At 53.7% G+C, this 52,459-nt stretch overlaps 2 protein-coding genes and 1 long non-coding RNA gene across 3 annotated transcripts in view; 2 read left to right on the top strand and 1 right to left on the bottom strand.

Moving 5' to 3' along the window:
* Window positions 1-1,495: 1,495 nt before the first annotated feature.
* LOC116940262 (ras-specific guanine nucleotide-releasing factor 2-like) lies at window positions 1,496-40,562 on the top strand. Its single transcript, XM_032949800.2, has 27 exons — window positions 1,496-1,864; window positions 10,198-10,304; window positions 11,537-11,684; window positions 12,673-12,768; window positions 13,505-13,758; window positions 14,478-14,557; window positions 14,761-14,954; window positions 18,572-18,681; window positions 19,921-20,039; window positions 20,639-20,799; window positions 21,844-21,910; window positions 22,751-22,875; window positions 23,521-23,603; window positions 24,551-24,799; window positions 25,106-25,605; window positions 26,026-26,130; window positions 26,649-26,729; window positions 27,267-27,376; window positions 28,488-28,600; window positions 29,557-29,617; window positions 30,154-30,257; window positions 30,415-30,499; window positions 31,628-31,825; window positions 32,924-33,003; window positions 33,491-33,608; window positions 34,299-34,367; window positions 34,529-40,562. The coding sequence occupies exons 1-27, from the start codon at window positions 1,496-1,498 to the stop codon at window positions 34,619-34,621; spliced, it is 3,879 nt and encodes a 1,292-aa protein (XP_032805691.2). The 3' UTR covers window positions 34,622-40,562.
* Window positions 10,349-10,738, bottom strand: LOC142924648 (uncharacterized). Its single transcript, XR_012941761.1, has 3 exons — window positions 10,658-10,738; window positions 10,583-10,622; window positions 10,349-10,427 (listed from the first exon to the last, which is right to left on the bottom strand). It is a non-coding gene; the product is annotated as an uncharacterized LOC142924648 (long non-coding RNA).
* An 11,020-nt stretch (window positions 40,563-51,582) lies between the features above and the next one.
* LOC116940266 (creatine kinase U-type, mitochondrial-like) overlaps window positions 51,583-52,459 on the top strand; it is a 21,609-nt gene continuing 20,732 nt past the window's right edge. The window contains exon 1 of the mRNA XM_032949816.2: window positions 51,583-51,772. The gene's annotated coding sequence lies outside the window, so the exon portion shown is untranslated. The remainder of the gene's footprint in view (window positions 51,773-52,459) is intronic.

Raw genomic sequence — 52,459 nt, forward strand, 5'->3', positions numbered from 1 at the left:
TGAATGATTGAGGAACGTGCACGAGTGAGCGACAAGGCTCGAATGAACGAAGGAGAGAAGGAGAGAAGGGATTTTCCGAAGATCGGTTTCCCATCCCCTCCCTGCCCAGGTTCGTAGCGCAGCGCGCTCACCGCTACACTACCGCTCCCTCCTCCTCCACCCCCCTATACGCCCGCACATCCTCCCTCCCTCCCTCTCTCTCCTGCAACCAACCAACCAACCCCCTCTTTTAGCTGAACACATCGATACGCGAGGAGCTCTCGTGCATCTGGCGCCGGTGCGCAACGATCCTCGCTGATTCCTCTCAATTAAAGCAGCAGCAGTGGCAGCAAGCAGCAGCATCATCATCAGCAGCATCAGCAAACAGCATCATCAGCAGCAGCATCATCAGCAGCAATCATCATCATCAGCAGCAGCAGCATCAGCAAGCAGCAGCATCATCATCATCAGCAAGCAGCATCAGCATCAGCAGCGCTCCGAGCCGACTATGGGCACCGCAGCAGCGCACGGAGCTGCCGCGCGCATGGCGGCGGAGGCGGAGACGCTGGATTTGACGCACATCGCTAAGCATTGATAGTGGGGGGCGCGAGGGATTGGTGGGGGTGCGGCGGCGGGGGGTGTGGGGGGGGCGTAAAGGTGGGTTCACAGATCGCGTCTCGCACCGCACCTGGCGAGAAAAGAGCTCTCCGTGTCTCTCAATCTCTCTCCGTCCGTCCCCCGTCTATCCGTGTCCCCGTGTCTGTGTCTCAGTGTCCCCACCCCCGCCCCCCCCCCCCCCGTGTCTGTATTGGGCTCAGCCTCTTGTCTCAGTTTCTCTACGTCTTCCCTGTGCGGTATATATCCATCTGCGTGCGTCTCTCTCTCTCTCTCTCCAATGCTGGCTCTCTCTTGCTTTCTCCCTCTCTCTCTCTCTCTCGCTATCTTGCTCTCTCTCGCTCTCCCATCTCTCCAGCGTCGTCGATCCAATGAAAGCGACGCGCTCCTAACGAACGCCCGGAAAACATCGGTCTCATCGATTCCACGAGAGGAGACGATCACGCGATCAGGCTGCGACATTCCCCGTGTATCACGCGCAGTGTTTATCATTACACTTACTATTTACATTCATCAGCACCACCGTCACCATCATCTTCGATATTGTTTACCAACGGCTCTATCATCTTCACCATCATCAGCATCATCTTAATCAACATCAGCATTAACAGCTGCAGCAACACTACAAACGATATCATAGTTATTATCCACACACACTTTTACCATAAACAACACCGGCATCACAATCAGCAGCAGGATCATCTAAGTCAACATCATCCAAATCTGCAGCAGCACCACCATCGCCACGATCATTGTTTTTTTTAATATACATTCTCCATCACCATAAGCAGCAGCTATAAAATCACTACCACCAGCGGCATCATCATCTAACATCTTCAGCACAGCATCATCATCATCGGTGGGCATGCAGAAGCTATTGCATTACAATGACGAGCATATCATGCACGTGGCACGGGTGGCGCGCGTCGAGGGCTCGCGCCGCGGCTATCTCCGCGTCCGCCTCGCCGCCGGCGTCGGACCCGCGCTGCCCGCGCTGCCGCCACTGCCCGGACTGCCCGGGGTCTCGGCCGGCGGGCCCGGTGGCCCGGGTGGGCCAGGCGGGCCCTTGGGAGCACCCGACGGGACGTGCCCGCAGCAGGGCCCGCGGCCGTGGCGCGCGGCGTGGTGCGCGCTCCACCAGAATCTGCTCTTCTGCTTCGAGAGCGAGGGCAGCGCGCGGCCTCACTCCGTCTTCCTCCTGGAGGGCTCCGCGTGCGAGCGGACTCAGCGCCCGGGCCACGAGGAGGAGCAGGAGGAGGAAGACGGTCAGGTGCGAGCCTTGGAACGTCGAGCGTGTGTGTGTGTTTTAGATTAATTGTGTGCGCGTGTGTGTGAGAGAGAGAGAGAGAGAGTTTGTTGATGTGTGCGTAATATTGTCGTACTCATCATCAGCAGCAGAAGTCGTGGGAGTAGCAGCAGAACGGTGGTGATTGATCAAAACTGTGTTCATTATCATCAGCGGCAACAGCAGCAGCATCAGCAATAGCGTCGCTATCATCAGACGCAACAGCAGAAGCAGCGACATCCCCATCATCTTCAGTGGCAGCAGCAAGACCCACGACTATTATAATTACGTATATTCTTCATCATAATCATCGGCAGCAGTTGCGTCAACAGCGTCATTGTTATCAGCAGTACCACCATCATCATTGTTCACCACCATTAGCAGCAAAAACATAATCACGGGCAGCATTATCAGCAGCACCGTTATTATCATCCGTAGCAGCAGTAAGATCAACAGCAGCAACAAAAGAAACAGTATTATCAGTTGAAGAAAAATCATCACCAGCCAGCGGTGACATAATCAGGAGCAGCTTGATCAGCATCATTAGCAGCAACAGCATCATCAGCAGACACAGCATAACGCTGCATATGAAGAAGTCTTTGCATCCTGTGCGGTATTAATCCGGAGAAAGCCCCAACACGCATACGAGAGGAGAGCACTCAAAGATCCGCACAGACGGGTTCACGAATCCCACTCGCTGTAGCGCCATCTCCTGGTCACCTTGCGGCCCATCTGTAGTATATGCAAAGCATTGCAACATCACACTGAGCTCACGGTCTGCATCGGGAAATGTTTGCGATGCCAGCGGTGTTTATCATTTTACTTTCAACCAGAAAATGCCTCACCGAGTCTCGGGAGTGTGAAATCAATGTATTCATTTCTTTTTGAGAGGGTCCTGCATTGAGATGTTTTTGCCAATTATTTTATTTTTTCTTCATCTCGGAGGAAGCTGAAGAAACCTCGCACAGAGCCAGCCTCGCCACGCATCCGAGGCGGGGGGGGGGGGAGAAGCAAATAAATAAATAGAATGGTTATGGGTCTGCAACTGAATGGCAGCCAGAGAGGACGTCGTCTGGCGTGGAGATGGAGCGATGGAATCAGCTTGTATGCAGGTGCTCGGTGGATTATAATCACATGGCAGGAACGTGAGAGTCTGCGAAGGCTAAGGGAGGGAGGCCGTCATCGATGTATCATTGGATTGATCATCGCTGCCGCTGCTGATCGTTATGATGGGCCTGCTATGTAATACTATAGCTCCGATTAGCACGGTTGGCTGCGTATGGTGCGAAAGAAGTTCAAAATACAGCACTACTCGTGATGGTGGGTGTGTGTGGTGGATCCCACGCCATGTGCGGGGACTACAAGGGTGAAGTATGGCTTACAATGGAGGTGGTTATCACGAGATGTCATCACCGTTTGATGTCGATGTAACGAGGGAAGAGTACAAACGAGCGTGCCAATAGAGCGACGTGAAGTCTGCATCAGCAGCAGCAGGGTAATCAGCAGCATTATTATCATCAGCAGCAGATTCAGTATCACCTATAGCACCATAATTATCATCATCAGCAGCAGCATAAATATCATAAACACTCTTCATCAGCATCAGTATCTCCACCTGTAACGCCATTCCCATCATCATGAATATTATCAACAATCTTTGTCATCAACGGCATTATGATCATTATTAACCACGTAATTGTAACGTTTGAATCGTATTTGACTTGATGTCGCCATAACCATCACCACTATCAACATAAATCACACCAACCATTATCAGTATAATTTACAGCACCACTACCACCACCGTCACTATCACAATCATAAACAACGATACCAACATCGGCGTCGATAACACCACCACCACCACACTACCAACATCATCAGAATCAGTGACCATCACTATTACCATCTTCAGCATCAAAACCATCATTGGCATCACCACTACCACCACCACCACCACTATCAGCAGCATCATCACCATCAGCAACATCACCGCCATCAGCAGCATCACCATCATCATCATCACCTGTGCGGTTTTCTAGGAAATTCCGCAGCCACAAGGAATTGTATTGGTTAACTAAACCATAGCGGTTGTTTCCAACAAAAAAAACCCACCCGTGACGTCTTGGAAAATAATATTATTATTGTTCGTGTGAAGGTGCGAGATAAATAAGTCTACCTCAGCATCGTGAGAAGTGGCGGCGGGCGGCTTGGGGAGGCCTTCATCCAGCAGTGGATTGATCATGGCGGCGCTGCTGTTGCTGCTGATAATGATGACCGTGTCAACGTAGCCTTCAAACAACACAAACGTGTCTAAAAAAAACCCCAGCCATTTGTGCATTTTGCACACACAAAAAAAAACGACGAGCATTTCCTTAACAAATGCATTCTGGTCCTTCTTGTCTTAGATCAACATCAACATGCATTGGAGCAAATGTGACTCCGGCTGAGTGATGCATTTATAGACGACGGTGGATCGGTTCCATGTCCAGTCGGACTCATCAGCACAGCATAGTCACATCCGCACTGCGATGGGCTTTGTCGTCGTCATTTTACGTAGCTGCATACAACTTCATAGCTCATCGGATTCCTCCAGTCTAAATGAAGATCATGATGTCTTTCTCTCTCTCCTGGTTAACCAAAGGACGTAAAAAAACTCGTGGTTAGCCCACGTACGCCAGGATAACGTAGTCGGACTCGGTTCAAATACGAATCAAGCCGTTATTCGCTGCACGCGCCCGATGATTATTAAACGCGCGCCACCTGCCCTGGATATCGCTGCTTAATTGTCATTCAATAATTAGCCGAGATATGCATGTCCTTTTATGTTCTGCCCCCCCCCCCCCAGCTGTGTCCCTCCAGTTGTTGTTGTTGTTTGGGGAACCTGTTGTGAGGACTGTTTGTTTTGCTCATTTTGCGGCAGTCTTTGTTGACTTGTAATATAATTTCCTGTAGTTTAGTCTCACGGCTGTTTTGCTGACGATAAGACCTTCTACTCTAAGACCTTTTTGGGGGGGGGGGGGGGCGCCTTGGTGGCGAGATGTGAACTCCCTCGCCTGGTATGCAGGAGGTCGTGGGTTCGATCCGAATACTGACACCTGCTGCTTATTAGGAGTTTTAATGTTCTCCCCCGTGGTAGTCTGGGTTTTAATCTGGCTCCTGCGGTTCTTGCCTCCACATTTAGAAGCATGCTTTTGGAGTATTTCGCCGTGAAGAATGTCCACGTCATAAGCCATTTCGTTGAGCTAGAATTTGTGACCAGGTCGCTTCTGAAAAGGAGCTATGGAGCTCTCGGTGGGCCTTCTAACATGGTAAAAGAAAAGAAAATTGTTTAAATATTAAAGATTTTACCCCTGACGCACCACGAGAAAGGGGAGTAGAGTCAATGAAAAAAACGAATGGAAACAGAGACAGGAAGGGAAGAGGGGAAGGAGGAATGCCGGGACGGAAGTTCCCGAGACGGACAAAGAGGAGGGAAGAGCACAGCTCGAGATGAGCAGCAAGGGAGACTGGAGGAGGAGGATGAGCGGCGGTGATGCAGGGAGAGGGGGAGGATGATGAGAGGGGAGAGACTAGAGGGAGAATGAAGGAATGAGCTGCATGGAGCAGCGTCTGTTTTATCAGGGGGCGGAGAGAGGGGGTGGGGAGGGTTTATCGTGGGGGTGGCCAGACACAAGTCACGTGATTTATATATAAATTATTTTAAGATAAAAATCACGGAAGGCTCGAGTTGATTTAGAAATACAATGTCGACGTCTTCTCATTTCGGGTCACATTGGTCAACAAAACAAAACAAAAAAGAGCCCTCCGTGTTAAACTGGCGGTGCGCGCGAGTTAAAACGCACGAGCCAATTCACACGAGACGTAACCACGACGGTGGAAAAGCGAAGCGAAAAGACTCGACTCGAGAATTGCGACCACGCGCAATGCAATCGCGAGTAGTGGGATAATTGTTGCACGCCGAGAGAGAGAGGGGAATCTCTGCACTCGTTCCCTCCGCGCGCGCGTGTGGAGGGAACGCCGCAAGATTGGGTTGCCTGCCACCCACACGCGACCTCGCTTCCTCCTTGTTCGTGTGTGTGTTTTTTTGCGCCATCTTGCCCGTGGTCTTCCCCCAGCGCCATCACCCACGGTACTTCTTAATTTAGCAACGTGCTTCGTGTCGCTGAGCGTGGCTCGCCACCCCCCTCTTTCCGACTCTCACGTTCACCCAGTAACACTGGGACGTGGAACGATGCTGGGCCCCTTACGCTTTGGTAAACACAGAAAAGACAAAGGTCCCCGGTACAGCCTTATCAGACTTTTGGGACAAGTGCTGTTATCGAGCAGCACCGAAAAAGGCCGGCCCGCGACGCACGATGGGGTTGGGTGGCCAGCACCACGCCCGGCCGCCTTTGTGTCCCAAGTGGCGAAGTATTTACACACCGCACTAGGGTACTCATTGGAGCCTGAGTCGACCTAGGGGAGGCCCAGAACCGGTTCAGATAATCGTCACTGGCGTTGGTGGCCGCGAGTGGGTGTCGAACTCAGGTGGCCGGGCGCAGCGCCACCGCAAGACCGCACTTTCCACACACACAGAGACCTCCGTCACTTCTGTCACTGCAAGAGGGCCCTGATTAGTTACAGACGAGACTGAGCGATTTACAATTAGCAGAGAGAGAGAGGGGGGGGGGGGTTGCCAGGTCCAACATATTCCTTGAACGTTTCCAGCGACGGGATTCATGATCGTCTGGGGGCCGTTTCGAAGCGGTGGAAGTGCCATGGCGCTCTGCGTGGGCCCGCGGAGCGTACGGAACGAAAGTCGCGGGCCGGCCACAGCCCGCGGGGTCGTAGGGACTCGCCCACTGCTCGCCCGGGGACACGAAACGTCGGACATGTTTGTCTGTTCCCTCTGTGCGCACCGCGCTAATCGTTCAAGCAGAATTGACGCGATGCTATTTATTCCCAACAACTCCGCTACGCACCCCTCCCCCCGCCCACTCCATATCCACCACCACCACCCCCAATATTCTCAAGCCACCCATGGTGGATAATTAATAGTCGGGATTGATGACTGCCTGCCTGCCTAACCACCACCCCCTACTACCAGACTAACCTCGTATGTAACCCCCCCTCTCCCATCACCCCCGCTCCCTCTCTCTCCTCCACACTCCACCTCCCACACGAACGCCCCCCGCCTTTTTGACTCGGGTGGCTGTGACGTTTAAAGATCAGAGCGCGCGCGTGTGTGGGTAGCAGGGCGTAATAAGAAGATGGGGCTTTCCCCGGTGAACACGTGTTCGCCGCTACCGGAGATGTCACGGATGCGTATATTCGTAATCTATCAGCGTCGATTATTTAGGCTCGCCACGCGCGCGCGGATCTAATAATTATCGACCGTTGTGGCTGCTACGTTTTTCCAAAGTTAATCGAATCGCCGTGGCTGGGGATATATCAGAAACCGAGCGGGGTTTGACTTGCAGGTTTATTTTTATTTTTGGATGGAAGACCGTAAATATCACCTGTCGTAGGCTTGAGCTGGCACAGCAATGGGTTATTGAGTCTGTCTGTGCGGAGCTGTCGAGTATGCGGGGGATTTCTTCGGCAACGCTGGTTTCCTTCCACACGAAGCCCAACGCAACGCGGCGCTGGTGCACTTTTGAGGCCACGCGTCGTGTCGAAGGCTCGCAGACAGGTCAGGGAACAGCGTAGGTTGAACTGACTGAGATGACTGGCAGATGCATCACCTGTGCCCCCCCCCCCACAGTGCCGACTTTGCTGGCTTTTATCCGCCCGTCGCTCCATAGCCCTCTCACTGCTTCCAAAGCTGCCCAATAGCGCCCTTCACGAGCCGCCTCCACAGAGGCCGATCTTGACACCGCTGGTGCCAGTTATCGACATGTCCACTCGGCTCCACAGATTTCTCTACCGCATCAGCGCACATCGCTTCCTAGACCAGTGCCGTGTCCGATTAGCGGCCAAATGTAAGCTGTGGGTGGGTTTGAGGGTTACATGACCCAGCCTCGCCTGCCATTAGGAGCTCACCGATGAGACTGTCACACCCACACACAAAGACAAATAAACCTCGTATAGTCTCACAGACAGTTGTGGAAAGTGCCGTTAACGAGCACCTATGAAGGCCGGCACGGCACACGAGGGAGTGGGTGGCCAGCACCACGCCTGACCGCTTTTGTCTCCCTAGTGGCGATGTGTACACACATGCACCAGGTACTCATTTGAGGCCGAGTCGACCTAGGGGAGCCCCAGGACCGGTTCAAATATTCGCCACTGGTGTTGGCCGTGAGCGGGAATCGAACTCGGGCAGCCTGGTTAGTAGTGGAGCGCGTTAACCACCGCTCCCCCCACCCCACACACACACGCGCGCACACCTACACTCACCTAGACCCACCACACAACCCATTCGCATGCCGTGTAATGCCGCAGAGTTGTGACGCGTGCCCCCCCCCCCCCTGCCCGCTATAGACTGCGATTTTGGGGTGGGGGGCTACATGAAGACGCATGTCGCGGGGTATTTATTTATTTATTTAGGACCTGCCGAGACCGCGTTACCCGAGTCCCGCGCGAGATCGATGGAGGCGCAGGGGGCCACGGAGGCCACGGAAAAACCCGCGGCAGCTCGAACGTGCAAGCTGCTATTTCGCCAAAAAAAGCCCATTGCTTGGACGAGGGGGCCTTCTCCCGCAACCCGCCGCCCCACGCCGTGTCGGTCATGGGTTCTTCAACAACCATACTTCACCACTGCTGGTCAAGTGCGCGCCTGGTGAAGGCGGGCGCATAGACGTGGGAAGCATAGTAGTACAGCACAACGATGTATATTTGCTGCACTCTGGCCACTTGGCTGACAACGTTGCTCCAGCAGCATGCCTTCCAGATTGCATGGCGGTCACCCATCCGAGCATTAAACATCCAGGCTCACCCCCAGCCTGCTTAGCTTGAGATCTGGTCAGATCGGGCGCATTCCGGATGATTTGGCCACCTGCTTAGCTTGAGAGATCTGGCCAGATCGGGCGCATTCCGGATGATTTGGCCACCAGGCTCAGGGCTTAACTTTAGACGGGTAAAAAAAAATGATATGTTGTCTCCGTGCGGCACACCACGTCCTGTATACCTCGTCCCGCTAAAGCCAGGCTGGGGCTACTACTTCAGTTGTCACGTGCCACCGGATCATATTCAAGTGTGAAATTCAGACAGCACAGTTATAAGCTCTCTCTCTCTCGAGAAAAAAAACCAAACCCCATCAACAACACAAGCACATCTATTGCAAGCGAAACTAAATGACGGCAGCCGTCAATTGATTTAGCCCAAGTCAATGGCTTTTGTCAAGTTATTTCGGGGGAATGTATTTTGTGTTGTTGTTGATATCTCAGCTGCTCGGTGCTCGGGCATTCCTCAAATTCCGAGACGCGCCCGTGGTTACAGCCCCGATCGATACAAAGCAGCAGCACCTCCCCCCCCACTGTGCGTGCGCAGAGATCTCGGCTGTCTCCGTAAAGACAAAGATCCCCCGTGTAGCCTTAACAGACTGTTTGCGGCAAGTTGCTCTTGGTGAGCACCTTCCATGAAGGCCGTGACACGGGTGAGCGCGCACGAGGAGGGACGTGGGTGACGAGACACTCACCTCACCTCAGGGACCGGGTATAGGACTCGCTTGAGGCTGAGTCGACCTAAGGGGACAGAGGCCCAAAAAGGGTGAAGATAATCGCCACTGGCGTTGGCCGCGAGCGTGAATCGAACTCTGTGTTCGCAGTGAAGTGCGCTAACCACGACGCCACCGCTCCCCATCCTGTATAAACCACGACCGGCACACACGATTAACCTCTCCCCTCTCCATCATCCCACAGTGATTCCGTGATTGTATTATCCGGTCCCCGTGATTTGTAGTGTAGTCTCCAACTCGTATTCGCTGTATCCGTCTGACGCCTCGATTCGTGTGCAATGAACCAGGAGCATTGGTCCCAAAACGTGGCCCCGTTATTTTTACCCTTTTATTTTTAAAGAAGACAGCGTCAATTGAGGTACGTGTTGAGATTTGTTTTGTTATTGTATGTGCTTGTGAACCACTAGCAATGCAGCACCACCACCATATCGTTCGATGATTATCTTGTCTTGTTCGTAGCTGTTGTAGTTTCAATTTAAGTAATCGGTTATTCGCTCAACGATGATTCCATTGCCGCAGTGTGTCACCTTTGGGCCATCACCAGGCCACATGCTGCAGGTGCGCACCGTAACCCCTGGCTCGCGGTTCTCTCTCAAGCTCACCACCACCACCACCCATCACCTCACCCTCTTTCCTTGCCTTACCGCTCACCCCGAGGCAGCTGGAGCTGGTGGTTCGGTTCGGGCCCGACGGCCAGGGCGCACTGCACCTGCGGGCCCTGGACGAGGGAGACCGGGACGCGTGGGTGGCTGCCATCTCGCGGTGCAGGTGGGCGGGAGATGGACACTCACCTCACGGACACTCACCTCACGGACACTCACCTCACGAACACTCACCTCATGGACACTCACCTCATGGACACTCACCTCATGGACACTCACCTCATGGACACTCACCTCACCTCATGGACAATCACCTCATGGAAACTCACCTCATGGACACTCACCTCACCTCATGGACACTCACCTCATGGAAACTCACCTCATGGACACTCACCTCATGGACACTCACCTCACCTCATAGACACTCACCTCACGAACACTCACCTCACCTCACGGACACTCACCTCATGGACACTCACCTCACCTCATGGACACTCACCTCACCTCACCGACACTCACCTCATGGACACTCACCTCATGGACACTCACCTCACGAACACTCACCTCACCTCATGGACACTCACCTCATGGACACTCACCTCACCTCACGGACAGTCACCTCATGGACACTCACCTCACCTCATGGACACTCACCTCATGGACACTCACCTCACCTCATGGACACTCACCTCACCTCATAGACACTCACCTCATGGACACTCACCTCACCTCATGGACACTCACCTCACCTCATGGACACTCACCTCACCTCATAGACACTCACGTCATGGACACTCACCTCACATCACCTCATGGACACTCACCTCACCTCATGGACACTCACCTCACCTCATAGACACTCACCTCATGGACACTCACCTCACCTCATGGACACTCACCTCACCTCATGGACACTCACCTCACCTCATGGACACTCACGTCATGGACACTCACCTCACATCACCTCATGGACACTCACCTCACCTCACGGACACTCACCTCACCTCACGGACACTCACCTCACCTGACGGACCCTCACCTCACGGATACTCACCTCACGGACACTCACCTCACCGACACTCACCTCACCGACACTCACCTAACCTCACGGATTCTTACCTCACAGACCCTCAACATCACAGATCTTCACCGCACAGAACCTCACCTCACGGATCCTCCCCTGCCCCCCTCCCTTGCCACCCCCGCCCCTCCCCCTTCCCCCCTCCCCCTTCCCCCCCTCTGCCCCGCCGCTCCCCTACCCCCCCGCCCCTGCCAAACCCTCACCCCGTCCCTCCCAACTGGCCCCTCCCCCCGCCCCCCTCCCCTACCTCCCCTACCCCCCTCCCCCCGCTCCCCCGCCCCCCTCCCCTACCCCCCCTAACCCCCCCCCTCGCCCAGCTACGAGTCGGTACGTGCGGAGCGGGACCGCGCGCTCCACAAGTACCAGCGGCTGCTGCGCCTCGCTGAGGCCGAGAAGGCCCTCGGGGCGAGCATCCACGAGCACCTGGACGAGCAGGAGAGCGAGGCCGACAAGCTGAGGGCCGAGGTGAGGGAGGTGAGGGCCGAGGAGGTGAGGGAGGTGAGGGCCGAGGAGGTGAGGGAAGGGGTGGAGGAGGTGAGGGAGGTGAGGGCCGAGCGGTGAGGGGGGTGAGGGAGGTGATGGCGGCACGGGGTACACTTTAAGCAAACCCAGCAATCTCAAGCGATGTGGTTTTGGGGTTGCCGCACGTACGCGTTGCCCGGTATGTTGCCCTAACAGCACGCGGTGCAACCCCCAACAACATCGTGTTGATGATGTTGTTGATGATGCTCATGATGAACCTGATCCTGATGCTACTGAATATGCTGCCGATGATAATGATGCTGTTCCTGCTGCTCATAATTCTGCCGCCGATGATGCTGCTGCTCATGACGCTGCTTCCGATTATGATAGTTCCATAGTTCCATAGTTCATTAATTAGGTATAGCCCTGTGAGCCATTCGGCTCTTGAATCGGGTGCAACTGCAACAAACAAAAACATGAACAAGAAAACATCTTAAAGTGATAATGTGACTGTGCAAACAGAAAATCCAGGAAAAAAACATCAAAATATTCCGGAAATAGCACCGTACACCAACGCTGTGTGCAAAAATCCCAGTGGGATGCAATTCAAACAACAACAACAACCACAAGACAACTAAGATTAAGGCCATCAGTCTAACTCCGTACTACAATAAACAAAAACATAGCCAAAACAAAAAAAAACGTTTTCGAAATCACCAAAATAAAAGCCATAAATGCAATGTAACAGTGATCATAGGGACTGTGACCGATTTTTTTACAATAAACTACATAAATAAATGATAACACCAAAATCTAGAGCCATATTTTAGGCCACTGAATAGCAGTGGCAGCTAGGGGTGTACAACTCTTCTAGAGCAGTTTTGAGTGAAGATCTCATGATGTTGCTGCTGATGATGCTGCTGCTGCCGCTGCTGTTGCAGATAATGATGTTGCTGCCGCTGTTGCTGATGGTGTGCTGGTGGCCTGGCAGGTGGTGAGCCTCAACAGGAGCAAGGAGCGCTTGTACGCGGTCGGTGAGGACAGCGACGATGAGGATGAAGACCCCGACATCCGGAAGATCAAGAAGGTGACCACGGCAGCGAGACGCTCCTACGGGGACCACACCCCCTCTAGAAGCGGTGGTTCTCTCAGTCTTTCTTTTTTACATAAATAAAAATAAATTAGACGGACGTTCTGCATGCGTGACGTTATTTGTTCTTGCTCGCTGGTAAGTCCTCAAAACGGCGTTGTTTACGATCGCTGAGTTTAGAAATGTCTTTTACATTGTTCCAGGCTACCATACGGATTAAAATGTTATCGTAGTTATTTTACACATTTGCAGATTCACACGTCAGTATTCACCAACGACTCACACGTACGATATACTTTCACACGTTTATAAATCACCTGACGTGTACCCCCTGGGACATTGCTGCGTACCCCCAGGGGGCCCGCCTCGCACTCCCCGGGTTGAGATACCACTTTTTTAGAACACCGGGGCCACTTGGCAGCATGGAAAGCAAAGCACGGACTAGCCCAGCAGCCCCAATTACTATCCCTACCCCTAACCAACTCCCCAAACAGCAGCCACTTTGTACTCTCTGACCATCAAGATCAAGATCTCATCTTGGCCAAAGCCACGATTCCTATCTCCATCGCTAACCTCACTTCTGAAAGTTTGGCAAGCCTCCTTTTAATTTTTTGTTTAAATCAAAATTTCAGACGACTCCCCTTGGCCCCCCCTATCCCCCTACCACACCACCCCACTCCACCCCACCACCGCCTTCCCCACCAACCACCCCCCGCGCCCTCCTCCACCGCAGGTCCAGAGCTTCCTGCGCGGTTGGCTGTGCCGGCGCAAGTGGAAGGCGATCGTGCAGGACTACATCCGCTCCCCGCAGGCCGAGTCGCGGCGCAAGCGCAACCAGCTGGTGTTCTCCATGCTGGAGGCCGAGGGCGAGTACGTGGCGCAGCTGCGCGTCCTGGTCACGGGCTTCCTGCGCCCGCTGCGCATGGCCGCCAGCTCCAAGCGCCCGCCCATCTGCCACGACGACGTCAGCGCCGTCTTCCTCAACAGGTAGCCGCCGGCCTGCTGCACCACCGCTCGTGGGGAGCGGTGGTGCAGCGGTGAGCGCGCGCTGCGCCGCGAACCCGGCGACCCGGGTTCGGTTCTCGCTCACGGCGAACACCGGTGGCGATTATCTGGATCGGTCATGGGCTTCCCCCTCGGACGACGCAAGCCTCAAATGAGTACCTGGTGCGGTGTGCAAACATCGCCACCGGGGAGACAAAGGCGGTCGGGCGTGGTGCTGGCCACACAACCACTCGTCTGCCGTTCCGGCCTTCATAGGTGCTCGCAAACAGCACTTGCCCCTACAGTGTGTTAAGGCTATACGGGGGGATCTTTGTTTGTGCGCGCTTGTATGTAAATATCGCCACTTGGGGAGACAAAGGCGGCCAGGCACGGTGCTTGCCACCTACATCCTTTGTGCGCCATGCCGGCCTTCATAGGTGCTGGGTAACAGCACTTGCCGTAACAGTCTGGTAAGGCTATACAGGGGATATTTGTCTTTGTGTGTGTGTGTGCATACGTACGTGAGTGTGCGTATGTGTACATACGTGTGATTCTGTATACGCGTGCGTACGTGTGCGTGCGCGTGTGCATGTACGTGGCGTGCCGGGTTGTTGGTAGTGCGAGCCGACCCGATTGTTGGCGTATGCGTTGGCGTTCTTGGTGGTTCTGCTGATGCTGCCAGTGACTCAATCCCCGCGTCCCCCACCCCGTCTCCACTCCAGCGAGACCATCATGTTCCTGCATCAGATCTTCCACCAGGGCCTGAAGGCTCGCATCGCCAGCTGGCCCACCATTGTCCTAGGTGAGACACCCCTCAGCACTTCTTATCCCAGCTCCTCACTCATCTGCATCTCAAACTATCCAACGACCGTTTTCCGGCTTGATTTGTTGTTGATGCTTTTGTGAATTGTGTTCTGGGAATCATCATCATAGGCCACGATCTATCCACTGCTGGATTAAGGCTCCCCCCCCTCCTCCTCTTCCTCCGACCCCTCGGCCTGACAGCGGACCTGTTTGACATGCTGCTGCCCATGCTGAACATCTACCAGGAGTTTGTGCGGAACCACCAGTTCAGCCTGCAGGTGCTCGCCAACTGCAAGCAGAACCGCGAGTTCGACAAGCTGCTCAAGCAGTACGAGAGCCGCGCCGAGTGCGAGGAGCGGACCCTGGAGACTTTCCTCACCTTCCCCATGTACCAGGTGAGGAGCGGTGAGGAGTAGTGAGCGGAGCCTCGTGCACCCAGCGTTATGATCGGGGTAGACGACGCGGTCCGTCCGTCCATCGACAGGTTAAAATATCGCCACGGTGGCGAGATGTTAACTCCCTCGGCTGGTATGGAGGAGGTTGTGGGTTCGATTCCGAACCTGATGCCTGTATATTTGGAGTTTGTATGTCTCTCTCTCTCTCTCTCCCTGTGATCGCGTAGATTTTTCTCTGGGTCCTCCGGTTTTCTCTCAATATTTAGAAACATGCTATTTAGAGTATTTGGCTACTGCTATAAGTTTCTACATGATAAGTCACTTCATCCAGCTATAATTTTTGGCCAGGTCACTTCTGAAAATAGCTATATAGCTCAGTGGGCCTTAACTGGTAAAATAAAGAAATGTTAGTTTTAAATAGTTTCAAGTATTTACTCCCACCTCTTCCATGTTGTCTTGCCGGCGTGGAAGAGTTGGTCAAATACCCTCTAGAGGACCTCTCTCTAGAGGCCCTTCCAACAGCAGTGGTGTGGGCGAGCAGTTCCAGCACTGCGCTTTTATCTTTGCCTTTTAGTTGTAGGCCAAACTGAAAGCAAAAATAAAAACGGTGATGTCAATATTGTGTAAATGGCCAAAGCCACGATCCCAGCAAGAAGGCCATCCCAGCAGGTGAAAGGTTATCACAATGGCAAGCAAGTAAATTAATGAAAATTAAAAGCTAATTGGCTGAGCGTCTCAAATTTCGGGAGTGAGAGCATGGGGCTTTGCTGTTCTCTTTTAAAGTTGGTTCACTCACGTTTTGAGGCTAACTACCTCGCCTGGTATGCAGGAGATCGTGGGTTCTATTTTGAGCCAGACAATACCTGTGTATTTTGAGTGTGCGTGTTTCTCTCCCCGTGGTCGCGTGGATTTTTCTCCGGGTCCACCGGTTTTTCCCTCCACATTTAGAATCAACGTGCGTTTTGAGTATTTGGCTGCTATACATTTCCACGCGATCAGCCACTTCGTTGAGCTATCAATTGTGACCAGGTCGCTTCTGAAAAAGAGCTACATAGCTCAGTGGGGCCTTACCTGGTCAAATAAAAATAATAGTAGGAATATTATAGTAGGTCAACTGTTGAAATTGTCCCGTAACTTTCCGGCAGTTGTTCCCATTCCAATACGATCCTATTTCTGTACGTGTAGAAACTTGCATGGACACACGACACTTGCACTTCACCAACACGTACGGACATTGGTGCCCATTGCCCCCTTGCACAGGAGGTAATACATCTCGGGGGAATCACACTTTGGGTTTAACTAAAAGGCCATTTGATTTACTGAATCAAAGGGCATTACTGAACTAAAGGGAATAAAAATCCCAGCTACCAAGGTGTGATAATAAGATGCACCAATGCAGCAGATTTATAGAGTGTCATCATTGTCAGCCGCGATCAATCCACTGCTGGATGAAGGTCTCTCCTTGAGCCACCGTTGCCATCCCTCACTGTCCCGCGATGCGGCAGTCCACCGAGCGCCAGAGGTCACGCCGCTCCGACCTCTGCTCCGGGCGTCCTCTCGGGTGCTGTTCCCTCCTTTGGCTGCTGCTCCACTGTTATTCTCACCCAATACATTTTCACGCCATTTGCCACTTCGTTGAGCTATCGTTTGTGATAGCCAGGTCGCTTCTGACAAAAGAGCTATGTAGCTCAGTCGACTTTAACTGGTGAAATAAAAATTGTTCAGTTTAAATAATCGCCGTTGGTCAAGGATAACGACGGAGTGGCAGCCAAACGTGGAGCAAATAGGTCAGCTCGTGTCCAGTAAGCGTGAATGGGTTGTGGTATCGCCGTGAGAGATGGTGACGATGTCTCGTCGGTGCCAACGTCCGGGAGTGGATTGTCCGTGGCCGACGGTGACGATTACCAACTCTTTTGGATACAATCGTGGAGTAACCCTATTATAGGGCGTGCCATTCAATGCGCCTATATAAATAAGCGTTAAAAAAGCAAACGAAACAAATTCTAACCAACAGGATCGCTAACAGCTCCACCGGAGCCAGATTACCCTCTTTACGACTTCACCGCACCTCGCGGCGAGCCCGCTCGCGACCTCATCAAACTCCTCGCTCCCGCATCGCAGGTCGGAGGCGTGGGCCAAGGTCCCGAGACTTCACACCTGGTGGCGAGTGGGGGCTCTGGTTCGCCTGGGGACTGGCTTGGAAGCTGTGCAATTACCGGCGGTGGTCGCTGCCGTGATTTGACCCTAATTTGTGGCGAGCCGAGGGACGCCTCCCCCACCCGCCCCTGCCGGAGCGGTGGCGGTGTTGTCCCAGGAGTGTCCCCCCCCCCCCCCCCCCCGTGTTTTGCGTTGGTGGTCGTTCCGTTGTCACCGGCCAGGCTGTGGTGTTGACCAAGCTGGGAAACGGCTCAAGTCTCCACGGGACCCTCGCCAGCTTTACCGTTACTTGTGTGCTCGTTAGTGGGTGCTTTCTGTCAATCCTCGATTGTCTGGGGTAATGGTCGGACGGAATGGCCCAGATGAAACGACATTTACAGAAAATGCGAAACGTACCTGGATTCGATTGTCACTGTGCGTATATTGTTTACCTACGCAGAATAGGGCTGAAGAATTAGACCGTGTAATTATTCTGAAATGCAATATTTCATGTTTTATATTCATATTTTTACAAGCACAGTGAATGCAGAAGCCAGATTATCCGCACGCAGGCGATCGCAAGTGCTAAGTGCATAATATTACAATGAGGCTTTTACTTTGCCTCTCGTTGTCCCAAGGGGATTTCCAGGATAGATTAAATACAAATGGGAAAACATAAAACGAAGGCCATGAATACACACAGCGAACTGGAAAACAGAGCAAAAAAAAATATCGGTGTAAACTGTGAATTGACAAAATCTCAACCTGCACTAAGTAAAAAAAAGAAGATAAAAAGAAAAAAAACCTCTTCAGATAGTAAAATAACTCTTGAGCTATGATCTAATACCATTGTATCATCGCTGCGGATAGATCATGGCTGATGATGATGAAGATGATGATGCCAACGACGATTTTAAGGATATTGCAATTCAGCCGCGCGCCACTGGGCATCTCCAAAGATCACTCCGTTGCCCACTCAATCTCCCTGTCCGTTCAAGCTTTAGAGAGGTCAAGGAGTTATTATTGTTATTGTTAAACCATGCGAAGAGGAACGGCGTTCAAACAAGAAGCGCCGGTTGGTAAAAAAGAGCCACAAGAGGTAATTCCCTTGTTATTCGCGAGGGATACGTTCCGGCCTACGAATTACTTTTAATAAATACCAAAATAAACCATGAAATATGTGATAATTATCCGAATAACACAACAAAATAAAAATGTATCATGATAAACATAAAATTGATAAAAATGTATATTAAAGTATTAAATCATATCATAGTTTATGAATGTAGTCGTGCAGCGTTCCAGATGCCATTCGCGGATAGCCAAAATCGCGGACGGCAAGTTCATGAATAACGAGGGGATGCCGTTGCACCCTGCACGGGCAGGTGAAGTCACGCTGCAGCGAATCGTCTTCAGAATCGGAACACTTATTTTTACTGGAGGAATCCGATGAGCTATCAAGCTCTTTTTCGTCCCCGCAGATCCCGCGCTACATCGTGACGCTGCACGAGCTGCTGGCGCACACCCCGCAGGAGCATGTGGAGCGCCGGAGCCTTGAGTTCGCCAAGTCCAAGCTGGAGGAACTGTCCAGGCGAGTAAAACTAAACGAAGCTTTTTTTTTAATATTCTTAGCTCTTTCGGTAAAGTCACGTTGAAGGGAAACAATAAAATAATAAAATATATATAAAACAATAAAAATTCTCACGACGTTTCGACCATAACACAAACTGTCAACGTGACTTTACCGAAAGAGCTAAGAATATGAATTACTGCAGACACGAAAACTTTTAATCAAAATTGAAGCTTTTTTATTTTTTTACCAGTTAAGGCCCGCTGAGCTATATAGCTCCTTTTTTTTTTCACAAGCACACCCGGCCACCAATGATAGCTCAACGAAGTGGCTTATCACGTGTGAATTTATAGCAGCCAAATGCTCTCAACGCGTGATGTTGATTCTAAATGCGAAAAAAATCGGAGGATCTGAAGGAAAAATCCACGTGACTACGGGTAGAACATGCAAACTCCAAATATACAGGTGTCGGGGTCGGGATTGAACTCACGACTTTCTGCATATATATCAGGCGAGCCGACAGATAACTTTTGGCTGACCATCGAATGACGTTTACCGAATCGTGCGCTTTCAGGTGCACTTTTGCGGCCGTCTGGAATGCTCTTCTGATATTAGGAAGCCACTGGAGCTATGCGCTTTTAAACCATCTAGATTTAAAACAAATTTCTTTAGAACTGATTTTTGTATTTAGTTTGCCGTCCTTGCTCCACACCTCCGATTATCACGGTTTGCTACGTACAGTGCAAAATAAGTTCATCATGCATACATACATAGCGGCCACTGTGTTTGTTGCATTGCGGGCCCGGGAGAGGTTGCAACGGCTTGGGAAGATCATGGCTGATAATAATAATAATAAAGATAATCTTTGCATGCATAGTAGCGTGTGCTTACATTCCCCAGCTGCTCAAAGCGTCTTTCATCGCATCTCATCTCAGTTAGTATCAAAGGGGACCCCCAGTGGCAGGAGAGTCTGCGCAGTACAGTGGTGGAATTTCCACATTCCCATGGTGGGGAGTGTGTCTTTCCATAGGACAACCAGCGTTGACTGGAGGGATGATGGGCCGAGTCAAAACGTCGACCAGAATTTGAATTCGCAACCTCCCCGGTGTGCGAGCCCATTCTATCCCCCGCTGAGCCGTCGTCCTCGGCCGGATGACGCTCACGATTGCTCTCTGCGCAAAACCAATCGCTGTTAATCACGATGACGATGGCGATGGTGATGATGACTCGTGCCCGTCAACACGGACGTTGCGTGCGCAGGATCATCCACGACGAGGTGAGCGAGACGGAAAACATCCGCAAGAACCTCGCCATCGAGCGCATGATCGTGGAGGGCTGTGGCATCCTGCTGGACACGAGCCAGACCTTCGTGAGGCAGGGTGAGTGGTGGGGCAACGCCCCGCGCGCATTATTCCCCCGCGCTGCGGCTTCTTTCTTGTGATGTATTTATAGCGGTGTCGTGTGCCAAGCGAACGTGTGGTTGGATCTGTGTGCCCATCGTTTCTCCTTCATCGTTGACGATTATGATGGCTCTTATGTTGATAGTGACGATGATGATTACGATGATGATGATGACAATGATAATAATGATTGCGATGACGACGACGGTCGTGATGGCGGCGACGATGATAACAATTGTCATGGCTATGATGATCGCGACGATGATAATGATGGTGATGATGATGATGGCGACGATGACGACGATGGCAAAGATGACGACGATCACGACGATGATGATGTTGACGACGACGAGGATGGCGACAACGATGATGACGATCTCTGCTTGCCCAACTCGAGCTCGCGGTGCCGACGCCGGCGTTGACCCTGGCTGTGACGTTGACCCTGTCTGTGACGTTGACCCTGGCTGTGACGTTGACCCTGGCTGTGACGTTGACCCTGGCTGTGACGTTGACCCTGGCTGTGACGTTGACCCACGGGTCGCCCCCCCCTCCCCACCCTCCCTGGCGGCATGCCACAGGCTCCCTGCTGCAGGTGTCCACCGCCGAGAAGGGCCGCATGAGCCGAGGGCGCCTGGGGTCGCTCACGTCGAAGAAGGAGGGCGAGCGGCAGTGCTTCCTCTTCACCAAGCACCTCATCATCTGCACGCGCGCTTCCGGGGGCAAGCTGCACCTTAACAAGGTGGTGGGGGGGGGGGGGTTGGGGGGTTGTGTGTTCACGTGTGTGTGTGTGAACCGTGTGTGTGATCCGCTTACATGTGTGTGTTTGATTGATTGAGTAATCCGTGTACGTGTGTGTGTGTGTGTGATCCGTGTACGTGTGTGATCCATGTTCGTGTGATCCATGGGTACGTGTGTGATCCATGCGAGTGTGATCCATGGGTACGTGTGTGATCCATGCGAGTGTGTGTGCGTGCGTGTGTTTGGGGTGTGATTCATGCGTGTGTGATTTGGGTGTCTTGAGTGATTCGTGTGTGTGATGTGTGTGATGCGTGTAATTGTGATGCAGCTGTATATAGCTGCTTTGTAAATCCAAATTGTATTGTTTAACTTAATTATAGCGTGTGTACGGATACAAGTGGATATTTTATACACCGCATCTTAACGGCTTTATCGGATATCGTGAGGGTTGCTCAGTGGGCATTCATTGGGCAGAGTAAGGGTCCTGTGTGGGGAGCGGTGGTGTAAGCGGTTAGTGCACGGTACTACGAACCCGGTGAACTGAGTTCAATTCCCGCTCATGAGCACAATAACATTAACGAATGTTTGAACCGGTCCTGGGCCTAACCGAGGTCGACTTAGCCTTAAATGAGTACCTGGTGCGGTCTGTAATTATCGCCATTAGGGAGACAAAGACGGTCAGCCTTAATAGGTGCTCACTAACAGCAATTATCTCAACAGGGGGGAGTGGTGGTGAAGTGGTTAGCGCACTGCGCTAAGAAATTCGACCATTCTCGTGCCGGGGAAGAGTGTATCCATAGGACAACAACTGTTGATTTACCTTCAAAGTGGTTACATATTTTATCTACCCCAGAGGGATGATGGGCAGTCAACCCTTTCCCAGGGGTTGAACTCGCAACCACTGAGCCAGCTGTGTGACAGAGCGCCCTATACTCTGATTTAAATATGATTGCCATTATCATTACATGCAATCTAATTTACACGAAATATTAGAATTAATTATTATTGTTCGAGTGATCATGTGTGTGAGTGTGTCCTCCATCAGAACGGGGGGGTGCTCCCCCTGCTGAATTGCACTCTCCTGGAGGATCTGGAACCTGCAGATGATGAGGGTGAGTGTGGGGTGAGGGGTGAATGGTGAGTGGTGAGTGTTGATGTGTTATGGATGGGAGCAAGGAGTGAAGGGTGAGGGGGGAGGAGTGAGAGGTGAGGGTGGGGAGTAAGGGTTAAGGGGTGAGGAGAGATATTCACAATCAGCAGACATGTAGCTGATCAGTTTAACACGTAGGCTTTCGCGACCATTATTATGAATAATAATAAAGGTTTTTGGGTTAGATCGTGCAAGTATAAATGCGTCGCAACCCTCCACCACCCGACACGGCCAATCAGTAAGAAATGTGTCACGTTAACAAAACGCCAATTATTTACTTCTTCAGCCCACCGATGTGATTGAAGAGTGAATCCACAACATTTACAATTTGAGTAGTATGACGTTTCGCTGGATATTACATCCAGCATCTTCGGGCGATTTGCCAGAATAGTAGCTGATGCCGTGGTAGTCAAACCACTACCAACTCCTCGTGTGCCGTTCCGGCCCTAATCGGTGCTCGCGGGGAGCGGTAGTGTAGGGGTTAGCGTGCTGCACTACGAACCCGGCGTTTCCCGAGTTCGATTCCTGCTCTCGCCCAACACTTGTGACAATTATCCGTACCGGTCCTGGGACTCCCCTAGTTCGACTCGGCCTCAAAACATTGCCTGATGCGGTGTGTAAACATCGCCACTGTGGCGAGACAAAGGCAGCCGTGCGTGGTGCTGCTGGCCACCCACGTCCTCCTCGTGCGCCGTGCTGGCCTTCGTAGGCGCCACTCGCTAACAGCACTTGCCCCAATAGTCTGTTATGGCTACGCGGGGGATCTTTGGCTTTGTAAGTGTGTACGCGCCTACGTCCTCAGCGCGCAGTGCGGTGCAGGACCTGGAATTCCGCTTGGCCATCGAGGCCGGAGACACCCCGCCCTGCATCGTGCTCGTCGCTGCGTCCAGGCAGCAGAAGGCAGCATGGACCAGCGACATCAGCCAGGTGTGTATGTGTGTGTCTAGGTGTGTGCGTGTGTATCTAGGGAGACAAAGGCGGCCGGGCGTGGTGTTGGCCACCTTGTGTGCTGTGCCGGCCTTTATAGGTGCTCGTTAACAGCACTTGCCCCAACAGTCTGTTAAGGCTATACGGGGGATTTGAGTGCCTTCGCGCGCTAACCGCTGCACTACCGCCGCACACGCACGAGCGATGTTTTCCCCGCTGACTCGGGGGAGCGGCTGAGTAAGGAGACGGATGCCACGCCAGCAATGCCGCCAGGAGAGAGCCGACTCTCCCGCTAGTCTCCTCATGCGACAGTGATGGCGCTGGCGGACGGGGGCAGTGAGGAGCGACCAGTGAGCCGTCGAGGATGCTCGCTCTCTGCTGGGGCGACGTCGCCAGTCGCCGTCTCTGTAACACACGGCCAATATCTCTCTCTGCATTGTCCGTGCTGTCTGTCGGTATGTACGGATCTCCGTATGTGCCACCCCCCCCCACCCCGGCATAAAAAAACACAGCGGTGGCATTTGTTCCTCGGCAAACATGTGGCGGTCCGTCAATAAGTCGCTAGTTTACTGCCTCGTGTCTTCTCTTTCTCTCCTCTCCCCCCCTTCCCCCACATCGCATCGTCCCTCCTCTCGCTCAAACCAGTGCATCGATAACCTGCGCTGCAACGGCCTCATGATGAACGTGTTTGAGGATAACTCCAAGATCTCCGTGCCGCAGATGGTCAGGTGAGGTGGGGGTGGGGGGATGGGTCGGGTGACGGCGGCGTCCACTGGCGGTGGTTAAATAAAAAGGGCAAGCTGGGGAGCGGGGAAGAAAAAAAGGGAGGTCAATTTACACGCGACCGCACGTAGCGAATCGTGAATAGCGAAGACCCGCGCGATTTCGCACGTGAAATCGTGAGAATCGGTTTTAAACTCTCAACATTTTATTTTGTTTGAACAGATAAGGCCTCGCTGAGGTATATACTTCTTTTTTAGAAGAGCCCTGGCGACAAATGATAGCTCAACAAAGTGGCTTAAAGTGTGGAAATGTATAGCAGCCAAATACTGCGAAGACGTGTTTCTAAATGTGGAGGATAAAACTGGAGGACCCGGAGAAAAATCCATGCGACTATGGGGAAGAGAGACATGCAAAATCCAAATATACAGGCATCAGGGTCGGGATCGATCCCACGACCTCCTGTATACATGGTGAGGTCGTGAACATCTCGATGGATCGATCGATGCGCCATCGCCGCATCGCGTTTCCACCCCCCCCCCCACCCCCCGGCGACGTCCAATCTCTTTCTGCCGGCGGGGGGGCGATGGGTGACTCGGATAATGCGACGGATGTATTCGTTCATTCCGGGAGACCGCTTTTGGACTTTCTTGTTTGCGGCTAATGGGATGAAATTGCCACCACTTTCATGCCCACTCCAATTATATCCACGCGAGATGTGGATTATAGGGGCAATCGGAACCTTAGGAGTCACGGGTAAATGGGGCCGCGGAATAAGAGCAACCGCTGGTAATCAATTATCGGGATAACGGGGTTGTGGATAATAGGGGCCACAGGTAATGGGGAGTAACGGGGCTACCGAAAAAACGTACGAGTGTACAATGAGGCTGCGAACAAGAGAGGCTTTTGCGGACGGTGAGTCTGCGTACACGAGGGTGTTTGACCGTCCGCGCAGGTCGGACCGCAGCCTGTACTGCGACGGCGCCGACATCCGCTTCAGCCGAACGCTCGACTCGTGCAAGGTGCCCGTGATCCGCGCGGCGAGCGTGAGCCGCCTGCTCGAGCGCCTCACCGACCCTCGCTTCCTCAGCATCGACTTCCTCAACACCTTCCTCTACTCGTACCGCGTGTTCACCACGGCCACCGCGCTGCTCGCCCGCCTCGCCGCGGGCTACCGTCGCCCGCTCAGCGCCGTGCCCGCCAGGTGTCTTTCTTCGTGACGTTTGTGTGTGTGTTCTCTCCCCCTGTTTCTTCGTGGGGTTTCCTCGGGATCCTCCGGGTTCCTCCCGAGAGTGAAAGAGCGCCCCATACAATGTGGATCGGCGTCGGTCAAAACATCGACATGCTGAAAATTTACCTGCAGATCGCTCAATTGGGATCGCACAACCGGCAGGACCCTCGCGAACGAGAGTCTCGAGAGTCTTGAGAGACTCTCCTCGGCAAGCGAGCGCAATAAATAAACAACAACAAGAACAAATCGGCGTTGTCTTCGCGTGTGCGCGCGTGGCAGCTCGCTGGAGCTGTTCTTCTCGAGCAGCCTGCCTGGACGCCCGCACTACGGCGAGCCCCCCAAATCTCCCCGCGCTTGCCGCAAGTTCTCCACTCCCCTCTCCCCGACGTCCCCTCCGGGCGCCGTCATCGCCGCCATCGCCACGTCTCCCCCGCCCGGGACGAGTGGCGGCAGCGGCGGCGCCGTCATCGTCGGCGTGAGCGTCAGCGTCAGCGAGGCCCCCGTGGCCAGCGACACCGACGCGGACGCCTCCCCCCTTGCCGCCGCCCCCGCCGCAGCTGGCGCTGCCGTCTCCGAGCCGGCGTCGCCGCTCACGTCCCCCACGTGCCTCCCGGCCCCCGGCGCCATCGCGGGGGTCCCCTCGCCATTCCGCGGGCGCCGGAAGATGTCGCTGAACGCGCCTCTCATCCACGAGCCGCCGGTGCACGCCGCCCTCCCCCGCGGTGCCGATGATGCCGCTGCTTCCTCGGCCGGATCGCCCGACGGACGAGGAGGCTCCGGTACCATCTTCTTCTTTCTCTTCTCCTTTCCTCAACAAAGTGGATAATCACGTGGAAATTCATCGCAGCCAAATACTCTTAAACGTATGGTTAACTCGCGATCAGGCAGCTTTCCCTGAATCCCCCATTCACAGAGGAGGTGTCCGCATCTCCCGTGTGTAGTTCGCACCCAGGGGCGAAGCGCAGTTTGGTGTCTGTCGGAGCTTCAATCCGTGCCTTGTTCGGAACATCGCAGGCTAATCTACACGTAACTGGCCACCGGCTATCGATGTGTCACTCCCGGTTGACACAATTGTTGAGTCATGGTCACAGAAAGGTGTATTTGAACTTTGTCCGGTGGCTGGGAGGTGTGCGACGATCCGATGCCGTCGCTGTGATAGCTCTGTCACGAGCATTGCCCCATCCGCGTCGCCCTCGCAGGAGGAGGTGGTGATGCTCGGAGGTCGCCCCTGGATGCTGAGCAGCACGAGACGGGACCTCTGCGGTCCCCCAGCACCCCGCGCCACCGCTCCTTCCGCCACTCGGGTCCGTCTCCCCATGCCGGCCCGGGGACAGGGCCTAACCTGGTTTAGCTTGGGCAGGGCTTGACCTGGTTTAACCTAGGTAGGGCCAAACCTCGTTTAACCTAGGCAGGGCCTGACCTGGTTTAGCCAGGACAGGGCCTAACCTGGTTTCACCTGGGCAGGGCCTAACCTGCTTTCACCTGGGCAGGGTCTAACCTGGTTTAACCTGGGCAAGGCCTAACCCGGTTTAACCTGGGCAGGGCCGAACCTGGTTTAACCTAGACAGGGCCTAACCTGGTTTAACATGGGCCGAGCCTAAGCTGGTTTAACCAGGACAGGACCGAACCTGGGTGAACCTGGTTGCAAACTCGCTGGTCTCTTTTAATCCCCCCCTCCCATTCGCTGCCCCCCAATTACCCCTCACATTTGAATGTTGACTGTGTGTGCGTATGTACATTTGGGCACGAATGTGGATATGCGTGTGTGTGGATGTGGTTATTGGGTGCCCATTGTAAGCACGCTTCCTGCTGCCCTTTGCAGAGTTCCCCCTCTTCCATGTGGGATCGACAGCCGAGGTCGGGGGCGAGACGCAGGAGAAGATCCGACGGCTCTCCCTGGCTGGTACGCGAGTTACGCACACACACACACACACACGTATGGCAGCAACACCAGCCCGAGCGGCGGTGATGTCTCGGCACAGCAATTATGTGCACTTTGTGCCACGCTATGTGCACTTTGTGCCAGGCTAAGTGCGCATGAATGCGTTGAATGCTCATTGGAAGGAGGTCACGGCCCTGGTGTTACGCTTTGCCTGACTGAGATGACTGACAGATGCACGACCTGTGCTTCCGGCTACGGCACTCGCATACATACATACATGTACAAACACGTACACATATGTACACACACGTACACACATCCACACGTGTACAGCTTATGAAGAAGGACCATGGCTTGAAATATAAATAATTCCTTTTAAACCCGTGCACTGGACAGACGTGTTGAGTTTGGAGCCTGTGCATCCCTACCAACGCAGCGGCATCGCCAAACTACTGTGTAGTCAATCGGTGCGGTTGCCTTCCTTAGATCGGTTACATCCATCCCACCCACCTTGCCCCCCACCCCACTCTCCCCCCAACCCCCCCCCCCCACACCCAGGTTTCTCCATCGCCGAGCACCGCATGCTCGACAAAGAGTTCATCATCCGGCGTGCGGTCACCAACCGCGTTCTCAACGTCCTGCGCCACTGGGTGTCCAAGCACTCGCAGGTTTTGTACCAGGGAACATGGAACATTGGGCCAATGTTGGGGAAACGTTGGGGCGACGTTGGGACAATGTTGGGCCGACTCACGTGCAAGCGTTGGCCCAACGATGGCATGTTTACCGGGGTGTGTCTGCCGGCAAGTGAGCTTGGCCATGCTGTGCCGTCAGACAGTGCGAGGATAAAATGAGCCTGAGAGCCCATCGAGGAGGCTCTCTTGCAAGGGTGTGACTTTGGTAAACAAGTAACAATAAAATCAGCCGATCGATCAATTAATCGATGCAGCAGCCAGACGGGCTCACTCGTGCAAACGACCAGACCGATCATCGGTTAAATTAGACCGACGGTCGGTCGTTAATTCAAGCAAGTAACGTTTATTTGAAGCGTTAACCCGGAGGAAGGCCTTGGTGGAGATTGTGCCCCTTGTTCTGCATGTGATTGGAAAGTTAGAGCAAATCCAGATCACAAACATGGGAGACAAACTAAAATATTCCTGGGATATGATGATAAATCACGAATTATAAATTACGGGTGACAAGCGGTGGCACCATGAACCCGTGGCCAGAGTTCGATTCCCGGCGACAACTAACATAAGTGGCAGCATATTCGAACCTGCCCAGGGCCACCCTTAAATGTGTACGTGGCGCGGCATCTCATGAACGTCAGCGCTGGGTGTAGGCAAAGGTGGCCAGGCATAGTGCTGGTCACACCACCCTTTTTTGTGTGTCGTGCTGACTTCATTAGGCGCTCACAAACGGTGCTGGCTTATATAATTCCTCTCTGCCACTTGTAGAGCCAAAATGCGCCACGGCTGTGCCGGGCCAGCACGGCACGGCTCAGAAGGTGCCGGGTTTTTTCCACTGCAGAAGCCGAGCAGTGCCACCAACGTTGCACGCAACCAACGCTTTGTTAACCCCGCCCCTAGCCCTGCTTGGCCGCACAGCTAGATTAAGATGGTATTGTGAGGCCAGCCTATCACGGCTTAGTTCCAGCTCGGCTCGGCATGTAGCCGGTGGAAAAAACTGACGCTTACCATGAAAGCGCCCCGCGCTGGCTCGGCTCGACTTGTGGCAGTGGAAAAAAACGTCTGTAAGTCGTTGTCTTTGTCTGTGGCTCAGGACTTTGAGTCGGACTCGGATCTTAAGTCGGCCGTGGTTCGGCTCCTGGAGGAGATCTCTCGCGACACGGAGCTCATCGGCCAGGAGCGCAAGGCAGCTGCCAACATCCTGAGGTGGGATGGCCCCAACGAAGAAGATGATGATGATGATGGTGACGATGATGAATATGATTACATGAGGATATGATGATGTATATGGTAATGAAGAATGAGTATGATGATAATCATGTTGATGATGAACAACATTGATGATGATAATATTAATGGTGACGATATTGGTGATGGTGATAACGATGATGGTGATTACTACATTATTAAGCTATCTTGTTGTGAAATCATACGTACGATAACAACAACAATAGTAAAAATGTGGTGGTCACATTGCATTTGAGCAATGCTTGCAGTTGCGATTATGACTGAAGCGTGCATCCCACAACGGCGCAGTTTTTTGCGATACAGGCGCGCCTCGCTTAATGAGCGAGATACATTCCGTGAAAATTGCTCGGTAAGCGAAAACTCCCGCCCCTCCCTACCCACCCGCCCGTCTATTACAAGGCTCCCCCCCCCCACCTCCCTCACACGGTGAACCACGTATGCACGCAGCACAGCGGTGCGTCTCCCTGTCACCACAAACCGCATTCAATCGATCGCTCGTTATGCGAACATTTTGCTCGTTTTGCGAACATATTGGTTTAAATTCAAATTTGCTCGTTTTCGCGAAATTCTCGCAGAAAGAACGCTCGTTAAGTGAGACACACCTGTGTATATATATATATTTAAAGATTGTTAGAAGTGTATGTACTGCAGGTTTATGGAGTGTGGGAGCCAGAGACCCTGTGTATCTGTGGAGGTGGAGCGGTGGTGACATTCGCTCGTGTGCAGGAGCCAGATGGATTGGGGACGCCGTAGGGAGGCCTTCAGCCAGCAGTGGAATGACCATGACCGATGATGATGATGCTTGACATGTTAACTAGTTTACATGATGGCCGTTGTGATGATGGTGGTTATGATTGGTTATATAACAAGGATGATGATGCTAATGGGTTACGCGATGGTGACGACGGTGCCAGAACCCTGACGCAAGAGGAGTCGGAGGACATCCCAATGACAGTGGAGCAACTCGCACTCACGGTGAGCATAAAAATCCTCTCTGATTCGCCGCTCCCTCCCTGGCCTGCGAAATAACTTATTGGGGTGATGTGGGCGCGCCTGTCTGCGTTGGTGATTTGTGTGCGTGCTTGCGTGTGTCTGTATGAATGCGAGTGTGTGTGTGTGCGTGCATTCTTGCATGCACACTTTGCGTGTGTTTCAGGAACATGTGTTTTACGTAATTATGTATTTCTGTTTACGTCTGTGTGTGCGCTGCGCTGTGAACCTGGCGACCCGAGTTTCATTCCCGCTCACCGTCAGTGACGGTTATCTGAACCGGTCGTGGGCCTCGCCTAGGTCGACTCAGCCTCAAATGATTACCCGGTGCGGTATGTAAATCGCCACTCGGGACACAAAAGGCGGACAGGACGTGGTGTTGGCTGCCCCCCCCACCCCCCCACCCCCATGTGCCATGCCGGCCTGCGTAGGTGCTGCTCGCAAATGGCACTTGCCCCAAAGGCCTGTCGAAGGCTATATGCGTTAGGATCTTTGTCTTTGCTGCGTGCGCTTGGCGGCAGTGCGAGGGCCAGCGCAGCGAGGCCTTCGAGTCGTTCACTGCGATGGAGCTCGCGGAGCAGCTCACCCTGCTCGACCACCTCGTGTTCCGCAGCATCCCCTACGAGTGAGACGCACGCACGTGCACGCGGACACACGCACGCGCACGTATGCACGCATGCTCATGTACAAACACGCGCACATGCACACGCATGTTGACACGCACGTTTGCATGTGTACACACACACGTGTGCCATCGCTGTGCCGGGCTGTGCTCCCTGCAGGGAGTTCTTTGGCCAGGGCTGGATGAAGCTGGACAAACACGAGCGAGCGCCGCACATCATGAGGACAAGCAAGCACTTCAACGAGGTTCGTGTCGCGACGAGCGGACGGCAGGCGAGCGGGAGGGCGAGCGGGGGGGGGGTGGGTGGACGAGCGGGCGGGCGGCGTCTCCCCCGTCGACCGCGGCCTACCGCTCGTGCCCTCGCTCTTTCCTCCAAACCACCGTCGCTCACAGCCGCCCTCGCCTGCGAGGTTTCCTTTGGAAACGAAATAACCACGAGCGTCGCTGCCCAGGATATATACGCGACAGACATTGTAGTAACCACGAGCTTCGCTGCGGCTTTTGGCTAACCATCGAACGAAGGTAGTCGCAGCATCGCGTGCTTTCTGATGCGCTTCTGCGGCCGTCTGGAAAGCTCTTCCTTCCGATATTGGGAAGCCATTGGGAGCTATGTACTTTTAAATCATCTCGATTGAAAACTCATTTGTTTAGAACAGTTTTTTGTGTTGAGTTTGTTTTCCTTCCCACGAACCTCCGATTAGCACGGTGGGCTACGTACGGTGCGAAAAAAATTCAACACGCATACATACGTTGATCGCGTAGGTGCCGAGCAACGCACAACTGAGTGCTCGCTCCTCTGCAGCAGCAACAGCAGCAGCAGAAGCTTGCAGCAGGTCCACCACCAGATGGCAGTCACTTTATCAAACACAACTAAGGTCCACTGAGCTATCAGAAGCGACCTGGCCACAAATGATAGCTTATTATTCGTGGCTTATGTGGAAATTAATCTCAGACAAATACTCTAACCGCTTATTTATAAATCTGGAGGGAAAAACCAGAGCACCCAGAAAAAAATTCACACGACCACAGGGAGAGAGAAAATAAAAACCCCAAATATAAAGGCAATGTTAGGGTTGGGATCGAACCCACGACCTCCTGTATTCCAGGCGAGGTAGTTAACATCTCCTAGCCACCATGGCACCAACCCTGGGAGCGGGTGAACCGGCGCTTATGGCCGCGTAACAGCGCCAGCGAAGGTGCGGTATGGGCAAAGAAGAGTTGTTCATTTCGTTTCTCGAAGTGAGCGAGCGTGTCAAGAGGGCCATGGCGTTGTTGACGGACGCGCCGAGCGTGGCAGTGCGTGAGCTGACGCCCACCCAACCCCCCCACTCCCCTTGCCCTCACCCCGTCCGCCCGATCCTCCCGCCGCTCAGATGAGCAACCTGGTGGCGTCGGAGGTCGTGCGCCGGGCGGAGGTGGCATCGCGCGCCGCCGCCATCGAGAAGTGGGTCGCCGTCGCAGACGTCTGCCGCTGCCTCAACAACTACAACGGCGTGCTGGAGATCCACTCGGCCCTGAACCGCACCGCCGTGTTCCGCCTCAAGAAGACGTGGCTCAAAGTCTCCAAACAGGTCCTCCTCCTCCTCCGTAATAGAGGGGTTTTTGTTTGTGTGTGGGGTTAGATCGCGTAAACGTGTATAAATGTGTCATTAAAACCCGCCGCCACCCAACACAGCCAACTCGTAAGAGGTTCATATTCTTGGTTCTTTCGGTGAAGTCACGTAGAAGGGAAATAAAAAAAAATAATATAAAACAATAAAATTCTCACGACGTTCCGACTGCAACACAAGCAATCATCATCAGGTGTGAAAACCCACAGCAAGAAAATTTGTGGGGTTTTTTTCCTCAAATTTTCTTGCTGTGGTTTTCACACCTGATGATGATTGCTTGTGTTGCAGTCGAAAACGTCGTGATAATTTTATTGTTTTATATTTGTATTATGTTATTGTTTCCCTTCTACGTGACTTTACCGAAAGAACCAAGAATATGAATCCCTGCAGTCACGAAAACTTTAAATCAAAATAGTAAGAGGTTAAATTTTGATTTAAAGCTTTCGTGACTGCAGTAATTCATAATCTTAGTTCTTTCGGTAAAGTTCACGTGTTGTTTCCCTTCAACGTGACTTTACCGAAAGAACTAAGGATATAGTAAGAGGTTGTCGCGTGAACAGAACGTGGCCAATTCGTCACTAGTACAGCAGAGAGCCAAGCCACAACATTTACAATCTGAGTACGACGTTTCGCCAGCAATTACAACTAGCTTCATCAGGCGACAGCCAGATATGTGGAGAAGTCCACCTGTTTCGTTCCTCCTCCCACCTCCTTCCTCCTCCTCTCATGAATCTCCTCCTCTCTCGTCCCCACCTCTCCCAATCCTCCACCCTCTCTCTCGCAGCACGCAAATCGCTCGTGTGAGAAGTCATGTTTATTTCGTATCTGTGCGTTGCGGGTAACGGGTTCACGTGACCCCTGCAGCCCACTAGCGGCCGCTCCGTTCACCTCTTTGGAATCAAATCGCGACCGTGAATCGTGACAATCCGTCAAATCGCCGTGGGTGAGGAGGGGGGGGAGGAGGTTGGTGGCGGCCGTGGTGGTGATTGTCGCACCCTCTGTTTAATCGCCGTTGACTGATCTTAGCAGGGCCTGCATGTCCTTTCTCTCTCTGCTCAGACTAAAACCCTGTTTGAGAAGATGCAGAAGGCGCTGTCGTCCGAAGGGCGATTCAAGAACCTGCGGGAGATGCTGAAGAGGTACCGTGGGGTCGCTTCTGGGTGGCACGACGCGTCGATTCACCGATCCGACGTCGATATTTCTGTCGCGCGCGGCGGCGTAGCGTGTGTTGGTGTGGGCCCGGGTGCTGAGGGATGAAACGGGCCCTCATCCCTGGCTGTCGCCCCCAAGTCGTCGTAGCCCGGGACCCTGGGCCGTGCCCGCTCGCAGGCCCCGGTGCAGCCGCCCTGCCTGCGCGCTCGACGGCCACGCCGCCGAGCTCGCGATACAACGCATCGGATCGCTTCTGTCGACGTGTAGTCGGTGCACGCGCTGGCGCTACGTGACCCCCATCGGGCACTCGGGGCGTGAACCGTGACCTTGTGTCTTGTGTCGCCTTGCTGAGCGGCGTCCCGGAAAACGGTGAACTGTGCCCGCCTCCGGGTGGGGGTGGGGGGGGGTGGGCGCACAGCTTGTCGGCCGTCGCCGCTTCACCGTTTGCGCGTGTGGGTGTGCCCCGCGGTGCAGCTGCGACCCGCCGTGCGTGCCCTACCTGGGGATGTACCTCACCGACCTCGCCTTCATCGAGGAGGCGACCCCAAACCTCACCGACGACTGCCTCGTCAATTTCTCCAAGATGCGCATGGTACTCGCCAATCGGCAACGGCCGCCACCGCCCATCGCCCCTCTTCCCCCCTGCACCCACCCCCCTCTTCCAACCACCCCCCCCCCCCCCCCCCACAGACTCCTTCACCTTCCCACAAGCAACGCAATCGTTGCGCGCTTGACATAAGCAGGGGCCAGTCCAGCGATGTCACAGGCTCTGTCTGATTGTTCTCTGATAGTAACGTGACTTAAACGGCCTAGACGTGTTGCCTGGCGGTTTTTGGTGGTGGTGAATGAGACGTTGGCTCGCTTTCACCGACATTCTTGCCGAAAGGGAAGCATTCACTTAAAACACGCCGTTGGGCCCTAATTAATCAGGGTGTCATCCTGGCCCATCATTCCCCTGCCGTCGTTGTGAAGGACACGGCGACTGCCTTGAGCATGCAGAAAATGTAGAATCGGAATATTTATTTATACTGGAGGAATCCGATGAGCTGTAAAGCTCTTTTTCACTTATGAGGGCGAGTCACCGCCAACGGAGAGACACGTGCTGCCACGTCGCTCCGTTGACCGTTTTCGAGAGCCCACCTCTCGAAGCCCCGGGCTCGAACCCGGTGCTCCGAGCGTCGCGCTGGGCGGCTCAGCGGCTCTTGGCGACTTGAGCCGCCCGGAGAAGAACAGACGGTTGTGCTCGAATCAACGTTGCGCTGGGCGTCGTGCGTTTCTGCAGATCACCCACATCCTGCGCGAGGTGCGACAGTTCCAGCAGACGCCGTACAAGCTTGAGCCGGACCCCAGGGTACGCCGCCTCCCTCTGCCTGCCCCCGCCCCAACGCTCGGGGGCTCCGCTTCACGGAGCCCTGGCGTCTGCCCGTGCGTGTGCCCCTGTAACTGACCGCGCCTGCCCGTGCTCGTGTGCCCCTGTAACTGACCGCGCCTGCCCGTGCTCGTGTGCCGCAGACGCTGCAGTACCTGCTGGAGCGCTCGATGCTTCTGGACGACGACAGCCTCTACGAGCTCTCGCTGCAGCTCGAGCCGCGCCTGCCCACGTGAGGGGGGAACCGGGGGGGGGGTGGGGCGCGGGGGTGGGAGGGGCGGCCGGGAGGAGCCGCTCGCTACGACGGGGGGGGGGAGGGGGGGGGCCAACAACGACGCTTGTGCCGTGCGACGCCGCGCGATGGCGCGGGGCAGGATGGCGGGTGAACCAGCGGGATGGCGAGTGAGCGAGCTGACCGGTGAGCGAGTCGGGTGGATCCCGACCCGGCCACTCCGCCAAACGCGCCGCCGCCCTCTTCCACAGGACGACTTTGAGCTGAGCACTCGCTCCTCCTGCTCATCCTAATTCCATCTCCTCCTCTTCCTTATCGTCGCCTGCACGTGAAAATCCGACGTAACCAAAACTGTGCGCATGTATAGGTACTTGTGCACGCGTGCTGCCGAGGCCCTGCGCACCAGCTGATCGCGCTGGCTGCTACCCCCTGGCAATCGTAGAGGGGACAGATGAACCAACTGGCCTCGTGAGGCACCGAGAGTGAATGTCTTGCCATGGACGTTCGGAGGAAGTGGTTCGATTGCAGATCGATCGATGGCTCCACGTTTTAATGCTTTCGTTTGTTCGTCCGTTCGACCTCGCGTCCCACGCGCGCCGACCTTCCCGTCGGATTGCCATGGAGGTCAAAGGGCAATTTTATTGAAGGGACGTCTTTTTGCGGCCGGCGGGGAGGCCTTCGAATGCACAGGCGTGGGGTCCCCACCCCCCTTTTTTGCGGGCATTGAATGTTTTCGCTATTTTGTGACGTGCACAAATTTCAGGAGCGTCGGCTCAGACGGCCAAACGAGAGTCGCTCGCTGCCACGTCGCCCCTGGTGGATGGGGTGGGGGGGGGCACCGCTCAACGTCACCCAACGCAGGTTCGCTTGTCACCGGCGGTGGCGCCCGACGCCAATTGGTGAATTTCCACGAGGTGGGATTGTTTTTTTTTGTTCCTGAACGGCGTGGTTGTCGATTGCGTTTTGAGCGAAGCGCGGTGCAGCCCTGGCAAGGAGGAGGCCGCCTCCCGGAGCGAGCGATCGGTCCTGGCTCCAGCAAAACCACGAAGAAAAACGAAAGAATCAGACTCACGAGGAAGCACTGCGAATCCAGCAATACGTGTTTAGAAGCTATAATTACGAACCCACGGACAAGGGGTGGTGCTGTGTGTGTGTGTTAACCGGCCAATGGAGCAAGCGTCCGATCAATTTAACCGTCCTGCAGGAAACTTCCCCCGGCGTCTGACGACCCAGTCGTGGGAACACCTCTCTCTCTCTCTCTTCGTGCACGAACGGAGCGAGCGTGAGCGACAAAAATGTCTCCCAAACGCGCGTCGATGTATCCGTAAACATATTGTGAGATCCTAACCGACAGATGTGTGGGACACGTTTCTGGATAGGCATTAATGGTGGTGGTGCCGATGGCACTTTACCGGTGGTGGTGATGCTGGTGGTGCTGGTAGTGCTGTGTGTATGTTGAACTTTTTTCGCACTGTACGTAGCCAACCGTGCTAATCCGAGATGCAGGGGAAGGACAACAAACTGAACGCAAAAAGTAGTTACAAAGATGATTTAAAAGTGCGTAACTCCAGTTGCATCCTAATTTTGGAAGGAAGAGCGTTCCAGACGGCCGCAGAAGCAGCGCATCCGAGAGCACGCGATGCAGTTTCCCCGCCTTTGTTTGATGGGCAGCAGCCACAAAGCCGCTGCTGGCTGCGAGGATGACCGCAGTTCGCGTGATGGTGGGTGATGCTCCCCGGTGCTTGCAGCGGAACAGTTGAGTTGTACGTGTGCGAGATGGGCGATGGCAACACTTCATGTCTGCTTGTACGCGGCTGTTTAATGATCCTTAAAGACGAATGCGCACTTTTAAAGCGGGCCCCAACCTCCGGTCCGTCAGCCCCTGCACTCCCCCCTGCTCCTCCCCCCCCCTTCTGTTTTTGACTTGGATCATTGGGATCCGTTTTGCAGTCCGATTTTACGATTACCATAATGATCGTGAACGGACCGCCCCCCCCCCCCACCTCTTTGTGCGAACGATCGACAAAAATTTGCCCAGTCCAGATTCTGAAATCCGGCTCTAGCATGCGTCGCGTTGCAAGGGAACACAAAGTTTGGAGGAGAAAAATAATCATTTAGATGCACGTGGCATTATTTGCGAGACAGACGCCAGGGAGAAAGGAATCCTTTTGTCAAACGTTGGGATGTGACCCCGGGAGAATGATCTGGAATCACAAGCTTGAGTAGGATGATATTTTAGGGGCGGTATAAAAGTTGACTCCCCGCGCACACACACACACACACACCAGCGGATGGGATGAATTTTACGCAATTCAGGAATAGATTATTATTTTTACGTGCCGGCTAATGTAGCGGCCTCTAGTGGCTGTAGGGGAACGACCCCCACCCCCCCCCCCCCCGGAGCCCCGTTTACGCACACCGACATTGGGAACAGAAACACGTTGATTGTTCTGTCACGCGCCACGCGTCGTGAATCACGCGTGGCGCGAGCTAAGGGAGCCGAGGTTCACGGGGCGATGTCGATTCATCGTCCGCGCCCCCTCTGCTATTTTAACTCTTTGCAGCATTCAATGCAGGGATGGCGTGGGGGGGGGAGGGGGGGACTTCCAGCCCGCGGGCCGGACGTGACCCGCTACTTCGTTTCACTCGGCCTGCAAGCGTCCTTGGCCGCGGCAAATCGTTCGTACTCGAGGATGCAGAACATTTTTCTGCCTGGCAATACCGACCGCCGCGTTTGTAAATTTTGCGCGCTCGGTCAACGTCTGCCACGGCCGAGGTTGACCGTCTTTGTGCCCGTTCTCGATGCGCGCGTTTGTCATTTCCCTCGGTGTCATCGGATAGCGCCCAGGGGGGGTGTAACGTCTGAATGCGTGGTGCTGATTTTTGCCCACGGGAGGCGTTTTGAAAGTCCCCTCCCTCCCCCTTCCTTTTTTTCCCTTTCTGACCCGCGGTCAGGAATGGGTCCCCCACTCCCGTGCAGAAGAGCTGAGCTGACGGTCGCGACGATTGTGTTCTTGGGGTTTTTAAAGCGGAAGGCTATGCAATTGTGGAGAAGCCAACACATTTTTTTGTATGCAAGGCCTCCATGAATTGCTTTTGAATTATTATCACTATAACTATAATTTACCCAGCAAAGCCTCAATGAGTCTCAGGACTTATTTTCACAAGTTTCCTGCTTTGAGCTCCTTGGCTTTTTGCATTATGAGTACACACACACACATTTATTGCTTCTTGTGCCAGTAAACCGGAGTGCCCAGAGAAAACCCGCCCAAGCATGTGAGGACACAACACTCAAACACACTGGATATCTTGCTGCCCGCCACTAACGCCTCCAACCCTGGCTGCGCCGGTAGGCGAGCGTCTGCGCCCCGCACACACAATCTGACTCCATCCCTGCATGATCCACCAACCCCTTGCCTCTCTGTGACCGCGTCGCAGGCGAGCGTCACTCGTCCACTTCGATAAAAAAAATACAGCAATGTTGAATCGATGCCATGCGGGTTCGCAGTCACCTTTTTCAGCCACGCCGCACAGCGTCGCGTACGCGACCACCATGTTGTTATCCGACCCTGACCGATGAGCCTGAGCCCACACCCAGTGCAGTTGTGCGACGGTCATTTCCTAGGGGTGTTCACGAATCCGACCTTGTCTCACACACACACACAGTAAACGTATCCCCCCCCACCCCTAACCCCGTGTACATTCGCTTACTTATAAATTACCGCAAAAGCATCCCCCCCTCCCCCCGCCCGTGTTCAATGCAGTCCGCGCGTTACATATGTATCCAGTGCAGAGCGTAATTTCCTTTTTGACGTTCACATACCTGACCCAAGCACGTGTCCAGCCCCCGGCGAGATGCACCTGCGACTTTGTAACCGCGAAACGAAGTCGATGGTTACTCAAGACGGCGATTTGTCAGAATCAGAATGTTTATTTAAACCGCATGAAGAATCCGATGAGATGTGAAGCTATTTCTCACAGATGTCCAGTCCGAGCGGGTAAGAACGTTGCGACAACAAACAGTACAACAACACGATAGGCGTGCAAGGTACAAGAAAGGTCAACAAATCACCCAAACACTCACAAATGAAACTAAACCATCCGGGCAGACAAGGCCCACTGAGGTATTGCATTATTTTTCAAAAGCAACCTGGCCACAAATGATAGCTCAATAATGTGGTGCATCAGTAAATGTACCCCCCACCTCCCCACCGCTTAAAGCTGGGTGCAGGGCCCAGCTTTGTACAATCTTTGTCTCTGGGAAAAGACCCCGCCGTGTCCTCCCTGCCCTCCCCTCATTCCCCTTGCAGCAATGAATCAGGACCAGCAGAGGGGAGTGTTATTATAAATATATCGGCCACGTTAAATCGATGGTAGGAATGAACAGTCCCGCTTTTCTTAAATCAAAGTAGAAGAAGAATCGTGGGCTCCACTGGAATTTTTGGCCCTGGACATATGCCCCCCTCCCTCCCTATCGCCCCCCCCTCCTCCACCCCCAGATCCAGCCCTGCACGGATGCTCTTCGCTTTGTGAACGTGCAACACGAGGCACGACATTGGCACCGCAAAACGCTGTTGCTCTTAATTGGAGTGATGCCACACGCTTTATTTCGGACCCCGTTTGTGAACCGCTCTGACCCTCGGTTAAACTCAGCGGAGGGCATCGAGAGGCATCGATTCAGCTGCCCTGCACCCCCCCCCTCCCCCTCCCCAAAGGCAGTATGCTTTGGCCACGAGACATGCACGTGGACTTATGATGAGTTGATGAGTTTGCTATACAAAGCCATATGCGAGACCAAGACGGGCCCTTTATATAGAGCATCGCGCAACGCTGCTCATCGGCGGAAAGGTTGCTCGTTCAATTCCCGATCGGGGGGGAGGGGGGGGGGTCGACGCGGCCTATCGTCGCTTCTGACGCCGTAACATTGCGGACCACTTTTGTAGGAAAAGTCAAGATTATCTGCGGGTGTGGATGTACGATCGCTCCCGCCATGGGAACGTGGAATTGACGTCGCTAGCTCGGTGCTGTAGGCAGGAGGTGAGCTCGCGAGTGGGCGGACGCTCTGACTTTGGTTGTTGTTGAAGGACTTGCGGGGTGCTCCGTGAACGATCCAAACCTCGCCGCGTGGCCTGAGCGGGAGTCAAACCCTCGTCATTCGGCTCGGCGGCGGTGAACGTTACGTCCGCTGCTCCTGTGGTTGGTCGGTAACCGCGAGGATCTTCGTGACCCCCGAGTCTGCGTGGCCGACCCCCCGAGGCCTCTTTCGGGTCTCGGGTTCTCACATTTTGGATGTCGCCGTGCGAATGAGTGGTGGTGCCCCCAATTTGCGGATGTCTTATTATTCATCGGAGTGTGGGGGGGGGGGCTTTGAAGTTGGCCGCTGGGTGGGATGTCGCGGTCGTGGTGGTTGTTTCGTAACGGCCGTGTCGGAGACACCCCTGTCGGCACTGCTGGGATCCTGGAACCGAGTTCCGGTCTGAGTGGCCCAGCCGTGACTTGGCCGGGCTCTCAGGCGCAGCGAGCCGAAGTTTATTCAGTGCGGCCGCCCCATGATGGAAAAAAAAAAACCCAGAACCTCGTTGATTTTACTTTGTCACCAAATTCACTAGATATCTCGAATCCCCGCGAGAGATGACATTCCATAGAAATCCATTCCAACAAGCACGCACGGCAAACTCCCTGTACGGTGGGGTGGGGGGGGCTTAAGGTGAGCACCGAGAACGCGGTGGAGGTCTCGGCAAAGCGACTCGAGAGGTCGCGGCTCCGTGGCGATGCCCCCCTCCCCCCCCCCGTCTCCCCCGGAGTCGATCCCGAGAAGCGGCGCGGCGCTCTGCTCAACTTTGCGGGGTTGTCCCGGGATGCGCGTTTGTCGCCGTGCCGTTCGCTTGCGACTCAAGTCGGGACGAAACGGATAATAAAAGAAGAAAAATAACAACAGAAACAAGTGTAACGTGTGCGTGTTGATTTTGTACTTCTCTCTCTCTCTCGGTATCTTCGGCCTCTTCCCGCCCCGTACCTCCGATTGGCACCGTTGGCTACGTACGGTGTGAAATAAGTTCAGTGTACATACAGGTACACATTTGCTGCACTATACACTACTATACGCCACGCTCTACACTACACTATACACTACTATACTGCATTGAAAACGAATTTCTTGAGAATTGCTTTCCTTGTTTAATTTGTCGTCCTTACCCCGCCCTTACGATGCGCACGGTTGGCTACGTACGGTGCGAAAGAAGTTCAACGTACACACACACACACACATCATATACACACACTCTTCGCATATAGCACCGTGGGGGGTGGGGGGTTTGGTACACAATTACGTTATTGTTGCCGTGTCCACAACGGCAAGGGTCCCCACCCGCGTGTGCACGCAGGTGAGAAGAAAGCAAACTCAAAGCTTATGGACTTTGATGCGCGGGATGTGGGGTGCGTTGGAATGATTCGCATCCATATCACGGAGACCCTTTTTGTGCCAATATCAAAGTATGACAAGTAAGAATAGGTTTGACCCTTTCTGGCAATAAAACACCAAATAGATACATTTTTGCAAGGAATCAAGTCTGTATTAAACCACACGTGTTACTTTGTGGTGAAACATGCAAACAAGCATGTTCTGATAATGAAACTGGTTGGCCTAGACTTGTCTCTGATGTATTCTGGTGTTTGGACATCTTGACACCTGTTTTATTTGCCAGGAAGGCTAAAGCCTGTTGTTATTTTTCAGGATTTGTATCTCATTTGTTTGAAGGTCCTTTGGGCTCCAAGACAGTAACCACAATGGTATGTCCTTAACGAAATGTAAACCTTTGCAGTCATCATGAGCCATGATGAATCCGCTGCTGGATGAAGACCTCCACAAACCATTGCCAAACCTTTTGTAAATGGATAAAATATGTTTTTTTAATTGATTATCACTATAAATGGACTACATTTTCTCCAATCAAATGAAAGAATCTTATAAAGACCCATATTCATTATACAAAGCCTTACGTATGTACCGTATGTTGAATTTCTCTCGCACCGTACGTAACCAACCGTACGAATCGGAGGTGCGGAGGCACTGTGCATTGCAAGTGGAATTGGCCACACATCTCACCGTGGCAGGACCTCTTGGAAAGGGTCTCGAGACTCGGCGAGGCTTTCCCGGGTAAACGATCGGCCTCGTTATTATTCTCCCTTCAGATGTGTTTTTTATTCGCGTTACAGGACGCGTACGTAAGACGCGGAAGCAGAGATCTACGCTGAGGTTTCGCGTGAAAATAAAATACATGAAAGTAAAATACGTGAAAGTAAAATACGCTCCATCGGTCTGCTTTTACAGGTCAATTTTATCCAGAAGTACTTTTAAGAAAGCAATTTCTGTCTCGGCTTCGACCTTGAAGCTAAAACCGGGGATGTCATGACAGGAAGAGACCCTCAAATACGGCTTTAATCGGTACCATCGCGAGTGACAAACCCGTACAATGATCGCCTTGAAGTATTGTATCTCTGGATCACAAATATATACGTGATAGCAGGCAGGCCCAGCACGGTCGTTTTTTTGTCATTAAGAACATGAGAATATCGTTTTGGGGAGAAACATTTTTAAAAAAACCCGAATGTGACATGAAGCATCGCCGGAGTCTGAACATGAATGGGAAGAGAGTCAAACGAAGCAGATAGTTGACGCGCTGAGCTTTCTGTCCACGGTGGGCACTCCCTATGGTGGACACCGGTGGCATTTGATCTCCCGTCAGGGGGTACCCACTGACCTACTTGGCTCTGCGGGCCATGTTGTAGGGGGCTGGGGTGTAGGTTGAGCAGGCGAGTGAGGAATGTGCTGGTCCCTCGCTAATTGACCGTCTCCTCACGTGCACGTGCTGCGTGTCACGTGTCGCGCTGCTGTCCCCGTGAGGTCACAGAGCGGAGTCGTGTTTACGAGCCCCCCCCCCCCATCTGCCGCCCCTACCCCCTTTCCACCACTTCTCAAGGAGCATTGACCTCCACCCCCGCCCCCCACCCACCCCAAAATTGAAATGTCTCTGTCTGGCATCATGGCCCCCACGAGGAAACAAAAACAAACTCATTCAAATAATCTCAGGTGAATGATATCAGCTCGCGCGGCAGGAGCTAGCTGAGCTGGATGAATTGGAATGGGGCGTTGGGCAGGACACAACACGAGAAGGGATGATGATTGTGGTGGTGGTGATGACGATGGTGGTGGTGATGGTGGCCAGGGGCGGTCGAGACGAACAACGGGGTCGCAGCCCAAGGACGGAACGCACCCGGAGAGGGGCTGTCCAACCGCCGAGACTGAGTGATGAAATCGGCTCGTGTGCAGGAGCGTGTAGGGCCGTGTAGGGCTGGCAACGGATGATCGTGATGATGCTAGTGATGCTGACGAAAACAATTTAGTTGCTGGCGATAACATTCGCCCCCTTGCTCCGCGTTCATCCACGCGCGTGGCTGTGACCCAAAACTGACCCCCCAGAAGTGCTCAATGCGTCGCAATATCCGCCAAGTTTTTTATTCCCCCCCCCACGGATAGAAGGAATGGAATATTCATCATCCTATTATCCGCGATTGCTCAGCAGGCCACCAGAGAATGAACAGGTGGAGGTGGGATCAACCCACAGCGGCTCCCCTCTCACATCAGCGTGCGCGACACGTATTGTAATGTACGTCGGACTTCTTTCGCGCACCGTACGTGGCAATCGGATGTGCGGGGGGAAGGACAACAAACTGTGGGTCTCTGTGTGAGTTTATGTGTGTACGTGTGTTTAACTTCTTTTGCACCGTACGGAACCAACCGTGCTCATCGGAGGTGCGGGGGAAGGACAACAAACTAAACATAACATTTGACACACCTGACAGTGGCAAATTTGACTTTCCATTTCCTGGCATTTTCTTGCTCAAATATTTTAATAACAAAAACGTAAATCACATGGAGTCATTCTGCAACCACTGCTCGTGTCACCAGCCCTCGATTCAAGCCGCAACCAGAGGCAATCAGAACGACGTTAGCTCGACTCGGAGACAAGATGCAGGTTCAGATCATTGCATCATCATCACCGTCATCACTGCAAGCCGCAAGCAACTGCTGCAATATCTCCACAAACAACAACAACAACAAGACTGCCACTACATACTGCCGAGCTTGCAAATTCAAGTACATTTGTTTTTTTTAATCTAGGTTGAAAAACTCATTTCTTTAGAACTGCTTTTTGTCTAAAACGTGCTCCCGTTCCACCGCACCGCACTGTCGGTTATCTCACCACAAGTTTTAACCTCGCACCTACTTAATGAGCATGCGCTTCAAATAGAAAGGCAATGCTATTTGATGACCGCTTGAGTACATGTGTGCGTGTGGTGCGCCCTAGCGTGTGTGTGTGCATTCTGCAAGTGTTATTTATTACATGTGTGTGTGTGTATTAATACCCCCCCCTCCTCTCACCCACCCCCGTGTGCCGTGCCGGCCTTCATAGGTGCTCGCTAACTGCACTTACCCTAACAGTCTGTTAAAGAGGCTATACGGGTGATCTTTGTTTTTGTGTATTAATACACGTGGCGACGGGCCACGTGGCGGAGCGACCTGGCCTCTTGCCGCGCCGACTGTCCCGCCAACATCGTTGCGTCTTCAGTGTCAGTCGAGCCACGAGGTAGATCTGTCCACACCCAGGGGTCTGCAACCTGCGCCTCTGGAGACGCGCGCGGCTCTTGAATGACTGCTTCGTGTCGCAATTTAGTCAGGGCCCCACCGTCTCGTAATCACCGCATGGCATTGCGGCTCTTGAAATATCGAGGGTGTTTTTTTGTCTTTTCTCACCAAATTAGACAAAAAAAAACAAAAGGGCTCTTCTTTTGTTATTTTGATCGCCCGACCCTGGTCCACACAGTGCTGAACAAAACAAACGAAACATAAAATGTATCACCCCACCTGCCCGTGTTTATTTCATGGAGACTGTTGGGGGCAAGGGATGTTACAGGGCAAAGCGTTGGGAGTGGCCAAAACCCCAAATTCAGTTTTCAAACTCAAACCATTCTCCCAGACCCTATGCATTTCTCATCTCGACTTTTCCCTCTCCTCCTCCTCCCATACAATGACTTGCATGGAAATTAGGTCCGTATCAGGTATATAATATATGTTGAACTTCTTTCGCCAACCGTGATAATCGAAGGTGCGGATGTCTTTATCCAGTAAAGCCTCCCTGGGCCTCAAGTCTCTTCTTCAGCTGGATTTTGCTGTGCTGGAGGGGGTTGGTGGGGGGGGGGGGTTGGGGAGGTGTTTGGCCAAGTCTATAAATGAGAGTTTGGCTCCATGTGGGAGGGAACCAGAGAACCCGGAGAACACCACAACCTCACACACGAGAACGGTGACATTTAAAAGTGGGCACAGTGTGGGGTTCACAAACTCACCTGTCACACTGCCACCTCGAACGCGTGGTGTTAGCAGCCCAAGGTGGATTTTGCGAGCTTCCCAAATCTCAGCGGGATCCACCAACCCCCTTTTCCTCTAACGCGCTGGCAACAGCGGCGCCACGGTGGCTAGGAGATGTTAACTACCTCGCCCGGTATACAGGAGGTCGTGGGTTCGAACCCGACCCTGACACCTGCATATTTGGAGTTTGCGGTGTCTCTCCCTCTCTCTCTCTCTAATCACGTGAATTTTTCTCCGTGTCCTCAGTTTTTCCCCCCTCCACATTTAAAATCAACATCACGCGCTTAGAGTGTTTGGCTGCTGTACATTTCCACACGACGATAAGCCACTTCGATGAAGCGTCATTTGCGATAGCCGGGTCGCTTCTGAAAAAATAGCTACGTAGCTCAGTAATTAAAAAAAATGCAAATAATAAATCGCCACCAGGCGTGCACCAAGACCCACCTCGACATCTCCACGATCTCCATCAGCGTCGCCTCCTCCACCACGACCCCTCCCCTCTAGAGCCAAAAGCCGGGGGCGGGCACGCGTTAATCCTCTGCCCGCTGCAGGTCGGAGAGGATTCCGTCGCTCGTTTGCCCCACCGCGCCTCTCGCACGAGCCAAGTCGGGATTCGGCACCGAGAGAGAGAGAGGAGGCGACCTCAGCTCAGATGAATCTCCCGTGGTCAAGGGCAGCTCTGCTGCGGCAGACCAGTGCTGTAGAACTCATTACCCCCACGGTCGATCATCATCACCATCAGCAGCAGCCTTGGTCAATCCACTGCTGGATGAAGGCCGATCTGGATGGTGTATGCAGCGTGGTGCGGCCTCTCGTTGGCACGGGAGTGACGCGTTGCTTCAACGGAATAAATGCGCACACAATAGGGCTTACTTCACACGAACGTCCCCCATTCGTGGTACTTGAATACATGAAAGTCAAATTGTTTTAACACATTCCATCGGCCACGCTACATGCTGGGAAGGACGCGTGCAGTCGCACCGACATTGGTTCAACACGAGCAACATTTCTGGACCGGAGTCGACGCTCTGGTGGTCGTACGTTAAACGTCTTTCGCACCGTACGTAGCCCTAACCGCGCTTAACCGGAGGTGCGGTTAATCGTGAGCAGAGTGAGTTCCGCCCGAACCGAGGCACGGCGATCCCCACAGGCAGGCGCCCTCCCCGCCTGTTCGATCTTTGGTCGCGGCTCGCAAGTGCCTCTGTTTCATAGGTTGGGGGTTGTTTAGGTGTCACGTGTTCATGCGTGGGGGGTTGTTTAGGTGTCGCGTGTTCATGCGTGGGGGTTGTTGAGGTGTCGCGTGTTCATGCGTGGGGGTTGTTTAGGTGTCGCGTGTTCATGCGTGGGGGTTGTTTAGGTGTCGCGTGTTCATGCGTGGGGGTTGTTGAGGTGTCGCGTGTTCATTCGTGGGGGGGTTGTTTAGGTGTCGCGTGTTCATGCGTGGGGGGTTGTTTAGGTGTCGCGTGTTCATGCGTGGGGGGTTGTTTAGGTGTCGCGTGTTCATGCGTGGGGGTTTTTTAGGTGTCGCGTGTTCATGCGTGGGGGTTGTTTAGGTGTCGCGTGTTCATGCGTGGGGGGTTGTTTAGGTGTCGCGTGTTCATGCGTGGGGGGTTGTTTAGGTGTCGCGTGTTCATGCGTGGGGGTTGTTTAGGTGTCGCGTGTTCATGCGTGGGGGTTGTTTAGGTGTCGCGTGTTCATGCGTGGGGCAACAGTCTGTTGAAAGGCTATACGGGGGGATCGTTTGTGTTGGTGGGGTATGTGTATGTATCTGTAACGATTAGCTGAACCGGTCCTGGCCTCCTCCCCCCCCCCCCCTCTAGGTCGATTCAGCCTCAACTGAGTACAGTGTCTGCTGCGGTGCGTAAACCTCACCGCGGGGGAGACAAAGGCGGTCGGGCGTGGTTACTGGCCACCCACAACAGTCTGTTATGGCTATTTTTGGGCGCTTTTTTATCTGACTATTATATGCGCGTAAGTTACTAAGCATTCGTGCTGATGTATTAGTAAGCATGTACACATAAATTATGTATAACAAGATGGGAGCCCATTGAGAATGTATGTCAGCGTGTGTGTGTGTTGGTCTGTGTGTGTGTTGGTCTGTGTGTGTGTGTAGGTCTGTGTGTGTGTGTTGGTCTGTGTGTGTGTGTGTTGGTCTGTGTGTGTGTTGGTCTGTGTGTGTGTGTTGGTCTGTGTGTATGTGTTGGTCTGTGTGTGTGTAGGTCTGTGTGTGTGTGTGTTGGTCTGTGTGTGTGTGTTGGTCTGTGTGTGTGTGTTGGTCTGTGTGTGTAGCGGTTAGCGCGCTGCGCTATGAACCTGGCGACCCGGGTTCGATTCCCGCTCACGGCCAACACCAGTGACGATTATCTGAACCGGTCCCAGGCCTCCCCTAGGTCGACTCAGCCTCAAATGAGTACCTGGTGCGGTGTGTAAACATTGCCACTAGGGAGACAAAGGCGGTCGGGCGTGGTGCTGGCCACCCACCCCCTCGTGTACCGTTCCGGCCTTCATAGGTGCTCGCTAACAGCACTTGCCCCTACAGTCTGTTAAGGCTATATGGGGGATCTTTGATCTTTGTCTTTGTTGGTCTGTGTGTGTGTGTAGGTCTGTGTGTGTGTTGGTCTGTGTGTGTGTGTGTGTTGGTCTGTGTGTGTGTTGGTCTGTGTGTATGTGTTGGTCTGTGTGTGTGTTCAGGAGGTCCGGTGGACCGGTTCTGGCTCCTGCCACCATGAGGGGTGGACAGTCCTCTACTCGGGGCAGCAGACTGCCAAACAACAGGGTGTGGCTCTTCTTTTGAACAAAAGATTGAAGGGGGCGTGGGAGCGTGGCGGTGAGGTGTGGGAAGCTGTAAGCCCCAGGCTACTTTGGGCTCGCCTTCCCATCAACCGGAGGTGAGGAGTGGTGGTCGTGGTTACTTATGCCCCCACCGAAGACGAACATCCGTGGAGGGATGCAGGAAAAGCCGATGAGTCAGATGCCTTCTATGACCTCCTGTCACAGGTGCTGGCTAAAGTGGCACCTCGGAATAGAGTCATCATGTTGGGTGACTTCAATGCCCGAGTTGGTCATGATGCTGGCACCTGGTCTGGAGTGATTGGAGGGCATGGGCCAGATCAGCTCAATAACAACGGTAGGATGCTGCTAGATTTGTGTGCAGCCCATGGGCTTGTAATTACCAACACGCTGTTCCGGCATCGGCGCATCCACACAACATCATGGATGCATGCCGGGTCCAAGCAAGAACATCTGCTGGACTACATAGTGACGGACCAGTGGATGCGAGCCCATGTCCTTGATACCAGAACCTACCGTGGAGCTGATCTGCCCTCTGACCATCGACTAGTCATCTGTAAGATGCGCCTGCCATTCTTCCACTACGGTGGTAGGTATACACCCAGGACCCAATTCCAACCTAAAGTGGCCTGGTCTCAGTTATCTGATGAAAGTTGCAAGCGATAATTTCATCATCGCTGGGATTGGCATCGTCCCCCACTCCTCCTGATGTCGAGGGTAAATGGGCGAGGTTTAGGACTGTGACTCATGCAGCTGCAATGGCTGCTTGGGTACGTGGTCCAGACCTCCCCAGATAGCCTGGCTGACAGAGGAGGTGTTCAGGATAGTTGAGAAAAAGCGACAAGCCCACTGTCATCGGCTACAGAATCCCACGTCAGAGAATGTGGAGACTTACCACAGCCTTCGCTTGGAGGTTCGGAGAGCCGTGAGGCGCTGCAAGGACGGGTGGTGGTTGCGGGTTGCTGATGAGATGGAGTCTCCCTCAGTGGCCCGCGATCACAAATCTCTATTTAACTCCATCAAAAAAGTAACCTGCAGCGCCACACCTATTACCATCATTAGGAGAAAAAACGGTGATCCAATCTCCGACCCCCAGGAACAGGTTTGCAGATTTGCTGAGCATTTCTGGAAGAAGTCACCCCCTGTGAGTGGCTGGCTGAAGTACCATCTGTTGAGGAAGTACTGAAGGCGATCCGGAGTCTGAGACCAGGAAAGGCAGCGGGCAGAGATGATCTCCCAAGCCAAATGCTGAGGTAGGGTGGCGTTTGTGCACAGACTGCCCTATATGACATCATAACAACAGTCTGGACCACTGGACGCGTTCCGCATGATTGGAAGGATGCCCTAGTGATCCCCCTCTTTAAGAAGGGGGATTGCACAGACTGTAACAACTACAGGGGCATCTCACTCCTCAGTGTGCCGGGAAAGGTCTTGGCAAGGATTATTCAACATCGCCTTGCCAGGCACGCTGAGGAGAGGCTTGCGGAGCCCCAATGCGGTTTCAGGAAAGGGCGATCCTGCACAGATGCCATATTTTGTGTCCGTCTGCTACAGCAGAGGTGTAGGGAATTCCAGCAAGACCTACATCTCTGCTTTATTGACCTGGTCAAGGCCTATGATACCATCGGTAGGCCTGGGCTCTGGGTTGTTCTTCGTGCTTTTGGAGTCCCTGACCCTCTGCTCACGATCATTAAGGACCTTCATGATGGTGAGCGGACCCAGGTAAAACTACGTGGCCGGGAGTCAGAGCCATTCCCTGTACACCTTGGGGTGCGACAGGGATGTCCTCTGGCTCCCACATTATTTAACATCTATTTTGACCACGTAGTTCGTGAAACCTTCAATAGCTGTACCGGGGAAATCTACATTTGGTACAGATATAATGGGAGGCTGATCGATGCCTGGGTGCGGTCAAGAGATGGCTCCCTATTGCTGAACCACGTTATGTATGCTGATGATTTGGTAATAGCTGCTCATTCAGAGGAGGTGTTGGAGACGCTGCTGCTGAGACTGGAGCGTGCCACTAAGAGATGGGGCCTTACCATCAGCCCCACCAAAACTAAGCACCTGCCTGGGTATTTTGTACCATCGGACACTCCACCCCCACAACTCCCAATCGGTGATGGGGCAGTTGTGGAGAGAGTGGAGAGTTTCCCATACCTGGGCAGTGTGCTTATGACCGGTTCCAGTTGAGCGGCAATATCTTTTCATCGGTTGCGTAACACTGTGTGGAAGCTACCTGGTCTGTCGCTCCGCACTAAGCTTCAGGTCTTCTCGGCCACGGTCATTCCCTCCCTTCTCTACGCTTGCGAAACATGGACGCCCTTAATGGAGCATCTTCGCCGGTTGGAAACATTTAGGCTAGCATGCCTACAATCCATCCTGGGTTGAACCAGGCTGGATTGTGTGAGGAGCACACAAATCCTTGAAAGATCTGGGCAAGGTCCCATCGGTGAGCTCCTCCGGCAGGCAAGGCTGCGTTGGCTGGGTCATGTAGCCCGCATGCCCAGCCACCGCATGCCGAAACAGCTTTTGTTCGGCCGGATCGAGGGGGCTAAACGGGCGCGGCACGGGCTAGAGAAGAGATGGAGTGATGTGGTACAGGAGGACGTGGAGCTGAGTGGACTTGCCGATGACTGGTACCAGCGGTGTCACGATCGGCCTCTGTGGAGGAGGCTCGTGAAGGACGCTACTGGGCAGTTGGAGGTAGTCGCCCTCCAACAACAACGGAGGGCGGAGGAGCGACGCTCAAAACAACGAGCGGAGCGCCGGGTGGCTAAAGCACAGCAGGTTGGCACAGTAGGGGGCATAGGTGGTGCATCAGCCAGTCATCTCAGTCATCTTAGTCAGTCGACCTGTGGCACTTGGGTCTGCCCCGTGACCTCCTGGCGGTTATTGTGTTTTGTTGGTCTGTGTGTGTGTGTGTGATCTGTGGGGAGCGCTACGCATTCGATTCCCGCTCACGGCCAACACTATTGACGACAATCTGAACCGATCTTGGGCCTCCCCTAGGTCGACTCAGCCTCAAATGAGTACCTGGTGCGGTGTGCAAACATCACCACTAGGGAGACAAAGGCGGCTGGGCGTGGTGTAGGCCACCCTCGTGTGCCGTGCCGCCCTTCCTAGACGCTCCCTAACGGCACTTGCCCCAACAGTCTGTGCCAGGCTATGCGGGGGATCTTTCTCTTTGTAATCCGTGTAATCATGCGAAAGCCCGATAACACAACGCGTGCATACGGGGGAGCGAGCGAGCGCGCGTCCGTGCGCGTGCGACCCGGTCATCTTTCGCCCCCTCCACCCCGCCGTCTCCTCCTCCTACTCGGACATCCGCCTTCCATCGGACGCAAATCCCATCCGAGCCGATTGCTGTGTCACCCCCCCACCACCACCACCCCCCCACCACCACCACCAACCCACCACCCAACACACCCCCACTGATATTTCTGCCGGCGGAATGAGATCACCTAGTGGGGGGCAGCAGGGTAAGGTGGGGGGGGGGTGAGAGGAGGAGGATTAGAGAAGGGGGGGGGTGAGAGGAGGGGGGATGAGAGGAGGAGGGGGGTTGAGAGGAGGAGGGGGGATGAGAGGAGGGGGGATGAGAGGAGGGGAGTGAGAGGAGGGGGGAGGGAGGGGTGAGGAGAGGGGGGAGGGGTGAGAGGAGGGGGGGGGTGAGAGGAGGAGGGGGGTGAGAGGAGGGGGGAGGGATGAGAGGAGGGGGTGAGAGGAGGGGGGAGAGGGAGGGGGAGGGGTTGCGCTTGGCGGAGATGATGCGGGAGAGAGAAGACGGAGAGAGCGGGATTTGCACCACCACCACCACCACTACGACAACCACAACCACCACCGCAACCATCGCCACCGCGACCATCACCAGCAGCAGCAGCCGGGGCAGCATTCTCCGCCACACTTGCCAGACACAAGCTTGACTCGCCATAAGCCAAGGTAGGTATAGGTACGCGCGTGTGTGTATGTGCACGTATGTGTGTGTGTACGCATGTATGCACGGGTTCTTGTACTCGCCTTCGCGTGCGTGTCGAGGTATGCGCAGCCTTCATCCCCCCCCCCCTCTTTGTTATTGCTCGGGCGCGTTCATCCATCGGTGATTTGTGCGCTATGCACGTCCACTGCGCCGTGCACGAACGAACGAACGACTGCCCAACTCCCTTGGCTTTTTTTCTCGGCCGAATCATCAATCACTGTCGTTCATTTGCTTTGAAACGCGACGACGAGAGTATCATTATACGGTATTTGATTGTTTTGTTACGTGTGTGATGATCCTCATCATCCTCCTCCATCATGATCCTCCGCCATCATCATGAGCCACCGTGCGATGTCAAACATAAAAATCCACCGAGCACCTTGCACAGGAGATGAACGTTGTTGTTTGCGATACAAACAATACCAACAACAACAGCAACAATCCTTGATGCGTGTGTGCGTGCGAGTGAGATGGATCCAGGGGCATTGGGTGCAGTCGCGACTTGCCGTTTGAGACGCGAGGGATCACGCGGTATTTGTGTGGTGCGTTATGCGTCTCTTTGTGAGTGTGGCCTTAAAAGAGTGCTTAGTGAGCTACGTATACATCACTTGCTTGGGGAGACAAAGGGCGGGCCGGGTGTGGTTACCAGC

Source organism: Petromyzon marinus, chromosome 1 (genome assembly GCF_048934315.1).
Source record: "Petromyzon marinus isolate PM22_M1 ecotype Great Lakes invasive population chromosome 1, UKy_Petmar_22M1.pri1.0, whole genome shotgun sequence".
NCBI lineage: Eukaryota > Metazoa > Chordata > Hyperoartia > Petromyzontiformes > Petromyzontidae > Petromyzon > Petromyzon marinus.

Bases quoted from the DNA above. Each gene is read 5' to 3' on its own strand.
- LOC116940262 (XM_032949800.2), top strand. From the start codon at position 1,496: ATGCACGTGGCACGGGTGGCGCGCGTCGAGGGCTCGCGCCGCGGCTAT. The intron at 13,759-14,477 runs GTAGCCGCCGGC...TCTCCACTCCAG, and splicing joins AGCGCCGTCTTCCTCAACAG to CGAGACCATCATGTTCCTGC. The intron at 33,609-34,298 runs GTACTCGCCAAT...GCGTTTCTGCAG, and splicing joins ATTTCTCCAAGATGCGCATG to ATCACCCACATCCTGCGCGA.